General features: G+C 43.8%; 2 protein-coding genes across 2 annotated transcripts; one reads left to right on the forward strand and one right to left on the reverse strand.

Moving 5' to 3' along the window:
* Positions 1–31,671: 31,671 nt before the first annotated feature.
* LOC141201618 (uncharacterized) lies at positions 31,672–44,591 on the reverse strand. The gene is made up of 3 exons (XM_073663622.1): positions 44,531–44,591; positions 32,394–32,473; positions 31,672–32,292 (listed from the first exon to the last, which is right to left on the reverse strand). Exons 1-3 carry the CDS (start codon positions 44,589–44,591, stop codon positions 31,825–31,827), a joined length of 609 nt encoding a protein of 202 aa, XP_073519723.1. The 3' UTR covers positions 31,672–31,824.
* A 92-nt stretch (positions 44,592–44,683) lies between these two features.
* On the forward strand, positions 44,684–55,190 carry LOC141201619 (vacuolar protein sorting-associated protein 37A-like). Its single transcript, XM_073663623.1, has 4 exons — positions 44,684–44,924; positions 45,163–45,290; positions 54,858–54,916; positions 55,137–55,190. Exons 1-4 carry the CDS (start codon positions 44,881–44,883, stop codon positions 55,188–55,190), a joined length of 285 nt encoding a protein of 94 aa, XP_073519724.1. The 5' UTR covers positions 44,684–44,880.
* The last annotated feature ends 16,899 nt before the right edge of the window (positions 55,191–72,089 follow it).

A 72,089-nucleotide genomic window follows, 5' to 3' on the forward strand; every position in this document is an offset into this window, starting at 1 on the left:
TGCCCTCTATAGCTCTCTATCATACTTTATATTTCTTTATAATAATTTATAATAAATTACTCGATAGTTTTACAGCTTTATGATGTTTATTAATCTGCTGTAATTATAAAAGAAAGTCCAACCTTACAGTGGACACAGGTGGAAGTGTCCTCCATGATGGTGTAGGCTGAGGTGGACAAGTATATAGTCAGTGGGGGATCAAGATGACCAGTATTCCCCAGGGTTCCTTGTTAACAGGGAGGGACCCGGTGTATGCAATCAAAAGATCTTATCCTCTGACCGGCTGTGTGCCATCAACAGGTAATGATCCTCTGTCCGGCTGTGTGCCATCAACAGGTAATGACCATCCGGCAGTGCGACATCAACTGGTCATCACCCTCCAGCTGTGTGCCATCAACAGGTAATGACCATCCGGCAGTGCGCCATCAACAGGTAATCACCCTCTGGCTATGGCCATCAATAGGTCATTACCCTCCGGCTGTGTGCCATCAACAGGTAATGACCATCCGGCAGTGCGACATCAACTGGTCATCACCCTCCAGCTGTGTGCCATGAACAGGTAATGACCATCCGGCAGTGCGCCATGAACAGGTAATGACCATCCGGCTGTGTGCCATCAACAGGTAATGATCCTCTGTCCGTCTGTGTGCCATCAACAGGTAATGACCCTCTGGCTATGGCCATCAATAGGTCATCACCCTCCGGCTGTGTGCCATCAAATGTTTTTATCTTCTTTCCAGTCTTGTGCCATCAAGAGGTAATGACCCTCCAGCTGTGGGCCATCAACAGGTAATGACCATCTGGCAGTGTGACATCAACTGGTCATCACCCTCCAGCTGTGTGCCATCAACAGGTAATGACCATCTGGCAGTGCGACATCAACTGGTCATCACCCTCCAGCTGTGTGCCATCAACAGGTAATGACCATCCGGCAGTGCGCAATGAACAGGTAATGACCATCCGGCTGTGTGCCATCAACAGGTAATGATCCTCTGTCCGTCTGTGTGCCATCAACAGGTAATGACCCTCTGGCTATGGCCATCAATAGGTCATCACCCTCCGGCTGTGTGCCATCAAATGTTTTTATCTTCTTTCCAGTCTTGTGCCATCAAGAGGTAATGACCCTCCAGCTGTGGGCCATCAACAGGTCATCACCCTTCGGCATTTAGGCTTCTTGTCTTCTGTAACATGCGATTCTTGAGTCTCCTGATGTTAAAAAATATTAAAAAAATCACAGATTAAACTAATAATCTATGTAGTACATAAGCATCACAATTTATAATGTATCTAGTGCATAAGTATGACAATTTAGCTCACAGAACATACACTATGCTAAAACATTAGACCCTACAAGCTGAAATTTGCTAAACTAACATAAATATAACTGACAAATCAGTAGAAAAATCGCTACCAATGGCACAGCTCTCTTCACATCAACCTGTAACCATAGTAGATAAGAAATAGAGGACAATGCTCATAGTCAGTTATCAACAATTCGTTATGGGGCATGCCACCAGAGACATTATAATATCTAGTAGATTATAGATGGCAATAGAATTTACCAACAAGCACATAGTACGCCAAACTCAAGTACATAGTATGCCAAACCTCGACACGTTTTCCAAAAATAGGTTCATCAGAAGCACATACTAGACAGTGATACTTAGCAAAGCGTTCATAGATATATGCGCCATATGATAAGGTGCTAAAGTGCAAGTTTGTGACAAAATTTCCATTCGATTTCAGGTGCAATGCTGCATTGTATGTAATAAGATGGTGCCCATCAGACAGCATGTATAGGACTAACCTGTGATGAAAACACGAGCAATGGGAAAGTTCAAGCAGTTGCCTTCTCAATCTTCCTCGCCTCTAAGACATCTAAGGAAACATCTTCTCCTCTTGATTTTGGGTGGAGGTGTTGTAGGCATTTCAGGCTCTGGCATTCTAGGTTCTGACATGGTAGGTTCTGGTGTTCTAGGTTCTGGTGTTCTTGGCTCTGGAATTCTGGGTTGTTGGCTTCTCTGAAAAATCAGTAACCTCTCTTTATGCTCCGTGGCACTTCGAGCTCTTCTTCCTATATTGTTGTGAAGGATCGTTCTGACCCAGACAATATCACTGAACGCCACTTTATAGTTGCAACTAGGAACCTTTTTCGCATCCTGCGGTGCAGGAGCCATGGATGGAGTAGAACATTTGCCATTGGGCAGGACAGGTGTTCTCCTGGAGTCTTGCTCCTGAATCTGAGGGATGCAAATCGGCTCCTTACAAGCACTTTGTTCCTTCAGAATGGTTTTGTTCTCAGGAGTTTTCTGATGGTTTCACCAGGTTCAGACATTGCCCACTTGCTCAGGACAAGACTTAAGGCCAAATACTCTAGTATTGTCAGTAGTGTCATCACCGCAACAAAAACTGCGTCACGGAAGAGCCAAAGAGGAAGATTGATGGAAGCTTGATAGCTGCTTCTCCTGAGATCCACGGGTAGTGGGTCATCCTATAATAAAGAAAAAAAACATAATAAAGTCCTGTATATTTATACCCAATCCAGTCAAACAGAGAGCCCTTGTTATTATACAGTGATGGATACATTATCAAGCAACTTTCAGAAATATCCCATTGAGAAGATCAGGAAGAAGTTTGGGATTCACCTCCAGGGTCCATGGAATATTATTTACAGTTGGACTTTCATATGACGGACGGTCACGTGTCCAGTATGAGAAGTCCTGCAAGAGGCGATATTCTCATTAGCTGATCCTTGTGACCTCCATATTGATGAGAACATACTCGCCCTCAGTGTACTGTAATGTGGGGGGTAGAGCAACGTAAAGCACAGAAATGATAGGGTGATACTCATCATCTCCAGAGGACTCTCAGCACCAAGGAATGGTCAATGAGATACAAGCTGCAGATGGGCCGAGGCTTCTAATATACCCAGGGGTGACATCACAAAGCCCTCTGTGACATCATTGCACAGTTCTATCCATTATGTCACTGATACTTTGGACCTAACTAAATGTCTAAAAGAGAACCCTTCCACATGATTTCCAATCACGGAGCAGCTTCAGTTTTTCAAGAAAAGTTTAAAAAATATAATCTGTGCTGTGATTGGTCACAATGGCACATGAAGCAGAACGTCTTTAGATCTTTTAAAGGGAAAGTGTCAGCAATTTTTTTACAATTGTAAAATTGTAAAGTATTTATATTTATATATAAATACACATATATATTTAAAAAGGTTTTAATGGTATAAAATCTGAAAAAAATATTTTAACTGTTTTGATGTTTTCATCTTGTAAACACTAGGGGGAGCAGCTGCTGACATTTCCATGAAAACAGAATACAGCTAGCTCGCATTACGACTGCAGTAAAAGTGGGCGGGATCTGCTCACATGGGTGTGATGTCACTCCTCCCCTTCTGGGCGTTTGCAAAAAGGTAAATGAGACTGTAGTTTAGGATCACAGTGCGGAGCGATCACTGGTGACTGCAAAGTGATATATAAGGGACAACACCAAAGTCATTAATCACTACAAGGACAAGGCAGGAATGTGGGAGTCAGAGGGGTCACCCCACACTTATATCCCCTCTGACCGTCACTTCCTAAGCTCCTTTCCCTGCCATAACCTCTTATTCCCGCAGGTAAATTCTTACAGGACCCCCCTCCCCATCCCCTTCCCCTGCCGCAGCTGATTCTAAACGTCCTCCATATGTAATAATAGACAGGTACTCACCGGCAGCCTATGGTAATTCACAGGGTAGAACAGGGTACAGCACAGAAACAATATGGCGATCCTCATTGTCTCCAGGGGGTATCTCAGCACCAAGATATGGCCAATGAGATATGAGCTCCAGGTGGATGGAGCCCCCTTATATACCCCAAGGGTGACATCACAACGCCATCTGTGACATCATCACCCACAACATTCCATCACATGACATCACCCAGCACCAGCATCATGTGACCCAGCATAAATAGAAAGTCCTTGTTGCCTATAGCAACTATTCAAAACTAAGGTTAAACTTTTCCAACAGCTAAAGGCGGCTCTGTGATGGCAGTTTCTTCTTGTGGACGGTTGTGATAAATCTGCAGAACATCTACATAACACGACATGTAGAAAATCCTGTCTTTTCCCCTCTGTTCTTCCTCTGGTGCTACAGAGACGGATAGAAGGAGCTTTTCCAGATCTTACAGTGCACAATATGGGACCTAATCACTGATATCCCAGATCTCCTCAGTACAAGCATACCGCCAACCTATGAGGACTAGAAAGAGGGTGAAACCATGCGGCACGCGTAGTCTGACCACGCCCCTATCCACACACCAAGCTACGCCCATTTACCATGTCTTTCTCCCCCGGCAGGAAGAGTTATCAGAGGGGCGATGGCAGTGAGGGACATTCAGCAGAAACTCGGGACTGCAGGGCATAGACCTAAATCCGGGACTGTCTGCTGTATCCAGGACGGCTGGGACTAGAGATGAGAGGATCGACTCATGGGACTCAGGTCCAGCATCCAGGTCAGTGGTAATTGGTGGCTGGACGGGAGGCCGTGTCGCGGCTTTAGATTAGACCGGGCTGCTGCAATATCATCTGTGCGTCCTGCTCTTCTCTAGTTGGGACCTGTGGATTATTTTTTGTTCCCTCATTCACAGTCGGACCCTTCAGAACTTTCTCATCTCTGTGTAGTTTCACTATATGACATCTGGCTTTTTTGTGTCTGGAAGGCCGTGTTCACACGTAGCATAAATACTGTGCACCAATCTACACAATAACAATCTCCTCTGGTTATTGCATCTTTGGTGCACTATTTTAGGCTTTTCCCCCTTATTTGATGCATTTTGGTGCAGATGTGAAACCGCGTTTTTAATTGTTTTTTACAGTACAGAAAAGCTTTGATTCTGCACTTAAAAAAGTATCTGCAGTTTCTTACAGACGTTTTTTATGCTCCACATAGAAGTCTATAGAGGAAAAAAATCACCAAAACCGCCCGCACAGGGCGGGGGCAGGGTGAGGAACACTGAGGGCAGAATGGAGGCATGGGGGGGTCGAATGGGAAACATGGAGGCAGAATGGGAGACATTGGGGGCAGAATGGAGTCACATTGGGGGAGAATGGAGTCATATTGGAGGCAGAATGGAAACACATTGAGGGCAGAATGGAGACATGGGGGGCAGAATGGAGACGGGGCAGAATGGAGACAGGGGAGAAGAATGGAGACAGGGGGGAAGAATGGAGACGGGGCAGAATAGAGACCGGGGGGCAGAATGGAGATAGAGGGCAGAATGGAGACAGGGGGCAGTATGGAGACAGGGGGGCAGAATGGAGACGGGGCAGAATAGAGACCGGGGGGCAGAATGGAGACATGGGGACAGTATGGAGACGGGGCAGAATGGAGACAGGGGGGAAGAATGGAGACAGGGGGACAGAATGGAGATTGGGCAGAATAGAGACCGGGGGGGCAGAATGGAGATAGGGGGCAGAATGGAGACAGGGCGGCAGAATGGAGTCACATTGGGGGAGAATGGAGTCATATTGGAGGCAGAATGGAAACACATTGAGGGCAGAATGGAGACATGGGGGGCAGAATGGAGACAGGGGGGAAGAATGGAGACAGGGGGAAGAATTGAGACAGGGGGCAGAATGGAGACAGGGCAGAATAGAGACCGGGGGGCAGAATGGAGACAGGGGGCAGAATGGAGACAGGGGGACAGTATGGAGACATTGGGGGCAGAATAGAAACCAGAGGGCAGTATGGATGGAGACAAGGGTGGCAGAATAGAAACATGGGGGAAGAATGGAGACATGGGGGGCAGAATGGAGACTGGGCAGAATGGAGACAGGGGAGAAGAATGGAGACAGGGGGGCAGAATGGAGACGGGGCAGAATAGAGACCGGGGGGCAGAATGGAGATAGGGGGCAGAATGGAGACAGGGGGCAGAATGGAGACAGGGGGGCAGAATGGAGACGGGGCAGAATAGAGACCGGGGGGCAGAATGGAGATAGGGGGCAGAATGGAGACATGGGGACAGTATGGAGACATTGGGGGCAGAATAGAAACCAAAGGGCAGTATGGATGGAGACAAGGGTGGCAGAATAGAAACATGGGGGAAGAATGAAGACGGGGGCAGAATGGAGACGGGGCAGAATAGAGACCGGGGGGCAGAATGGAGATAGGGGGCAGAATGGAGACAGGGGGCAGAATGGAGATAGGGGGCAGAATAAAGACGGGGCAGAATAGAGACCGGGGGGCAGAATGGAGATAGGGGGCAGAATGGAGACATGGGCACAGTATGGAGACATTGGGGGCAGAATAGAAACCAGAGGGCAGTATGGATGGAGACAAGGGTACATGGGGGCAGAATGGAGACAAGGGGGACAGAATGGAGACATGGAGGGAAGAATAGAAACATGGGGGGCAGAATGGAGACGGGGCAGAATGGAGACATTGGGGGCAGAGTAGAAACCAGGGGGTAGTATGGAGACAAGGGGGGCAGAATGGAGACAGGGGGGCAGAATGGAGTCACATTGGGGGAGAATGGAGTCATATTGGAGGCAGAATGGAAACACATTGAGGGCAGAATGGAGACATGGGGGGCAGGATTGAGACGGGGCAGAATGGAGACAGGGGAGAAGAATGGAGACAGGGGGGCAGAATGGAGACGGGGCAGAATAGAGACCGGGGTGCAGAATGGAGATAGGGGGCAGAATGGAGACAGGGGGCAGAATGGAGAAAGGGGGGCAGAATGGAGATGGGGCAGAATAGAGACCGGGGGGCAGAATGGAGATAGGGGGCAGAATGGAGACATGGGGACAGTATGGAGACATTGGGAGCAGAATAGAAACCAAAGGGCAGTATGAATGGAGACAAGGGTGGCAGAATAGAAACATGGGGGAAGAATGGAGACAGGGGGGCAGAATGAAGACGGGGCAGAATTGAGACCGGGGTGCAGAATGGAGATAGGGGGCAGAATGGAGACGGGGCAGAATAGAGACCGGGGGGCAGAATGGAGATAGGGGCAGAATGGAGACATGGGGACAGTATGGAGACATTGGGGGCAGAATAGAAACATGGGGGAAGAATGGAGACTTGGGGGGCAGAATGGAGACGGGGCAGAATGGAGACAGGGGAGAAGAATGGAGACAGGGGGGCAGAATGGAGACGGGGCAGAATAGAGACCGGGGGGCAGAATGGAGATAGGGGGCAGAATGGAGACAGGGGGCAGAATGGAGACAGGGGGGCAGAATGGAGATGGGGCAGAATAGAGACCGGGGGGCAGAATGGAGATAGGGGCAGAATGGAGACATGGGGACAGAGTAGAAACCAGGGGGTAGTATGGAGACAAGGGGGGCAGAATGGAGACAGGGGGGCAGAATGGAGTCACATTGGGGGAGAATGGAGTCATATTGGAGGCAGAATGGAAACACATTGAGGGCAGAATGGAGACATGGGGGGCAGGATTGAGACGGGGCAGAATGGAGACAGGGGAGAAGAATGGAGACAGGGGGGCAGAATGGAGACGGGGCAGAATAGAGACCGGGGTGCAGAATGGAGATAGGGGGCAGAATGGAGACAGGGGGCAGAATGGAGAAAGGGGGGCAGAATGGAGATGGGGCAGAATAGAGACCGGGGGGCAGAATGGAGATAGGGGGCAGAATGGAGACATGGGGACAGTATGGAGACATTGGGAGCAGAATAGAAACCAAAGGGCAGTATGAATGGAGACAAGGGTGGCAGAATAGAAACATGGGGGAAGAATGGAGACAGGGGGGCAGAATGAAGACGGGGCAGAATTGAGACCGGGGTGCAGAATGGAGATAGGGGGCAGAATGGAGACGGGGCAGAATAGAGACCGGGGGGCAGAATGGAGATAGGGGCAGAATGGAGACATGGGGACAGTATGGAGACATTGGGGGCAGAATAGAAACCAGAGGGCAGTATGGATGGAGACAAGGGTGGCAGAATAGAAACATGGGGGAAGAATGGAGACTTGGGGGGCAGAATGGAGACGGGGCAGAATGGAGACAGGGGAGAAGAATGGAGACAGGGGGGCAGAATGGAGACGGGGCAGAATAGAGACCGGGGGGCAGAATGGAGATAGGGGGCAGAATGGAGACAGGGGGCAGAATGGAGACAGGGGGGCAGAATGGAGATGGGGCAGAATAGAGACCGGGGGGCAGAATGGAGATAGGGGCAGAATGGAGACATGGGGACAGTATGGAGACATTGGGGGCAGAATAGAAACCAAAGGGCAGTATGGATGGAGACAAGGGTGGCAGAATAGAAACATGGGGGAAGAATGGAGACAGGGGGGCAGAATGGAGACGGGGCAGAATAGAGACCGGGGGGCAGAATGGAGATAGGGGGCAGAATGGAGACAGGGGGCAGAATGGAGATAGGGGGCAGAATGGAGACAGGGCAGAATAGAGACCGGGGGGCAGAATGGAGATAGGGGGCAGAATGGAGACATGTGGACAGTATGGAGACATTGGGGGCAGAATAGAAACCAGAGGGCAGTATGGATGGAGACAAGGGTGGCAGAATAGAAACATGGGGGCAGAATGGAGACAAGGGGGACAGAATGGAGGGAAGAATAGAAACATGGGGGGCAGAATGGAGACGGGGCAGAATGGAGACATTGGGGGCAGAGTAGAAACCAGGGGGTAGTATGGAGACAAGGGGGGTAGAATGGAGACAGGGGGGCAGAATGGAGTCACATTGGGGGAGAATGGAGTCATATTGGAGGCAGAATGGAAACACATTGAGGGCAGAATGGAGACATGTGGGGCAGAATTGAGACGGGGCAGAATGGAGACAGGGGATAAGAATGGAGACAGGGGGGCAGAATGGAGACGGGGCAGAATAGAGACCGGGGTGCAGAATGGAGATAGGGGGCAGAATGGAGACAGGGGGCAGAATGGAGAAAGGGGGGCAGAATGGAGATGGGGCAGAATAGAGACCAGGGGGGGGCAGAATGGAGATAGGGGGCAGAATGGAGACATGGGGACAGTATGGAGGCATTGGGGGCAGAATAGAAACCAAAGGGCAGTATGGATTGAGACAAGGGTGGCAGAATAGAAACATGGGGGAAGAATGGAGACAGGGGGGCAGAATGGAGATAGGGGGCAGAATGGAGATAGGGGGCAGAATGGAGATGGGGCAGAATAGAGACCGGGGGGCAGAATGGAGATAGTGGGCAGAATGGAGACATGGGAACAGTATGGAGACATTGGGGGCAGAATAGAAACCAGAGGGCAGTATGGATGGAGACAAGGGACAAGGGTGGCAGAATAGAAACATGGGGGCAGAATGGAGACAAGGGGGACAGAATGGAGAGATGGAGGGAAGAATAGAAACATGGGGGGCAGAATGGAGACGGGGCAGAATGGAGACATTGGGGGCAGAGTAGAAACCAGGGGGTAGTATGGAGACAATGGGGGCAGAATGGAGACAGGGAGGGCAGAATGGAGACAAGGGGGGCAGAATGGAGACACTAGGGCAGAATAGAAACATTGGGGCAGAATGGAGGCAAGGAGGCAGAATGGAGAAAGGGGAGCAGAATGGAGACATTGGATGCATAATAGAAACATGGTGGCAGAATGGAGACGGGGCAGAATGGAGGCATTGGAGGCAGAATGGAGAGACATTGGGGGCAGAATGGAGACATGGGGCATAATAGACACATGGAGGCAGAATGGAGACGTGGGCAGAATGGAGAGACATTGGCAGAATGGAAAGAAATGGGGGCAGAATGGAGAGACATTGGGGCAGAATGGAAAGACATTGGGGCAGAATGGAGAGACATTGGGGCAGGATGGAGAGACATTGGGGGCAGAATGGAGAGACATTGGGGACAGAATGGAGACTTGGGGCAAAATAGACACATGGAGGCAGAATGGAGACGTGGGCAGAATGGAGAGACATTGGCAGAATGGAAAGAAATGGGGGCAGAATGGAGAGACATTGGGGCAGAATGGAAAGACATTGGGGCAGAATGGAGAGACATTGGGGGCAGAATGGAGAGACATTGGGGGCAGGATGGAGACAAATGGAAACATGGGGGCAGGATGGATATATTGGGGGCAGGATCGAGACAATGGGGGCAGAATGAAGACAATGGGAGTAGGATGTGGGACATTATTACTGTAGGGGCTGATTAAAGGATGCTGTAATGTATTTTATTTTTGAGGATACTGTTTTCTGTGGGGGGTTCATGTTACTGTGCAGGGCGGCACTATATCACTTGTTTTCTTCATCTGGTGTAGTGTAGAAGTTGGGGAAATATTGGGGAATGTGCTCTGTAAGCTGCTCTAGATAACTGTGTTATTTTATGCAGAGACGAGTCCTGGCGAGAAGAAGTGATGGCTGTCTGCGATGAATGAAGAGGAAAAGTGGAGATGAAGGACTTCAACTAGAGACATCACCAGTGAGTCAGTGTGTTATCTGTACACTGACACTATACACTGTATACTATACACAGAGCTCCTGTGAATAATGGCACTATTAGTAATGGTAATATTAGTATTCTGTTTTTGTATTAATGCTCAGTATGGTAGTATTCGGTCACTATGTGGTGGTAATATGTGATCTGGTCATGGTGTGGCAGGATTTGTCCCTTGTCCACTACAGGATATTGGCCCCTCATGCCGTCCACATGGAGTTTGTTTCTGTCCTCTTATTAAATAATACTCTTTTCTGTATTATTTTTCTCTACTGAGGACTTTGCAAAGTATCAATATCAAGATTTTCTTATAAAAAAATGTATCTATTTATTCTTGGATTGTCCATTAAAAAGAATCAGATTGCATCAGGTACATACAATAATTAGTTATAAAGTAATTGCCCATTTGTCCACAATTAGCTTAATTGTTGAGATTCATCCATCTTTCCTTGGATCCTGGCTGGTAAATCATGTCTTTGTCCAGCACGTGTCCAGGCCTACATGTCAACTGTTTCTCAGCATGAAGATTCTTCTTCTGTGTCTTGTGGGGTGGGAAGAGCAAGAGAGAGAGCCCCCTTTCTCCAGCCATGGGCTTTTATAGCCAGTCGTATGGCACACCTGTTCTACATATGGTAGTGAACTAAAAATACACACACAAATAGCGCATGTCAACTAGACACGATGGCTGATGTATAGAACTCAGATTTAAGAAAAATGAATATCCATAATTAACTATTTAACATTCCCCCCTTTTTTTGAGAATAAAAGGACTTTAACTGAAAATTCTCAAAAGAAGATACATTCATCATTAGGATAACAATCATTTTTTCCTTTCCTTCTTCCTTGGCAATATCATTTAATTTCCATAATAATAATAATAATAATAATAATAATAATATCAATATCGGATTATTTTTATATAATGATGTGAATTCATGTTATGGTAAGCCGTGACTAATATTCATTTAATATGTATAATTATACTTCCCTATATCTAAATCGAAGCAATCACGGGTCCCATCGTCATCATCTGATGTCATCGGGTCGTCGTCTCGTCTTTTTCTTGGTTCTTTTATAACACAGTCTTTAGATGAAAACTCCTTTGAAATAAATGATAGCGTGTAGATATTGTACAGTCCATAATTGCATTCATTATTGTTCAGTCCATAAACTGTTCTCTTTATTAGAAAGATCATGTGTGTCAATTGATAAGAAAACAAAGTCCATGGATGAAATGTAGCTTTAATATCTGTGCGATGTCACCTGGACTTACGTTGGATATTCTGGAATCTTTTGTGTGTCCGCACTGGTCTCGTGTCACTTTTGGAACAGATGTGACATCTTTGGTCAGTAAAGCAAGGGTTAACTTGACACTTCCCTGCTTTATATAGCCCCATAACCAGTACTCAGTCCTTTATATACAGGACACATATGCCAGGTATTACCTGTTCACCAGCTTTCATTGAAGCGTTGCAGGTGATGAGAAACCAGTGGAACGTGATGAGAACTTGAACACAACCCAGTACATATAGGATCATCGTCCTCTGCCGTCCTGGTGATCAGTGGTGTGAATTGTATTGTATGTAATGGACACAGTCTATTATCACTCAGCATTCACACCTGTTACCTTCTGAGACGTCCGGATGTCGGTTGCTTCTTCTTGTAACTTTTGAGAGTCTCTTTGATTTATAAATATGAAAAGTCTTTATTAAGATAGAATTCATAATTGCGATGTCTTGATTGAAGTCTTCATTCCCTAATCTGATACCAAATCTGGCAATTTTTCCTAACCTCTAATATCACAGCGTACCATAGCAATCAATAATATCCATCTAATTATTATCAAAACATTAAAATAAATTATGTTTGGAATAATAAACAATAATAGATAGTAATTCAATCAAGTTCTTCATGTGATAAATTATTTTTATGTCATAGGTGTAATTACCTTTTCTAACCCATAGGTGTCAGTGTGTTTTGAAACAACAAGTGTTTATATCTTTATTAAACCAATAATACCAAAGAATGTATACTCCTGAACTAAAATGAATAAATATATGAATGTATGAAGGGATGAACGAATAAATTGTTGTGTTTACTCAAAAAATTGAAACATTTTTCTTATATTAATTCATATCATCATTATATTTAATGAAGCAATATTCTTGTACTTGACATTACCCCATTAAATATTAATGTGTTTTCTCAATTGAAATATTGAACTGAATTAAAATCAAAAATTGAGAATTAAAAATTAAAAATGGAAAAATAAGAAAATAAGTAAGAATAAAATTTTAAAAAACTAAAAATAAAATTAAAAGTAAAAATAAGAATAAAAACAAAAATAAGGCCTTTAAATTTTAATGACAAATGCAGAGTAATTATATTCTCCATAAAAATACCCTTATATCTCCATTATCTGGATGATTTCATATTTGTCATAACCTTGTATCACCAAAAAATTATTAAACTATGCAACTTACATGTAATACCCTTCTTAATTATATCATTGTACCTGATTATTGTTTCTTCTTTATTAAAATGTGTGAAAAATAAGTATTGATCAAAAGTGATTATGTAATCAGGATCAAAAACACATTTTCCCCCTTAATACCAAAAAATATTATTTTATAAAATAATTTATATATCAGAACCAAATTAAAAATAGTTATTCTTCTATAAATATTTTGCATACATTTCATATCGATGAGTAGCATAGATTTGTCTAAAGAGAGGTGTGTACCTATTTAGGTAACCATTAAAAATAATATCATAGTTATTCAAGAATATTATCATGTGGAAAATTATTCTAAATGTAAATTTGCTTTGTAAACCATTTTGATGTGTGGTTGCCCTTATCCACTATTAGTTAAATCAAGAAATAATAATTATTAAAGAAATATAGAAATCTATATATAATGTAGATAATACCTAATTATGTATTATAATTTTTCTCAGAATTAAATATATTTTTGTACCTTCACATAAAGAAACATTTTTTTTCAAACATACAAACGTACGAGGCCTCTGTCACATCAATCACACTTAGCAGCTGCTGATTTACTCATCTGTCATGTTCACTCTGACATTCACAGATCTGTTCAATCCATACGTTCCACATACAAAGTTATAGATATATATATATATTTAACCCAAAATTGTTGTATCCCAATTTATTAATGCGCATTGTAAACTATCAGTTAAATTGAATATCTTTATATTTCTTTGAATATTCCCCAAGTACATATTATATAATATGAGAGTAAGTCACTGGAATTTCAGACACTTGAAAAAACTTTTGTCTTGCAAAAATAGAAATGTCCTTAGGTTCCTTTTTTTTTTTACTCACTGGCTGCCAGGTTTTAAGTTACATCAGCTGGAAATAGAATGAATAGGATCCTATACTATTAGCTCAAAGTTCAAAGGCCGCAGCTGTCACACATCATGCTGTAAAGCTACTTTAATTTGCACGAACACTTCATGCACAGAAAATATTAGCAACACAAAAGAATTAATAAGTATTATATATATATTATAGTTCAACTAGATATATTGTTATTATTTTAAAATGTTATACACATAAAATCATGCAATTTTTCCACTTCCTGTGTGAATAAAGAAATAAATCCATTTTAGAGTTGTTTGATCAAATCCTGCTTTGGAATGAAAACTCTAAGGAAATATAAGAAAATAAAATTAAATATCAAATTCATACAGAAACAGAATTATTTAAATATCTTATACATATATTGGTTGGTTCTAATGTAATTCAAAATATTGCTACTTAAATTTAAATATGAAGTTCTAATTTATTAATTAATATATATATATATATATATTTTTTATAAATATATATATAAATACAATTATACACAATCTCTAATTAGACAAGTGTATATATATATATATATATATATATATATATATATATATAAACTATTAGAAACTATGTAGCTACAATTTTACTGTATAAGATTATAAACAAATATTGAGACATTGTAACACTTCTATGCTACATCATAATTACAGTTTTTCCTTAGCCACTCCCTAAACCAAATCTTCTGTCTCTCTCAAATATCTCCAGGAACGCCCTATTTAGGAAAGACATTTTTCTATCCTTCAAAACCTCAGAGAACGGTCTGTCCTTCTGTCCACATTCCATGACGTCACTGTGAGCCGGTCGTCTCACCTGTCTCTGTCCGTCTATTTCAGCCATTTTCCTTTTTAGAGAATCACAGTTCTGACTGAGAATTAACTCATTCTGTGAAGAGATGGACCTTTGCACTGGCTGATATGGCTTATAACAGATATGAAATCTAATGCGTATTTGATAGAGTTCACTATGGGGATGACTCAGTCTAGGAGAGTTTGATATTGGCTTTTGGTAAGATTTTACCTTTCCTGGTTTTATAAAATTAACTTGATTTATTTCCCTTTCACAATTCTCATGTTTTCTAACAGAATCCAGCATCTGCGCACATTTGAATAGGGATTCTTTTTGTGACGCTATAACTCTAGATACTGGATCTAGGAATTTGAATTTTTGTACAAAAGTTGTTATCATTTGTTGTACTTTTCCATTTTTGATAAGAGCTTTGTACAACCGTTCAAATATGGACATGAATGTATATGTACATTCCTTCCTACCAATCCTTAGTTTCTGCAGATCTTCTATGTTGGGAAAATCCTTTGTGACACAATAAATCAAATATCTTAATCTGTCCGAATCATTTTGCCATCCATTAGGAGAGTCATTTTCACAGGGCATTAAATGTAAACGTCTGGACAATGTCACAGGAATCCATATTTTAAATAATTGATTCCTCTCCTCATTGGATAAATCAAACTTATCAGAGAAGCTCTCAAATGTCTCTGAATTTCTACAGGCATGGATTTCGACATCATATTTTGGCATGATTTTGTATAATTTTAGCAAATTTTTCCTCATTTTAATTTGTAGTTGAGCCTGGGTAATTCCTGAATTCTCTGATATTTTTAGTGGCTCTTGTACGTCCGTTCGTCCTACGTCACTCACGTCTCCTCCCACATCACCTAGTATGTCAGTTTCTCGTATGTCAGTCATGTCTCCTCCCATGTCAGGTTTCTGTATGTCCGTCTCTTGGTCAGACCCAAGGTCACCTTCAGTTACAGACACGTGTCTTACTTTTTGTTCATTTTCCACATTACAGTCAGAATCATTGTCACCATCTGACACTTCTTCTACACTATTTTCCTGCTTAGAAATCTCAAGTACAAAATCATGAAATACCTGTACAAGATGTAGAATATTCCGCAATTTGTGTTTCTCTCTATTTACCAATTTAGAAGTTAACTGTAAATTCTGCAATTCACATTCTTTGTATAAACTGAGCCACAAAACGTCTACGTCATTTCCTACATTAGCTTTGAAATTAATATTACTTTGTTTAGCAAAAGAAGAAATTATATCCATATTTTGCTTACCTTAAGATTCCTTAGCTTCTCTTTATCAGCACGTCCTGTCTTCAGTTCGTCTGATTCTTTTCCTGTGTGATTCTGTTCCTTGTTAGTACCTCTGCTTCCTGTCAGTCCTCAGTCTGTAGATTCTTTCTGCTTCTCGTGACAAATTAGTGAATTTACTGACACGTGAACAACAGCTGTTTAGCTCGTCAGGACTTCCCCCCTTGTTCACGGAAGAAATTCACTTACTTAATTTAAAAAACGAAAAAACAGGACTGGCTGGCTCACCATTGTAAAATAATACTCTTTCTGTATTATTTTTTCTACTGAGGACTTCTCAAAGTATCAATATCACGATATTCTTATAAAAAAATGTATCTATTTATTCTTGGATTGTCCATTAAAAAGAATCAAATTGCAGCAGGTACATACAATAATTTGTTATAAAGTAATTGTCCATTTGTCCATAATTAGCTTAATGGTTGAGATTCACCCATCTTTCCTTGGATCCTGGCTGGTAAATCATGTCTTTATCCAGCACGTGTCCAGGCCTACATGTCAGATACTTCTCAGCATGAAGATTCTTGTGTCTTGTGGGGTGGAAGAGAAAGAGAGCCCCCCCCTTTCTGTACCATGGGCTTTTATAGCCAGTCGTATTGCACACCTGTTCTACATATGGTAGTGAACCAAAAATACACACACAAATAGCGCATGTCAAGTAGACACGATGGCTGATGCAATCCTTGTGCAGTGTATAAAACTCAAAATTTGAGAATAAAATGAATATCCACTATTAATTATTTAACAGCTGCCTGCCATCGTCTGTGCAGACAGGAAGCGCCTGGAAAGCGCGTGCTGGGCAGTCCCCGCCCCCCTCCTGCCTTACTTCTCTTCGGCTCTGCAAACGGCCATTGCCTCACGGAGCTCAGCGCTGTCCTCTCCCTCCCCCCTGCTCTCCGCTCTCACACACAGGCTCCAGGAAGCTGGTGAGTCATCTGTTTGTCTCATCTCTACAGCACAGAGCGCTGCTGTCTTCTCTGCTGCATGCACACCTTAGTCCTTTTAAGGCAAGGTGCATTGCGTGTTCAGCAGCATTAACCCCTTCTGGCCATCATCAGAAAACCTTTTTTCTGCAGTGCTGGGGTAGCTTTTCTCCCTCTAAGGAGAAGCTTTAACCCTTCAGTGCTTGGTAAATTGTTTTGTGGGAACAGGCTGTGATAGCAGGATCTCACTTCCCCGGTTACTGTGCTCTTGTAAGGGGTTATTACGTTATTACTGCTCTTTCTGCGACGCTCGCTACTGAGTAGGGGGCATGTCGGATCAGGGTCCAGGCGGCGCGGACCTCTCTCCCGGCCCGCTTCAGGATCGGTCACGCGTATCTGATATGCCGGGGTTGACGGTGTCAGGTTCGTCTCTCGTCAGGGGCCTCAGTGATGTTAAAGCGCTCACTCGCTCCATTGACAGTCTGTCTGACCTCCTGGGTCACTGGGTATCAGCTAAGTCCCTACCGGCGCGGGGCAAGAAGCGCCACAGGCCTGTGGTGGCGCTGTCTCCTCCGCGCAGCGCATCAGAGGCTTCGGATTCACCGACAAGCTCTGCTGGTGAGATCTCCGATTCTGATGAAGAGGATCGGCAGGGTCGCTCGGCTTCGCTTTCAGGCCGCGTGGATGCTCTTATTGGAGCCATGCGGGAAGTGTCAGGAGTCTCGTCGGGCTCGTTCGACACTGTCGGCGCACGATGAACTTAACGAGGCGGTGGAGAAAGAACGCCTGTGTCCGGATAAACGCTTCCAAGGGATGCGGTTTTTGGATGCCCTGTATCCCTGCTCCACAGAGATGATCGCTAATTGGGTCCCCTCTCCTGAAGTGGACGTGCCATTGTCTCAGCTGAGCAAATCTTCTTTGCTTCCGGTTAAAGGGAAGGCGAGTCTACAGGATCCGCTGGACAGAAGGACGGAGTTAGCGGCGAAGTCCATCTACGAGGCCGCGGGTCATGGATTCCGAGCAGCCTTGGGGGCCATGTGGGGACAGCCTGTACATCTAGTGCACTAGTTAGGCGTTGGGCCAGATGGTGATGCTGAGCAGTGTCTGCCCTGGCTGGACCAGAATGGGAGACCACAGAATCCACAGATGATTCTGACCCTATTTCATGCCCAGCACATGCCTGACACCTAACATTATACTGGTGAGGCTTCCCTGAGATGGTTGGATCAGCTGCAGTCGGCATGGAAAGATGGGACTCCGCTGTCTGATGTGGAAAGGCTCTTCCAGCTGTTGGAAGAGGCAGCCCAATATAGCAGAGACGCAGTGCTGGATACTACTTCGGCTCTGTCCAGGGCTCAAGTCTCAGCCGTCACAGTCAGGAGAGCACTGTGGCTCAAACAGTGGACTGGAGACGCAGTATCCAAACAAGGTTTGCTTACTCTGGTGTACAAGGGCAGTCAGCTTTTTGGTTCGGACCTCACGGAGCTGATTGCTAAGGCCAAGGATGTGGCTTTGCCATAGCGGAAAGCAGCAGCTTCTACGTCTGACAGGTCAAGTGCCGGTAGTGGTCGTCGGTCCTTTCGACCCAGGGGACGATTCGATCAGATCGGGATGGAGATCGGGTCGTCCCTCGTCTTCCGGTAAGAAGTCCACCCAGAAATCCCGTACTCCCTGGAAACAGCATTTCCGTCGGGACAAAAGGGAGGTTGACAAAAAGCCCGCTAAGGCGGACTGACGCCAGGATCCCTCTCGAGGGCTCTCGGGTGGGAGGTCGGCTGCTACAATTCGGGTCGGTTTGGGCGTCCCACGTATCGGACGCCTGGGTGACGCGGGTTGTGTCAGCGGGCTATTTCATAGAGTTTCACTCTCTACCCCCGGACAGGTTTCGTCAGTCTCGCATCCCGTCCGTGCCCAAGCTGGCTGCCGCTCTGCTGCGGGAGGTCGACTCTCTTCTGCAGCAGAGTGTAGTGGTTCCGGTTCCGCCGGAGGACCGGGGAAGGGGGTTTTTACTCCAACCTTTTTGTGGTCCCCAAAAAAGGAGGACAAGTTTCGTCCCATTCTGGACCTCAAGGATTTGAATCTTCATGTCCGAATCCGGAAATTCCGTATGGAGTCTCTTCGCTCCGTCGTGGTGGCCTTGTCGCAGTACGATTTTTTGCTGTCGATCGACATCCGCGACGCCTATTTGCATGTCCCTGTCGGCAGGGCTCACCAGCGCTTCCTGCGTTTCGCCGTAGGGCAGGCCCATTACCAATTTGTGGCCCTACCATTCGGGTTGGTCTCGGCGCCCAGGGTTTTTACAAAGGTTCTGGCGCCGCTCATGGCGCTCCTTCGAAAGCAAGGAGTTACGATTCTCCCTTACCTGGACGACCTGTTAATTGTGGCGCCCACAGCGGAGGAGGCAGTGACAGCTCGCGATCTCTCCCTTCAGCACCTGGAGGACTTCGGGTGGCTGGTCAATTGGAAGAAGTCGTCATTGGAGCCGTCGCAGTCAATCCTGTTCTTGGGGATGCATTTCGACACCGTACGGGCAGTGGTGTCCCTCCCTCCGGACAAACAAGCGAACCTTCGTCACCACGTCCAGGCTATGAGGTTGGTGAGGGCGATGTCCCTTCGGAAGTGCATGCGCCTTCTGGGTCTGATGGTGGCGGCAATGGAAGCGGTGCCGTTTGCACAATTTCATTCCCGGGATCTCCAAGATCTTATTCTGACCCATTGAGACCGATCGCCGACTTCGCTGGATCGCTGTGTCGTCATCTCCCGCAGGGTGCGAGAGTCTCTTGGATGGTGGTTACATCTGGAGGCTCAATCCCTGGGGAAATCCCTTCTTCTCCCACGGTGGTCGGTGATTACCACCGATGCCAGCCTGACTGGCTTGGGGGGGGTTTGGAACGACCTCTGGGTTCAGGAGGTCTGGTCGTCAGAGGAGTCGTCTCTGCCAATCAACATTCTGGAGTTGAGAGCAATATTTCTCTGCCTCCGACATTGGACGGTCCCTTTGAGCGGTCTGCCGGTCCGGATTCAGACGGACAATGCGACAGCTGTCGCATATATCAACCATCAGGGCGGGACGAGGAGTTTCAGACTCATGATGGAGGTCTCTCGGATCCTGGTTTGGGCCGAGTCCAGGGTTCCAGTCATCTCCACGTTTCACATCCCGGGTGTGCTGAATATCTCGGCGGACTTCCTCAGTAGATCCCGGAGAATGGAGTCTTCATCCGGAGGTTTTTGCTCTGCTGTGCTCCCGTTGGGGGACTCCCCAAGTGGACTTGATGGCATCCAGGCTGAACGCCAGGATTCCGACATTCATGTCCAGGTACAGGGACCCGGAGGCTGTGGCGGTAGATGCTCTAGTGGCCCCATGGGACCAGTTCGAGCTGATCTATGTGTTTCCGCCGGTATCCTTACTTCCTCTGGTGATCAGGCGGATCAATCTCGAGCGAGTATCGGCGATTTTGGTGGCGCCGGATTGGCCACGGAGGGTGTGGTATTCAACGCTGGTGTCTCTTCTGGCGGCGCCTCCGTTTCCACTGCCTCTTCGCCCGGACCTGTTAACCCAAGGGCCCATTCGTCATCCGGACCTAAAGTCACTTCGTTTGACGGCGTGGCTCTTGAGACCGAAATCTTGACCCGTCGTGGGTTTTCGGCCGAGTTCATTGCCACCTTGCGGGCGGCCAGAGGTCCAGCTACGACTAGGATTTATCACAGAACTTGGGAGGCCTTCTATTCATGGTGTTCTGGATCGTCAAGGAACCCGAGAGTTTTTTCCATTCCCAACTTCTTGGCCTTTTTGCAATGTGGTCTGGTCAAGGGTCTAGCAGTTAGTACCTTGCGGGGTCAGGTCTCTGCACTATCCGGGCTTTTTCGGAAGGCTATTGCCTCACGCAGGGATGTGCGTTCATTTTTTCGCGGGGTTTCACGTCAGTTTCCGCCTCGGAGGGCGGTTGTGGCTCCTTGGCGGCTCAATTTAGTTTTGGAGGCTCTTCAGCATGGGCCGTTTGAGCCTATGGATTCAGCTACGCTTTACTTGCTTTCTTGGAAGGTGGCCTTCCTGGTGGCGGTCACCTCTTTAAGAAGGGTTTCGGAGTTGGCGGCACTGTCTTGCTCGCCCCCTTTTCTGGAATTCCACTCGGATCGTGTGGCGCTTCGTACCCGTGGAGATTTTTTACCTAAAGTGGTGTCGCGTTTTCCACCTCAATCAGGACATCCTGTTGCCTTCCCTCTGTCCGAAACCAAAGAGTCCGAAGGAGCGGGCCTTGCACTCATTGGATTTGGTGCGGGCATTGAAGTTCTATCTTTCAATCACGCAAGGGTTTCGAAAATCGGATTCTCTGTTTGTGATTCCTGCTGGTCGTCACCGTGGTCAGCGGGCTTCCAAGGACACTATAGCTCGGTGGATATGTTCGGCTATCCTGGAGGCGTACCGGCTCAAGGGCGAGCCTTGTCCGGTTAAGGTTCAAGCTCATTCCACGAGAGCTGTTGGTTCGTCGTGGGCTTTTCGTCAGGGGGCTTCGGCAGCGCAGCTCTGCCGGGCGGCTACCTGGTGCTCCGTTCACACTTTTACTAAATTTTATAAAGTGGACGTGAGTGCTTCCGCCAATGCGGCCTTGTGACGCAGGGTCCTGCAGGCGGCGGTGGTTTAGGTTATCTCTTTATTTTTTGTTCGGCGCTTGTTGCGCACTTGCCTAAGTTGTTGGGGTGTTGGCGATTCTGCCACTGTTTCCCACCCATGAGTTTTGGACTGCTTTGGGACGTCCCACTAGTAATGGATCTGTGTCTCCCTTCCTTCCCTTCTGCTGCTGAAAGACGGATTTTGGTAAGACCTTACCTGTAAAATCCTTTTCAGCGAAGGAAGGAAGGGAGACACAGCACCCTCCCATGGCAGAAGTGTATTATGGTTTTTCTAGATGCGGCGCGACTCCCTCCTGATGGCGGTCATCTGGTCTGGGGTTGGCGCACTAGGGCTCTGTTCCAGCATTGCCAGCTCATCGCAGTTGTCAGGTCCAGTAAGTAGTGCCTGGGACTGTGTGTTTTCATGCTGTTATATACATAACCTGTTATCTCACATTTCTGAATTTTCAGAAGGGGTTGTGTTGTTCCCCTGGTGTTGTCTGCTCTTCCTTAGCTTGTGTACGGACTGGAGAACATGGGAGTAGGATTAGCCTAAGCTGGAGGGGCCGGTTGTCACTTTTTCTAAATCTGAGGTGAACTATCCTGTGGGGCTCCGCCTACCCCCACTAGTAATGAATCTGTGTCTCCCTTCCTTCCTTCGCTGAAAAGGATTTTACAGGTAAGGTCTTACCAAAATCCGTCTTTTTCTCGTTTTACCCTATAGCCTATTTACACTCCACTTCTCAGCAGCTCTCGTTTATAATCTTTCAGTGTAAATGCATATTAAGTCTCAGCATTGGCTTACCCTGCCTGTTCTGTAGAGATTCTCAGCAGCCATCTTATTATCATCACAGACAGGATTAAAATAAAAGGTAACATCTTGTCATATAGATAATACAGGATCCACCATTCACAAAAGGTGATGGTCTCAGCTGACCTTCTCCCCCCTCTCTGCACAATGACCTCTGCACAGGTCAGAGAGCATGCCTATAACCCAGTGAACATCCACAGTCTAAAGTGGTCCATATATCCACTGTAAGGCTTATCAGCTCAGGTAATATTGCCGCCTGATCATTTACAGAGAATACAATTAGAAAAATCTTGACAATCAGAAATTAAAAACCTATTGATAAAAAAGAATATAAATGTCTGGTTTTAATAATTACAGAAATTTCTAGCTGATATATTCCTTAACATGATCAACACTCGTATAAGACGTAGATAGTACTCGGACCTCACAAGTGACCGCGGTCAGATAGTATTTCATCTAAATCACAATTAGTCAGGAAGCAGGAAACCACTAGAATAAAATTCCGCAAGTACAACAAACGTGATTGTATATTATCATTAGGCTATATTCAGTAGCTTTACCCAGAATTCTATAATAAAGGCTCAGTGGTCAATGTTCTCGTGTATAAAACCTTCACATAACATAAAAATAAGTAACAATGCAGAACACTGACGTGGTAAATCTAAAGCTTCCTCCTAAAAGGAAAACCCCACGCGGGGAGAGGACCACATCTGAAGACTCGACAATGACACATTATGATGGAATGATCATCTCGGAGCTTCTCCTGCTGAGCCTTCACCTCTTTCCAGGACATCGAGGGAAAAAAAGAAAATACCTGACTATTCAAGGAACCATTCCTGAATAATTCTTAGTATTCTGGGATATTTGGCTGCATCCGTTCTTTATGGAAATAAGGATCTACAAAAGCCAAACTGTTGTAAAATGCAGCAAATGTTCTATTGTGTGGTATACTGGGATCTACGGGGGCTTCAAACTCTGGGGTGACCATTATAAAGCAGCACAGAGCCCATTGTATAAACTCTACTGGTATATTTAGCTGTATTAGAACCAAAATATCTAACTGAAGGCCCACCATACATATTAGACTAATGTTGACCTATCCCACTGATATTGACAGATTCAGCTGAAACTCAAATGTGTATGGGGGCCCAGACAACTGATTGTTGGGGAAGTTAAAGGGGTATTCCTATCTCCAAGATCCTATCCCAATATATAGTAGGTGTAATAATAATATTAGCAAATACCTCCAATTAGAAATGTAGCATAGTCCTTCTGATTAGCAATGTTGCTTACCCCATGTGCAAGGCATTGCAGTAGCTTAGGCATCCATGGTTACGACCACACATAGTTACGCTTAGTGGTCGTAACAATGAATACCTAAGCTACTGCAAAGCCCTGCACATGGGGTAAGTGACATAGCTAATCAGAAGAACTATCCTACATTTATAATTGTAGGTATTTGCTAATATTATTACACCTACTACATATTGGGATAGGATTTTGGAGATGAGAATACCTCTAAAGTGTCTGACATGTCCGATTTTGAACTATTGATCCTTCTGTTTCCCTGGAGATAACTTATCACCAAAGATGTAGGACTGCGGTTCTCCTTTAGAGAACACAGAGACACTCGGCTGAAGTACTCTTGTGTATGGGACAACGCTTTACTGTTGGAATTGCTGTGGCATATGAGAGGAGACTGACTATGAGCATCACTATCACGGTGAAAATATTTAGGATTTTTAAAGTCCTAATTTTAGGAGGTCCAAGTCCTAAAAAAATATTATTAACCAGGAACAATGTATTATTTAGAAAAAGACTCATCCATCGCCTGATTGGATTGTTTATAGTCATCTCATCTGCCCATGTAAACAGGACGTGCTGCCGACAATAAGCAACCATCTTGGTACACTTTGTATCGGCCCTTTTGAAAAGGCTTTATATGAGCACCGGTGGACTTGTTAGTGGGGCTGTGGCCTGACGCTGATGATTGGCCACACTATCTATCAGTATTCGGTCAGTATTTTTTCTCAGGAGTGGGAGCCAAAACCAGGTGAGGAACAATCAGAGAAACGGTCTAATAGAAACAAGTCACCAATTCTGCATTTATCACCCACTCCTGGTTTTGGCTCCCACTCCTGAGAAAAAATACTGACCGAATACTGATAGTGGGGCCGTGGCCTCAGTCCACAAGTCCACAGTGCATGACCGTGCTCATTCATGTGTATTTGTACATGTGAGATCTGAAATGAACGTGAACGACTGTGACCTGTTTGGTGAGATAAAGGTTACTGACGCACTTGACCTAAACTTAGTCCCGCAGTCCGGCTTCACCCATTTTTTTCCTACAGATCATATTACCTGAACTTATCATGTGTCTTCCCAGGCTGTAAACAGAGAGGAGGCAGTACATTGTAAAGACGAGGCCTACAGCGTCCAAAGCCCAAACCCGAGAAGCCAACAACTAATCTGTCCGGTGTGCAAATACATTCCACCCCTCTGTTATCCTGATCAGACAAGGAGCTCACATGGCTCATTACAGGACGGGACGGAAGTTCTCTTAAAGTGATCTACACCTCCGACATTAAATGTGACGATACGTTTCTAATGTCTATCATCTGCGGGGAGAAACTGTTCTCCCCGCAGATGATAGAGACTGACAGCATCAGAGATGGAGAGGGTTTACTCTTGTCTAGGATGACCTCTCTGAGCGATCCTAGACACAGGCGTTTCCCGACCTCTCCGGGCAGGAACGGATCCGGTGCTCCTTACTCCCACAGTAGAAGCAGCTCCCCTCGGCACGGCGTAATTCTTGACGGGTTTTGACCATCTTGGTCTGGTCGACCTGCATAGGCTCGGGTGAGTGCGCCTGAGGAGTAACGGAGGAACGGAGGAAGTGACGAGTTTCTGAAAGGTAGGGGCAAGGCGTGGAAACCTCCTCTCACGGGTGACCTCTTTGGTGCGCTCCTGGAACCGGATGTCAATCCGGGTGGCGAGTGTTATTAAGTCGTCGAGAGTGGTAGGAATGTCCCGACCGGCGAATTCATCTTTAATACGGCCGGACAGACCCTCCCAGAAGACGGACACCAGGGCGTCGTTATCCCAGGCAAGCTCCGAAGCAAGGGTACGGAACCGTATGGCATATTGGCCCACGGTGAGACTTCCTTGACGGAGGCGTAGCAGAGATGAGGCGGATGAGGTCTTCCGTCCTGGTTCGTCGAAGACTTTCCGGAAAGCCGTGAGAAAGGCTGGCAGGTTGGACACCAGGGAATCTCCTCTCTCCCATAGAGGATTTAGCCAAGCCAGCGCCTCCCCCGTGAGATGGGACATGATGAAGGCTACTTTGGCTCGGTCGGTGGAAAACTGGTGTGCCAAAAGTTCGAAGTGCAGAGTGCACTGGTTAGTGAAGCCCCGTGCCTGACCGGGATCTCCGCCAAAACGAGGCGGGGCGGAGAGACGGGGACCGGGAAGGGATGCTATGGTATTGATGGGCAGCGGCGGTGCCGGGGTAGTAAGTGTGCGAGTGGAAGCAGCTCCCGATGAGACAGTCAGTGTGTCCAGGCGAGAGTTAACACTACACAGGTGACTCAGGATGGACTCCTGTTGGGACCTCTGACGGGAAAGTTCATGACATAGGTCCGAGTACGAGGGAGCTTGGGTGCCACCGGGTTCCATGGCCCGAGCAAACTGTAACGGGTCTGGGAGGTGGAACCTCTGAGCTACTATACAAAGGGCCGTCCTTGTAAGGAAGCGGGTGGCTCCCAGGGAAGACGGGTAGGTAGACACTGCAAGTGACAAGGACAGTCTCAGGGTAGAAGGGCAGGGCGGTCACAGCAAGTGACGGGGACAGTCTCTTGACAGGCGGGTGGTCACGGCAAGTGACGGGGACAGTCTCTTGACAGGCGGGTGGTCACGGCAAGTGACAACAGGGTAAGAGTCTCTGGGCAGGCAGGGGGTCACGGCAAGTGACGGCAGAGCCTCCAGGTAGGCTAGCAGGCAGGTAGCAGGTGAGCGCCCCCAGGTGAGCGAGTAAGAGTCTCTGGACAGGCAGGTGGTCACAGCAAGTGACGGATAAGCCTCCAGGTAGGCTAGCAGGCAGGTAGCAGGTGAGCGCTCCCAGGTGAGCGAGTAAGAGTCTCTGGACAGGCAGGTGGTCACAGCAAGTGACGGCTAAGCCTCCAGGTAGGCTAGCAGGCGGGTAGCAGGTGAGCGCTCCCAGGTGAGCGGGTAAGAGTCTCTGGACAGGCAGGCAGGTATCTGGCAGGTAGTTCCTAGTCTGCAGGCGGACTGATCCATAGACAGACTGGCAGGTGCTGGTAGGCAGACTGTCGGACCACAGGATTGCAAGCAGGTAGACAGAAATCAGGCAGATATCAGGCAGGTATCAGGCAACGGAACCTGAGGGCTGAAGCAGAGTTGAAAGGCTTTGCAACAACAGAGCTCGGGCACCTCCATTTTGGAGGAGGTGCCTTATATATGGTGAGGTCCTCCGGCCATTGGCCGGGGACTCCTTAGGACTGCGCGCGCGGCCCCTTTAAGAGAGAGGGAGCGCACGCGCGCCCCAAACACATTGACCAGGAAGCAGCGTGCGCTGCCAGCAGAGCGGGAGGAAGACGCCGGGCACGGAGCGGAGAGGTGAGGGGAACGGCGTCCCTGCCTAGCAGGAGGCAGGGACGCCGACGCTACAGTCGTCACGTGATTGTAGCAGCCGTCACGTGATTGTGGCAGCCGTCATGTGATTGTGGCAGCCGTCACGTGATTGTGGCAGCCGTCACGTGCTGGTATAACACGCTGCAATTAGAAATGGGAATCGGCACAGGAGTCACAATATAAAGTCAGTGCTGGTAGTAACACAAGAATCCAACAAGCCGAGCGTCCACACGTCGTCCAACAGCCCAACATGGATGATGAGAAGCTGCGGGACGTCACATAATCCGCGATATTCAGGCAGAGAACACAAACCGCAATGTGCTGCCACTGACATCTTCATCAGCTCAGGAGGAGGCGACTGTGTAAGAACATCACCGTTTTGTTTTCCCCCCTGAATATCGTGGATTATTAGATGACTGATGTTCTGCTACTTTTTCTTTTTGAAGTTGTCTACACACATAATGGCTGCAGAGGACTGAGAGAAAGTCCACAGGGAACAAAACAGAAGTCGGGAACAGAAGGGGAGACGAGGGCTGAGCCACTTACACAGACAGAAAGCTGAGGAGGACATGTTATTACTCCAGGATCTGCTCCATTCATTCCCTATGTGGCATCCAAGCGCTGAGCTCGGCTTTTTCCGGAGCCCCATAGAGAATGAATGGAGCTGCAGTTGTTCCCTGACTTTCCGTTCCTTCCCGATCAGACGATGGTTCGCAGTGGTCAGACCCCACGATCAGTAAGTGATCACTGAGCCTGTGGATAAGTGATAACTAAAGTTGACAAATCCCTGGGCCCGAATGGGATACACCCGCGAGTACTGCAGGAATTAAGTAACGTCATAGATAGACCATTATTTTTAATCTTTAAAGATTCCATAATAACAGGGTCTGTACCACAGGACTGGCGTATAGCAAATGTGGTGCCAATATTCAAAAAGGGGACAAAAACTGAACTTGGAAATTATAGGCCGGTAAGCTTAACCTCTACTGTGGGTAAAATCCTGGAGGGTTTCCTAAGAGATGCTATACTAGAGTATCTGAAGAAGAATAACCTCATGACCCAATATCAACATGGGTTTACGAGGGACCGTTCCTGTCAGACTAATCTGATCAGTTTTTATGAGGAGGCAAGTTCTGGACTGGACCAAGGAAATGCAGTGGATGTTGTGTATATGGACTTTTCAAAAGCTTTTGATACGGTTCCACACAAAAGGTTGATACATAAAATGAGAACAATGGGGATAGGGGAAAATATATGTATGTGGGTTAAGAATTGGCTCAGTGATAGGAAACAAAGGGTGGTTATTAATGGAAAACACTCAGACTGGGTCTCATTTAACAGTGGGGTACCACAGGGGTCAGTATTGGGCCCCCTTCTTTTTAACATATTTATTAATGACCTTGTAGGGGGCATACAGAGTAATATTTCAATATTTGCAGATGACACTAAACTCTGCAGGGTAATCAATACAGAGGAGGACAATTTTATATTCCAGGAGCATCTATGTAAACTAGAAGCTTGGGCTGATAAATGGCAAATGAGCTTTAATGGGGATAAATGTAAGGTAATGCACTTGAGCAGAGGAAATAAAATGTATAATTATATGCTTAATTGTAAAACACTGGATAAATCTGTCACTGAAAAAGACCTGGGTGTATTGGTGGACGACAAGCTCATGTTTAGTGGCCAGTGTCAGGCAGCTGCTGCAAAGGCAAATAAAATAATGGGATGCGTTAAAAGAGGCATCGATGCTCATGAGGAGAAGATAATTTTACCTCTATACAAGTCATTAGTGCGACCACACTTAGAATACTGTGTACAGTTCTGGTCTCCGGTGTATAAGAAAGACATAGCTGAACTAGAGCGGGTGCAGAGAAGAGCGACCAAGGTTATTAGAGGACTGGGGGGTCTGCAATACCAAGACAGGTTATTAGTAATTACACTTATTACACTTGGGGTTATTTACTGTGGAAAAAAGAAGGCTTAGGGGTGATCTTATTACTATGTACAAGTATATGAGGGGACAGTACAAAGACCTTTCTACTGATCTTTCTACTCTGAGGCCTGAGACGGGGACAAGGGGGCATCTTCTACGTCTGGAGGAAAGAAGGTTTAATCATAATCACAGACGGGGATTCTTTACTGTAAGAGCAGTGAGACTATGGAGCTCTCTGCCGCATGATGTTGTAATGAGTGATTCACTGTTAAAATTTAATAAGGGCATGGATGCCTTTCTTGAAAAGTATAATATTACAGGTTATATATACTAGATTCCATGATAGGGCATTGATCCAGGGAACTAGTCTGATTGTCGTATGGAGTCGGGAAGGAATTTTTTTCCCCAATGTGGAGCTTAGTGTTTGCCACAGTGGTTTTTTTGCCTTCCTCTGGATCAACATGTTAGGCTATGGGTTGAACTAGATGGACTTAGTCTTCCTTCAACCTTAAAAACTATGTTACTATGTATGTAACTTGTTATCTTCAGACATCCCCTCTAAGCAATGGCGCACGCCAGCAGTGAAGGCGGGAGGAGGCGCTGGGTACAGGGAAGACTTTACCTCTGGGGGCCACATATAGGGCATGTGAAGGGTGGACACTTCCCGTATTCACCATTACTGAGCCCCCGCTCTGTATCGCTCTTATCTGAGTGCAGGAGACACAGCAGTCACTAATCAGCCACTCTCCGGCACTTGCAGCCGTCCGAGCTCTGCTGTGCCTGTTAGGGGTGAAGTTCGGGTCCTAGGAGGCAGCGACTATGCAGCCTGCAAAGCAGATCACAGCCCGGGTACCGCGTCTCCGGATAAATCTCCACCTTGTGAGCTGCTTCTTGTGCAGCAGCCCCATGCAAGTCGCTCCGCTCTCCTCAGCCAGCTCCTGCTGAAGACTGAGCTCCTCTGCCCAATCTTGGAGCCCAATAGCCCTGATCACACCAGTGGTAGCCCAGTGCTGCTGGGGGGGGGCAGGGCTAGATCCGATTTACAGATAGCAAACTAATCAGCCCTAGATATTTCTAATAGCTGCAGAGCAGGCGACATAACTCTGACCGGTGTCCTCATAGACCTCTCCTCAGCCGGGGTCTAATAAGAGCAGTAAGATGGCCGTCATGGGGTCCATTGTTAGATCTCGGCTGCCATAGAAACTCATCGGCACCATGATCGCGCCTCCCTCTCCGGTCTTAAGTGCCTAAATGCTGTGAAAGCCACTGACTGTGTCATATAAGGGGTTAAGCTGCCAGGATCAGGGTTGGCTCCACTGCTGGCGCCTGAGGCAGGAGCGGGACTGTGTTATACCGCCACACGACTGCCGCAGATCTTGTAAGAGCCCTGACTGCACCTGCCTGATGATAATGTGTCCTATAACGCGGGTCCTGGTACCAGACTGCCCTTTACATATTAATCACAAGCTGGGAACCAGTTACTTACAGGTTCTAGTTTCTGATGTGTTTCCAGGACCTGTAGTTATCAACATTTTACCCTTAAGGCCCAGTTATAATATTACTGCAACACTCTCACTACATATGAGCGTCCTGTACCTGTATACCTGCCCTGTGTGCGGCACAAAAGTATATAACAAGATGTGTGTACACAAATACCTATCTCCTGAATGGTATTACTGCTAGATCTCCTGTACATAGAAATATGAGGTTCTTAGCGCACACTTTGAGCAAATTGTGCGAGCCCATCTGCCAACGTCAAGGCGACCTCTTCAGATGGGTCCCTACACTAACACTACACTAACTTACTAACTGGGACCACCATTTTTAATGTTTATTATTACTGTACTAATGCAATCAATTGTACCTGTTATAATTCATTTTTTTAATTAGTTTTATAATTTTTTATTACTCTTGTGTTTATGATAATGGTATTACTAAAATCCCTATACTTAGTGTTGATCCAGAAGAAGGCAAAAACCCCAGGACACCTTCAGCCAATTTGTGTCACAGGGGAAAAATTCCTTCTTGACCCCGAGAAAAGGCGATCAGTCCTAGGACCCTGGATCAAATCTAATAATGTTATTACTAGTTATTAATAATTCTTATTAATATTACACAACTAATTGTACTGCTACTGTAGTTATTAGTATTTTAATTTAGGTTTTTGTACTTTTTATAGATTATATATTATTTATGTCCTGCTATCTTATTACTTTGCTATTCTAACTTTTCTATAACTACTTAAAATAATCAAAACAACACTATAATTATTTTTATATTCTTACTATTATTAACATCCTGCTATCTTATTACAGTATTATTCTACTTTCCTATCACTACTAATACTACCCTATACCTAGAGTGTTGATCCAGAAGAAGGCAAAAACCCCAGGACACCTTCAGCCAATTTGTGTCACTGGGGAAAAATTCCTTCTTGACCCCGAGAAAAGGCGATCAGTCCTAGGACCCTGGATCAAACCTAATAATGTTATTATTAGTTGTATAATTAATATATTACTTATTGTACTACTGGAGTTATTTTAATTTATGTTTTTATTTTTATAAATATAGCTATTTAATATTCTTATTATTATTAATAACCTGATATATTTTTACATTATTATTATTCTCTCCTATCACTACTAATACTACCCTATAACTACAGTATTGATCCAGAAGAAGGCAAAAACCCCAGGACACCTTCAGCCAATTTGTGTCACAGGGGAAAAATTCCTTCTTGACCCCGAGAAAAGGCGATCAGTCCTAGGACCCTGGATCACACTGCTATTCTACCTACTACTATTACTACTGTTATTTTATTACTATTTTATTTATTTCTTACTATTATCGCTAGTATTATTACTCTTATTACACTAATACTGATACACTACCACTATATTACACTATCCTGCTGTTATTTGGTGGTCTGATACTTACCAGCCGGTATTGCCGTATGTGATGTTATCGGCAGAGAGGTTCCAGCAGGATGGTCCACATGATGTTCCTCTTTCCTCTCAAATACCGGTTGATGTACTGGCGGAAGTTGGTCTGGTTCTCCTTCTTCCTTCTTGTTGTTGGGATCGGTTGTCTTCTTTTCTGGCCTTTGGCCGTCACTTCCCCCCTAGGGATCTTGATGTGGAGTTTCATCTTCTTTGCTTTCTCTTCTTTCTCTTCTTCCTCTTCTTCCTCTTCATCCAGGTAGGCGCACAGTTCTTTTAGTGTCTTCTGTCTTAAATCCATGATGTCCAGCTTTATCTTCTTTGCTGCTTTCTCCTCTTCTTCCTTCTCTTCTTCCTCGTCTTCCTCTTCATCCAGGTACTTGCGCCGTTCTTTTAGTTCCTTGCGCCTTTCTTCCCTCTTCCTTTTCTCCCTGGCTTTATACTCTTCGATGCATCTTCTTTGGGCAATGGGGTTGGTCGGCATAAGGCGCTGGAAGAGAAGAGATGAAGTTAGGAGGCTACAAGGAAGATCCGAATACACAGCTACCTTATAGAAGAGGCCGTAGCGTTGCCCTGAGTCGTCTCACTGACCTCCTTCTTGTAGAGGGGAGAAGGGAGAAACTTCACACAATACGCCAGTCTCCTCAGCTGTTCCTCAGGACTGATGTAATCTGCAGAAAACACAACCAGATATTAGGAGCAATCCTCACCGTACAAAGAGGACGTATGTATGTTAAGACTGTCAGAAGGAGCTCACTGATGGATTCTCAGTTAACTAGTTCTGCAGCCAGCAATAGACAGTACAGCACAGAGGGTACAGGAGGCAAACTGTGCACAATTTTCAATAAAACTCAGAAAAATATTTACCACCAAGTATATGCATTAAAGGAAAGAAAATGTCCCCACAGATGAGTCTGTTTAATGAAAGCCCCAGAAAGCCATGTAACAAGAGTATAGAGAACGGTGAGTGAGTGATGGACACTACCTGCTCCAACGCTGGCAGAATACTCCATCCCCATGGTGTCCGCTGATATCTTCTCTTGTAGAAATGTATCCACAATCTATAAAACCTCAGGAGGCGTCAGCAGAGGGTTTGGGGATTGGCTGATATTTCTTTGGTCTTAGAAACATTGGCTATAAATAATTCGGGGGCTCTGCTGGGGAAAGGGCAAATTGGGAAATGTGTAGGATATTTACTGTTCTGTATCTGAGCTTCATTAAAGGGGAATTATCAGATGGAACAAGTCATCCCCTTATCCCTGGGCTCGGTGACGACTGATAGATCAGTGGGGTCCGACCGCGGGAAACTCCAGCAATCACCAAAAAAGGGCAGTGACCCCCATTAGAAGTGATGGCTGGATCCTTCCAGATGGGAGATGTGATGAGTGTGGCGCCCCCCACTGGTGTCTCAGCGTATCATGTGTTGGGGAATAATGACTTCTCCTCTGGTAAATGGGCTGATTCCTGTCAGTTGTGGTCGCTGAGTGCGTGTGATGGGATGTGGCTCCGTCCATTAGATGATATCACGTCTTATACCTAGAATCTCTCGCTGATCGCAGGTGTCTGTCTTCACACTCAGATCAGATGGAACAAACTGACCACATAGGAGTTTTTTGTTTTTTTCAAATTCAAACCGAGCAATCCTATTGGCTGAGTATGACTGTCGTTACCATGGTGACAGAATTTTAAAGGGACAGAACATTAATAATGTATAATAGTGTATTTTATAACATATTTCACATAATAGTGGCTGATATATGGACCTGTACAGATAATATGTGGGCGCACACTTCTATAACTCCTCATATTTTTCATACAGCAATTTGGTGGTGCTGCTGCAGAGATATTTTGGGCGTAATATAACTTGTGCTGGCAATTGATCATCTATAAAGTAGTCTGGTAATGTATGTAATGGTCCTAAGATTGTGGTTTTATGTTCAATACAAATCTAAATATTAATCAGACGTCACTCCCTGCTATTTGAAGGGTTTTTGTCCCTTTCCCTATGTCAGAGTAGTATCACATATAGCTCGGATACGCTGCAGCCTTCAGAACAATGAGGTCCGTTGTGGCTTTTCCCTGCACATTCGGCCATTATATAAGTGACGGCAGCTGCGTTGTGTCCCTGCACGGCTGATAGCGTCGCTGTGCAGGGATTCAGTATGGTGGAGCTGGGGCTCTTTTCTTTTATGGGTCGATACAAGTCTTGTTCAGACATAAATATGCCTTGATTACATTGTAGAAAAGAAGGGTGACATTACAGGAGTTCCATCCATTCTCAGTGTAAGATCAGTGGGGTCGGACCCCCGGCACCAGGGAGTATACAGAAGGAGCTTGTGAATGTCTTACTTTAGTGGTCTTGTAAGCCCCTCATCCCACACTTTTCCTGTATAGGACATATAGCTTTTCTGTATACATAACTCTTATGTAAAAACAACATCCTCCATGCACATTTCTGTAGGTTGCCTGATGGTTCAGGTGTATTTACATCATTTTTTTCTACTGCCCGACCTAACAGCGTTCGCTTGCTCTTTTAGCAATCCAATTGTATTGTTTCACATTTGGGGCGATTGTGTCAGCGGCAGGTTTCATTGTGGGGTTATATAATGGGCACTATTTTTATAGGCTTATTTGTAGATTAATGCCTTTGTGAATAGATACTTTGCTGCTACCTTGCTCTTTATTATATTGTGGTGGGCAGTCTGTAGTCATATATTGAGATTTTCTGTGACTAGTTGGGCATATATATGTGAGGATTAACCATATCAGTACCTTGCAATGGTTTTGTTATTCATTGGGGCAATTGTTGCTTTTTAGTTTTTTTTTTAACATGTCTTGTATGTTTAGTCTTTAATAAAATTCTATATTTTTGCTATTCCTTGGTGATCCCGGTCATTGCATCCTTTCTTTCTCCTTGTTTCTTTGCATCTCTATTATGTAGCTGCAGGGTTAGGGACGGCCGGTTCCTTGCAGGAATAGTTATCAGGACGGGTGCGGTTTCTGCTGTAATAACTCATTCATGTGACCCATCAGTCATCACCCGATCAGCCGGGCAATGCTCAGCACAGGCCGCCGTCATCCCACTTCTCTACATCTATTATATAGACACTCCACAACTGCTCCTTCTCTTCAGAATTCAGAAAGATTTTTTTTATTATTTATTTATTTTTTTATTTCCGCAGCCATGCAGTGACGCTAGGTAGGTGCAGAGCTAAAGGGAAACCCACCTCAGAAGAAAATTCTAGGGTCCTCACCACTAGAGATGAGAGCTTAAAGGGAATCTGTCACTAGGTTTTTGCCATATATTCCCAGAGCAGCATGATGTAGAGACAGAGACCCTGATTCCAGCGATGTGTCACTTTCTGGGCTGCTTGCTGGTGTTTTGATAAAATCTTTGTTTTATCAGTAGGAGGTTGTGACTAGAAGACTAGTAAACCTGCAACCAGGTATCCCTCATTTTTCAGGAGTGGTCCAAATTAAATAAAAAAGCGGTCTATAGGGCGCTAAAAGAATGAACACTAGAAGTGAAAAAATTTTTAGTTCTAAAAAATAAATTTAATGAGCCCTTTCCACAAAGCGTTTCGATAGTGAACTATCTTCCTCAGGTGGTACATGGCACACTTTTTCTCCCTTTCTCTTTTCTCATTTTTCACAAGGTCTGTATAGCAGCCTTCTGCCTATGCACAGTGTACACAGAAAGCTGCCAATCAGTGGTGCAGCCGGTTATACGGAGCTCAGCATTCAGAGCACTGCTAGATCTGCAGTAGATAAAACTAAAATGTATCAAAACTGCAGTGAAATAAGGGACACATTTCTGGAATCAGGTTTCTGCCCTTACATCATGCAGATGGGATAGCAAAACCTGGTGGCAGATTCCATTTTAGAGCCATCGGATATTACCTTGTGACCTCTCAAAGGGGAACTTGATGTCTAGGATGGTTATTATTTTATGTCATGTGTCTCTTGCTGCGGGATAACTTGTATGTAATGTGTTGTATGTTAGGTCTATGAACAGTACAAGTCCTTCAGTATAGGGTTACCTGAGAAGCGTACCCAGCATGAAGCAGGACTTGTATTATGTTTTGTCAGGGATGATTAATGTCTGAGTGCTTTATGCTGCGCTCTGCAGTCATCTCTCTGCCATCCTCCGTACACCCATCGCCGTCCTGTTCTCACACTTCTTTATTTGGCTTTTTTCTTGTGGTCGTAATATGGAGCATGTTGTATCCATAAAGCGGTCAGATTTGCCGGACCTCATGCTGTTCTGCCGAATCAGACCTAGATCATTATTGGGGGCTGGGGCACCTCCAATTCAAGACGGTAGATAAATCGTGTCTTGTGAGACTGCACGCTCCAGCACCCACAATACTGGAGCATCGGTTAGGTTTACACACATCCACCTGTTGTGTTTTCTTTTGGGACACAGCAGTTTGTAGAATTGTCATCATTAATGTTTTCTTTTTTTTATCTTTCCAGTATTACTGAAATTCAGAAAGATGTGGAGTACAGACTGCCAATCACCTTTAAGAACTTCACCATCAGCATCAATATGTAAGTGACACGGGGTGCTATTGTCTTAGTTGAGAGATTACGTTGCATTTGTTGGGGTTATTAAATGTGAACCTAATGGGAATTAAAGGGATTGTCCTCTACTTTGATATTGATAACATCAGCATTGGGTATCAATATCAAATCGATGGGGTTCTGACAGCCCCCCAGAGAGGGAGCCGCATGCTCCTATTCACTTGTGAAGATGGCCCCCACTGATTCCATATTAATGACCTATCCAATGGGTAAGTGATCAATATCAAGGTAGTGGGCAACCCCTTAAAGAAAGCAGACCATATTAGGTACTTCTAGAATATCTTTGTCCCATGCTGTTGATAGACCCCACCGCGTGTAATCGGTACCCTACAATGACTTGTCATCCATAGTCATGTCTTGTAGCACTGGAGCCATTAAATGATGTTGCTTGGCGGCTCATGACGTCACTATAGATGATGTGTATTAATGCAAGTTGTTTAATTGCTACTAATAAGAAATCACTTTAAATCAATATGGAGGCTTATAGGGTCCTCTCAGCTTCCTTTTACATATGGAAGTAGTGGTAGAACAGTATCGTCGATTGTCCCTCCCCAGAAAAATGATCCTTTTTTTTTTTTGCAGAGCTCCGATGTGCCAGTCAAAAGGAAATGGAGTGTCTGCAGATTGGTGTGGGAGTGCAGAGGGGCGTGTCCGTGCACTTGAAAGGAGCTGTCTAAGTGCAGGGATACGCCCCAGTGCACTTCCAGACGGATTTGCATATGTTTTCCACACTAGATTTGTCATGATGGACTCATCAGATCTCTTATAACACCATTACGATCAGATGTCAAGGTGCTGACGTCCCTTTATGCCTTACGCTACGTGCCACCTAAATGGATTTTCCATTGAGATGAGATGAGGGTGTTGGGTATTTTCCCCGGACCTGTCACGTTTCTGTAGGCTGCAGTCATGTATCCCGCGTCTTGCTCTAATACTTTGCTTTTATTGCAGTTTACTTCCGCCACAATTTCCTCAAGACAAACCTCTCATCACAGTCTTTCCACCGATAAGACATCACCTGGTGGACAAGCAAGGCCCCAATGTCACCTGTCCTTTACTACATAATGTAAGGAGACTTGGGAGATTTTGAGCACTGGACTTAGGAATGTTGTAATTTAACCTTTCAATGACTGAGGTGTTTTTTTTTTATAAAGTGGATCTGTGTGGTCTCCTGACACATCTGTTTTAGTAATCTTATAAACCCTATAAAATCACAAATGTGCAGAATTTGTGTTTCAGACCACTGTGCAGTGCCTTTGAAGGCTATGTTCACACATTGCATTTTTTTCAGCGTTTTTTTAATGCAAATTTTCAGCTGTGTTTTACAGTACAAGCAAAGTCTATGAGATTTCAGAAATCTCACGCTCACACCCTGGTTTTTGTATGATCAGTATTTTGTGATTTGCATTGTTTTTTGCTGAATAGAGCACGTCACTTCTTTCAGTGTATTTCACCCATTGAAAGTAATGTGTAGTGAAAAAACGCCTAGTGTGAACATAGCCTTACATCTAATTGACAATGGGGTGTTACCTTACTCCTTGTCCATGTCTAATCAGTTTGGACAGTAGGCATAATCACTACGACCAGGGGCCTGGCAGTGGCCAGTTGTCAATGTATCCACACATTTCCAGAAGATTGGCACAACGCAGAGGACCTGGGAAGAAGAGATGCCACGGTATTGTTAGTTCATAGGGAATACACCTCTTTATTTTGGTAGATGAGATCTTTGTCAAACACATCTTCAGCAGAGGAGAACGAAATGAAAGGATTAATGTATGTGTTAATGACCCAGTTCTGCGTGTGCTCTACGTAAAATGTGGCTGCAGATGGCTGTGCTGCATCGACACCTGAGGTTTGGGAGCCCCCTTACATCTAATGGGTGGGGGTCTTACATTGAGGTCCCCACTTCAGACATTTCTGATATTTCCAGTGAATTTTCCAAGGAAGTTTCAGATAAAAATACCATAAGAAAATGTGGTCAACCTTGTTTTAGTTTTTTTTTTTAATATATAAGATTTTTAGTTATAGTCTTTATGTTCACATAGAAGACCGGTGGGTTTTTTCTTTTTTAGTAACAAAGTATATACAGTGGGGAAAATAAGTATTGGATACACTGACGATTTTGCAAGTTTTCCCACCTACAAAGAATGGAGAGGGCTGTAATTTTTATCGTAGGTACACTTCACCTGTGAGAGACAGAATCTAAAAATAAAAAACAGAAAATAACATTTTATAATTTTTACATACTTATTTCATGCAATTATGCAAATTAATTATTTGATAGAATAGAAAAACAGATCTTAATATTTGGTACGGAAACCTTTGTTTGCAATTACAGAGGTCAGACGTTTCCTGTAGTTCTTGACCAAGTTTGCAGACACTGCAGCAGGAATTTTGGACCACTCCTCCATACAGATCTTCTCCAGATCTTTCAAGTTTCGGGACTGTTGCTGGGTGCAGTTGTCCTGTCCCCTTTGCAGAAAAGCACCCCCAAAGTATAAGGTTTCCCCCAGCATGCTTCTCAGTTGGGACGGTGTTCTTGGGGTTGTACTCATCCTTCTTCTTTCTCCAAACACGGCAAGTGGAGTTGATACCAAAAAGTCCTATTTTGGTCTCATCTGACCACATGACCCTCTCCCATGCCTCCTCTGGATCACCCAGATGGTCATTGGCGAACTTCAAACGGGCCTGGACATGTGCTGGCGTGAGCAGGGGACCTTGCGTGCCCTGCAGGAGTTTAATCCATGACGGCATAGTGTGTTACTAATGGTCATTGACCAGGTCCTCCTGTGTAGTTCTGGGCTGATTCCTGACCTTTCTCAGAATCATCCTTATCCCACGGGTCGAGATCTTGCATGGAGCCCCAGACCGAGGAAGATTGACAGTCATCTTGTGTTTCTTCCGTTTTCTAATAATTGTGCCAACAGTTGTTGCCTTCTCACCAAGCTGCTTGCATATTGTCCTGTAGCCAATCCCAGCCTGGAGCAGGTCTACAATTTTGTCCCTGGTGTCCTTAGATAGCTCTTTGGTCTTAACCATGGTGGACAGGTTGGAGTGTGATTGATTGAGTGTGTGGACAGGTGTCCTTTATACAGGTAATGAATTCAAACAGGTACAATAAATACAGGTGAGGAGTGCAGAGTAGGAGGGCTTCTGAAAGAAAAACTAACAGGTCTGTGAGGTAGGTGATCAAATACTTGTTTCATGCAATGAAATGCGATTTAATTATTTAAAAATCATACAATGTGATTTTTTTGGGGATTTTATTTTTAGATTCTGTCTCTCACAGTTGAAGTGTACCTATGATAAAAATTACAGACCTCTCCATTCTTTGTAGGTGGGAAAACTTGCAAAATCGGCAGTGTATCAAATACTTATTTTCCCTACTGCGTGCGTGTATGTATATATATATATATATGTGTGTGTGTGTGTGTGTGTGTGTATGTACAGTATAGACCAAAAGTTTGGACACATCTTCTCATTTAAAGACTTTTTATGTATTTTCATGACTATGAAAATTGTACATTCACACTGAAGGCATCAAAACTATGAATTAACACATATGGAATTATATACTTAACAAAAAAGTGTGAAACAACTGAAAATATGTCTTATATTCTAGGTTCTTCAAAGTAGCCACCTTTTGCTTTGATGACTGCTTTGCACACTCTTGGCATTCTCTTGATGCGCTTCAAGTGGTAGTCACCGGAAATGGTCTTCCAACAATCTTGAAGGAGTTCCCGGAGATGCTTAGCACTTGTTGGCCCTTTTGCCTTCACTCGGCGGTCCAGCTCACCCCAAACCATCTCGATTGGGTTCAGGTCTGGTGACTGTGGAGGCCAGGTCATCTGGCGTAGCACCCCATCACTCGCCTGCTTGGTCAAATAGCCCTTACACATCCTGGAGGTGTGTTTGGGGTCATTGTCCTTTTGAAAAATAAATGATGGTCCAACTAAACGCAAACCGGATGGAATAGCATGCCGCTGCAAGATGTTGTGGTAGCCATGCTGGTTCAGTATGCCTTCAATTTTGAATAAATCTCCAACAGTGTCACCAGCAAAGCACCCCCACACCATCACTCCTCCTCTTCCATGCTTCACTGTGTGAACCAGGCATGTAGAGTCCATCCGTTCACCTTTTCTGCGTCGCACAAAGACACGGTGGTTGGAACCAAAGATCTCAAATTTGGACTCATCAGACCAAAGCACAGATTCCCACTGGTCTAATGTCCAATCCTTGTGTTCTTTAGCCTAAACAAGTCTCTTCTGCTTGTTGCCTGTCCTTAGCATTGGTTTCCTAGCAGCTATTTTACCATGAAGACCTGCTGCACAAAGTCTCCTCTTAACAGTTGTTGAAGAGATGTTTCTGCTGCTAGAACTGTGTGTGACATTGACCTGGTCTCTAATCTGAGCTGCTGTTAACCTGCGATTTCTGAGGCTGGTGACTCGGATAAACTTATCCTCAGAAGCAGAGGTGACTCTTGGTCTTCCTTTCCTGGGGCAGTCCTCATGTGAGCCAGTTTCTTTGTAGCGCTTGACGGTTTTTGCAACTGCATTTGGGGACACTTTCAAAGTTTTCACAATTTTTCGGACTGACTGACCTTCATTTCTTAAAGTAATGATGGCCACTCGTTTTTCTTTACTTAGCTGCTTTTTTCTTGCCATAATACAAATTCTAACAGTCTATTCAGTAGGACTATCAGCTGTGTATCCACCAGACTTCTGCACAACACAACTGATGGTCCCAACCCCATTTATAAGGCAAGAAATCCCACTTATTAAACCTGACTGGGCACACCTGTGAAGTGAAAACCATTTCCGGTGACTACCTCTTGAAGCTCATCAAGAGAATGCCAAGAGTGTGCAAAGCAGCCATCAAAGCAAAAGGTGGCTACTTTGAAGAACATAGAATATAAGACATATTTTCAGTTGTTTCACACTTTTTTGTTAAGTATATAATTCCACATGTGTTAATTCATAGTTTTGATGCCTTCAGTGTGAATGTACAATTTTCTTAGTCATGAAAATACAGATAAATGTTTAAATGAGAAGGTGTGTCCACCTTTTGGTCTGTACTGTATATATACACTGCTCAAAAAAATAAAGGGAACACTTAAACAACAGAATATAACTCCAAGTAGGTCAAACTGTCCACTTAGGAAACGACACTGATTGACAATCAATTTCACATGCTGTTGTGCAAATGGAATAGACAATAGATGGAAATTATTGGCAATTATCAAGACACCCTCAAAGGATTGATTCTGCAGGTGGGGACCACAGACCACATCTCAGTACCAATGCTTTCTGGCAGATGTTTTGGTCACTTTTGAATGTTGGTTATGCTTTCACACTCGTGGTAGCATGAGACGGACTCTACAACCCACAGAAGTTGCTCAGGTAGTGCAGCTCATCCAGGATGGCACATCAGTGCGAGCTGTGGCAAGAAGGTTTGCTGTGTCTGTCAGCGTAGTGTCCAGAGGCTGGAGGTGCTACCAGGAGACAGGCCAGTACACCAGGAGACAAGGAGGGGGCCGTAGGAGGGCAGCAACCCAGCAGCAGTACCGCTACCTCCGCCTTTGTGCAAGGAGGAACAGGGGGAGCACTGACAGAGCCCTGCAAAATGACCTCCAGCAGGCCACAAATGTTCATGTGTCTGCACAAACGGTTAGAAACCGACTCCATGAGGGTGGTATGAAGGCCCGACGTCCACAGATGGGGGTTGTGATCACATCCCAACATTGTGCAGGACACTTGGCATTTGCCACAGAACACCAGGATTGGCAAAGTCGCCACTGGCGCCCTGTGCTCTTCACAGATGAAAGCAGGTTCACACTGAGCACATGTGACAGACATGACAGAGTCTGGAGACGCCGTGGAGAGCGATCTGCTGCCTGCAACATCCTTCAGCATGACCGGTTTGGCAATGGGTCAGTAATGGTGTGGAGTGGCATTTCTTTGGAGGGCTGCACAGCCCTCCATGTGCTCGCCAGAAGTAGCCTGACTGCCATTAGATACTGAGATGAGATCCTCAGACCCCTTGTGAGACCATATGCTGGTGCGGTTGGCCCTGGCTTCCTCCTAATGCAGGACAATGCCAGACCTCATGTGGCTGGAGTGTGTCAGCAGTTCCTGCAAGATGAAGGCATTGAAGCTATGGACTGTCCCGCCCGTTCCCCAGACCTGAATCCGATTGAGCACATCTGGGACATCATGTCTCGCTCCATCCACCAACGTCACGTTGCACCACAGACTGTCCAGAAGTTGGCGGATGCTTTAGTCCAGGTCTGGGAGGAGATTGCACAGGAGACCATCCGCAACCTCATCAGGAGCATGCCCAGGCGTTGTAGGGAGGTCATACAGTCACGTGGAGGCCGCACACAATACTGAACCTCATTTTGACTTGTTTTAAGGACATTACATCAAAGTTGGATCAGCCTGTAGTGTGTTTTTCCACTTTAATTTTGGGGGTGGCTCCAAATCCAGGCCTCCATTAGTTAATAAATTTGATTTCCATTGATGATTTTTATGTGATTTTGTTGTCAGCACATTCAGCTTTGTACAGAACAAAGTATTCAATGAGAATATTTCATTCATTCAGATCTAGGATGTGTTATTTGAGTGTTCCCTTTATTTTTTTGAGCAGTGTATGTATATGTGTGTGTATATAAATAATTTTTTTTTATTTTTTTCAATACATATTTCACTTTGGAGCTGACATAAGTCATGGACATGGGCTCTGTATCATGATATGTCTCCAATTTAGCAAATCTAGATCATGAAAGTAACTCTGTGACCTGCCATGTTGTCACCCTGAGTAATATGCTATAGGTATCATTACTGAGTCATATAGTGATGAAGTGATTGACAGTTGCTCCTGCTTTCTATCGAGCGTCTCTCCTGCTCTCTCTCTCGAGCATCTCTCCTGCTCTCTCTCGAGCGTCTCTCCTGATCTTGAGCGTCTCTCCTGCTCTCTCTCTCTCTCGAGCGTCTCTCCTGCTCTCTCTCTCTCGAGCGTCTTTCTAGCGTCTCTCCTGCTCTCTCCAGCTTGATCGCTGATACTGCCATACTTTGTGGTCTGTATACACTGTGTTCCAAATTATTATGCAAATAATATTTTCTCAGATTTTCCCAAATTACCTATATGAATTGCAGTCATTGTAATTTTCCAGTCAAATAACTATTAGAGTACAATTGAAAGGTTTTTGTACAAACTGCCTATGATAACAGTATATTTAAAAAAATAAAAAACTCAAACTGCACTCAAAATGCATGTTCCAAATTATTATGCACAGCAGAGTTTTCAACCTTTTCATTTTAATAAAGAACAAAAAAATGGTCATTTTTGAAATTATAAGCATTAGCAGGTTATTACAAACTGAAATCAAACAGTTTTCAACTCAAAACTTTATTCTAGGTGATGTTACATTTGCACATAGGACCGCTTGTTCGAAAGGAGCTTCTGAACTCTCTCATCCATTGAATTTGTCAGGTTTTGGATGGTTTCTGCTTCAATTGTTTTGCATGAGGACAGAATACCCTCCCAGAGCTGTTGCTTAGATGTGAACTGCCTCCCGCCATCATAGACACTCCTTTTGATGATGCTCCAGAGGTTCTCAATGGGGTTGAGGTCAGGGGAGCATGGGGGCCACACCATAAGTTTGTCCCCTTTTATGCCCATAGCAGCCAGAGATGCAGATGTGTTATGTGCAGCATGAGACGGGGCATTATCATGCATGAAAATGATCTTGCTGCGGAATGCACGGTTCTTCTTCTTGAACCATGGAAGGAAGTGCTGTTTGAGAAACTCAACATACATTATGGAGTTCATCTTTACCCCTTCAGGGATCCTAAAAGGGCCGACAATCCCTCTCCCCATGATTCCAGCCCAAAACATTACTCCACCTCCTCCTTGTTAGCGCCGTAGCAGTGTTTGCATGGGGTGTCCATAAACCAGCCATCCTCCACTCCATCCATCTGGACCATCGAGATCATTTCATGCATGATAATGCCCCGTCTCATGCTGCACATAACACATCTGCATCTCTTCACAAGTCTGCAGTCAGTGTCATGTCGGATCAGAAAATTCCTTTAAGAGCTTGTCTAATCTTGTTTCATCAGGAGCACACTGCTCCTCTGTCTTGCTGGCTACCTCCTTGCTGGGGGCAGTGCTCTCCTGAAGATGGACAGTTTCAACCAGCGGCATGGTCGCGCCACTGGTCTGAACTATGCACTTTCCTCTGCTGTCGGCAGAGACCGCTTTGACTTTGCAGCGTCGGAGGAGCACAGAGGTACTGAATCCAGGGATCCGGCCAACTTCAGAGCTGCACTTGCAAGCTGTATAGCAAACTGCTTTCCTTGCCTAGGAGACTGGCCACCACTGATAGACTGCAGCAGTGGCCGGTAACCTAGGCACCGAACATTTCTGTTTCTGTAGTCTCTCACCAGTACCTGTATATATTTCTTAGGTGGGTGTGAACGGCTTTACATATAAGATGCCTGATCTCCCTGAAACGTTTCCTGAGCTGTCAGATTTGAGGTTTGTATTTTTACAACTAAAATAAAAAAAAAAAAAAGTTTAATTTTTATTTGTCAAAAAAAAAATTCTGAATTCTATATTAGTTCTAATGATAAAATGACATCCATCCTAGTATTCCCCAGGGCCACCCCTATAGATAAGTCTGTGGGGGCTTATTCTGCACACTAGCTTCTCTGTACCCTGTTGTAACATTTCCATGAAAGTCTTCCACGCACGTTTCTCTTTTTTTCTACTTCAGCGTGTCACAGCTCACCGATATGATGGAGCAAGAGGATGTTCTTCTGGAGCAGTTTGTAAATCTTCCACAACTAAAACAGATTATATCTGATAAAGAGGAGCTAGTGAAAAATATCGAGGAGCTGGCAAGTACGATTTGGTGGATGGTAGTTGAATACGGTTTTGAGGAATGAAGAGTTTTTCTGGTTCTTGGGAAAAAAAATATAGATAGATAGATATACAGTACAGACCAAAAGTTTGGACACACCTTCTCATTTAAAGATTTTTCTGTATTTTCATGACTATGAAAATTGTACATTCACACTGAAGGCATCAAAACTATGAATTAACACATGTGGAATTATATACTTAACAAAAAAGTGTGAAACAACTGAAAATATGTCTTATATTCTAGGTTCTTCAAAGTAACCACCTTTTGCTTTGATGACTGCTTTGCACACTCTTGGCATTCGTCTTTGTGCGACGCAGAAAAGGTGAACGGATGGACTCTACATGCCTGGTTCCCACCGTGAAGCATGGAGGAGGAGGTGTGATGGTGTGGGGGTGCTTTGCTGGTGACACTGTTGGGGATTTATTCAAAATTGAAGGCATACTGAACCAGCATGGCTACCACAGCATCTTGCCGCGGCATGCTATTCCATCCGGTTTGCGTTTAGTTGGACCATCATTTATTTTTCAACAGGACAATGACCCCAAACACACCTCCAGGCTGTGTAAGGGCTATTTGACCAAGAAGGAGAGTGATGGGGTGCTACGCCAGATGACCTGGCCTCCACAGTCACCAGACCTGAACCCAATCGAGATGGTTTGGGGTGAGCTGGACCACAGAGTGAAGGCAAAAGGGCCAACAAGTGCTAAGCATCTCTGGGAACTCCTTCAAGATTGTTGGAAGACCATTTTCGGTGGCTACCTCTTGAAGCTCATCAAGAGAATGCCAAGAGTGTTCAAAGCAGTCATCAAAGCAAAAGGTGGCTACTTTGAAGAACCTAGAATATAAGACATATTTTCAGTTGTTTCACACTTTTTTGTTAAGTATATAATTCCACATGTGTTAATTCATAGTTTGATGCCTTCAGTGTGAATGTACAATTTTCAAAGTCCTGAAAATACAGAAAAATCTTTAAATGAGAAGGTGTGTCCAAACTTTTGGTCTGTACTGTATATATATATATATATATATATATATATATATATATATATATATATATATATATATGTATATATATATATATATATGTGCGTCTCATAAAATTAGAATATCATCAAAAAGTTAATTAATTTCAGTTCTTCAATACAAAAAGTGAAACTCATATTATATAGAGTCATTACAAACAGAGTGATCTATTTCATGTGGTTGTTTCTGCTAATGTTGATGATTATGACTTACAGCCAATGAAAACACAACAGTCATTGTCTCAGTAAATTAGAATAATTAAGAAAAAAACACCTGCAAAGGCTTCCTACGTGTTTAAAAAGGCCCCTTAATCTGTTTCAGTAGGCTCCCCAGTCATGGGGAAGACTGCTGACTTGACAGATGTCCAGAAGGCAGTCATTGACACACTCCACAAGGTCCCAAAGTTCCAATTTTAATTTGGGAATCAAGGTCCCAGAGTCTGGAGGAAGAGTGCAGAGGCACATAATCCAAGCTGCTTGGGGTCTAGTGTGAAGTTTCCACAATCAGTGATGGTTTGGGGGGCCATGTCATCTGCTGGTGGAGGTCCACTGTGTTTTATCAAGACCAAAGTCAGCGCAGCTGTCTACCAGGAAATTTTACAGCACTTCATGCTTCCCTCTGCCGACAAGCTTTTTGGAGATGGAAATGTCATTCTCCAGCAAGACTTGGCACCTGTCCACATGGCCAAAAGTACCAATACCTGGTTTAAAAACAACAGTATCACTGTGATTGATTGGCCAGCAAACTCCCCTGACCATAACCTCATAGAGAATCTATTATAGAGAATCTATGGGGTATTGTCAAGAGGAAGATGAGAGACACCAGACCCAACAATGCAGAGGAGCTGAAGGCTGCTATCAAAGCAACCTGGGCTTCCATAACACCTCAGCAGTGCCACAGGCTGATCGCCTCCATGCCACATTCCCGCATTGATGCAGTAATTGATGCAAAAGGAGCCCCGACAAAGTATTGAGTGCATTTACTGAACATACATTTCAGTAGCCCAATATTTCAGATTTTAAAATAATTTTTTAAGCTGTTATAAAATATTCTAATTTACTGAGATAATGACTTTTGTGTTTTCATTGGCTGTAAGCCATAATCATCAACATTGACAGAAATAAACACTTGAAATACATCACTGTGTTTGTAATGACTCTATATAATATATGAGTTTCACTTTTTGTATTGAAGAACTGAAATAAATTAACTTTTTGATGATATTCTAATTTTGTGAGAAGCACCTGTATATCTACACTGACCACAAAAAGTTAGGGATATGTGGCTTTCTGGTGAAATGTATGGAAAATGTAAAAAGTTCCCTCTACAGTAATATATTATAATACAAGTAGGGCGTTTAAGTAGAAGCATGTAACGGTGATTTCTTCATCTCAAACCATTTATTGAAACAAATGCCAACAACAGTGGTGGGTATACCCCAACAAAAAATGTCAATGTCTCAATAACTTGTCATGTGGCCTTGAGCAGCATCAATTACAGCTCGACAATGAATTCTCCTGCTGTTCACAAGTGGAGTTATTGTCTGCTGAGGCATGGCATCCCACTCTTCTTGGAGGGTGCAGGGCTGTGGAGTCTGAGTCGGTGTCTATTTTGGTGGAGTCGGTATAAAATGGACCCACTCCGACTCCTAAAATCTATAATAAATTGGGTACAGCAGTACAATACAGGATGTGCTGTAAATGTTTCCATAAGAATTTGTGAAAGTTATGAAATGTCCTATAAATGTCTGTTCTGTTCCTGATCTAAGGATCTCGGCTTTTAGTTCAGATGAATCTGTGCTGCACTTTATGTACACGCTCAGTAGTGACCAGGGCTGTGGAGTCAGAGTCGGGAGTCGGAAGTTTGGCTTACTGACACCACAGCCCTGGAAAGGGCGGTTCTCAGGTCATTGAGGTTCTGGGGTACAGAGTTACGAGCCTCTACACAGCGACTCAGCTGATCCCATAGGTTTTCTATGGGATTCAGGTCTGGAGAAAATGCAGGCCTCTCCATTTGAGGTTCCCCTGTCTCCAGCAGCCATTCCCTAATGATGCAACCTCAATGAGCTGGAGCCTTGTGATCCATGAAGATGAAATTAGGCCTGTGTTGTGAATGCAGAGGGACAATGACAGGATTAATGTTGTTATTCAAGTAGTAGGGGCTGTTTAATACCAATTCTAATTGAACCCCAAATTTTATTGGGCGATACATGGATCAAACACCTGATGTGAATTTTGCCATTAAGCTCCTTGTTAGAGAACAGCAAGTTGTGCAAAAAGTACTGAAACGTTGAACAGTTGGACATGTGCATTCAAAAGTTTAGAGAAGGTCACATTAAGTTCACCTGAAAAGGTTAGAGGGCATTTTAGGTTCATCCTGAAATTTCACCCAAAAGCCAAATATTCCTAACTTTTTGTGGGTAGTGTATATACACACACATACATATACATGGTGGTAAAAATAGTATTTGATACACTGCCGATTTTGCAAGTTTTCCCACTTACATAGAATGGAGAGGTCTGTAATTTTTATCGTATATCCACTTCAACTGTGAGATACAGAATCTAAAAATAAAAACCAGAAAACCACATTGTTTGATTTTCAAATCATTAAATTGCATTTTATTGCATGGAATTAGTATTTGATTTCCTACCAACCAGCAAGAATTCTGGCTCTTACAGACCTGTTAGTGTTTCTTTAAGAAGCCCTCCTACTCTGCACTCATTACCTTTTATTAATTGCACCATATAAACCTGTATAAAAGACACCTGTCCACATGCTCAATCAATCACACTCCAACCTCTCCACCATGGCCAAGATCAAAGAGCTGTCTAACGACACCAGGGACAAAATTGTAGACCTGCACAAGGCTGGCATGGGCTACAAGGCAGTAGACAAGGAGCTTGGTGAGAAGTCAACAACTGTTGGCACAAGTATTAGAAAATGGAAGAAACACAAGATGACTGTCAATTCTCCTCGGTGTAAGGCTCCATGCAAGATCTCGCCTTGTGGGGTAAGCATGATTCTGACAAAGGTCAGGAATCAGCCCATCACTACACAGGAAGACCTGGTCAATAACCTGAAGAGAGCTGGGACCACAGTCTCAAACAACAGCACAGGTCCAGCCCCATTTCAAGTTTGCCAATGACCATCTGGCATGGGAGAAGGTCTTGTGGTCAGATGAGACCAAAATAGAACTTTTTGGTATCAACTCCACTCGCCGTGAGAAAGAAGGAGGATGAGTACAACCCCAAGAACACTGTCCCAACCGTGAAGCATGGTGGGGAAAATGTCATACTTTGGGGGTGCTTTTCTGCAAAGGGGACAGGATGACTGCACCATATACGTTTCGTTTGAGGACCTGGGGTTGCTATGGCAGCTGGAGGTCACATGACCGCCTCCAGCTCTGCCATATATGGTGTCCTTCCTGTCTGGCTTCAGCCTGTATGTAGCTGATGCCAGACAGGAAACTGACTGAAACAGTCAGTGAAGATCTCATGTAATGTAATATATGTCTATTACATTACATGAGATCAGTGATCAGAAAAATAAAAATTAATGTCCCATACAGGGACTAAGTAAAAATGTAAAAAAAAGTAAAAAAAAAGTTTTTAAACTATTAAAAAAAAAATCACAAAATAAATAAAAATAAATAAATAAAATATTAAACCAATAAATCCGTATATTATTACAAAACCAAAAAAAGTACACATATTTGGTATCGCCGCGTCCGAAACAACCCGAGCTATAAAACTGTCACACTAATTAACTCCTTCTGTGCACACCGTAATAAAAATAAATAAAAAACGGAGCAAAAAAATATGCTTTTTCATCATATCGCCAAGCAAAAAGTGGAAAAAAATGCGATCAAAAAGCAGAATAGAAATAAAAATGGTACCACTGAAAACTTCATCTTGTTCCGCAAAAAAAAGCCGCCATACAGCTCCATCAGCCGAAAAATAAAAAAGTTATAGCGCTCAGAATAAAGCAATGCAAAAAAAATATTTTTTTTTCTATAAAATTGTTTTATTGTGTAAAAGCGCCAAAACATAAAAAAATACAGTAAGTGTAGTATCGCTGTAAACGTACTGACCCGAAGAATAACGCTGCCTGATCACTTTTACCACACGCAGAACGGCATAAAAAAAACCTCAAAAAACAATTCCTGAAGTGTTTGTTTTTGTTAACTTTACCTCCCAAAAAACGGAATAGAAAGCGATCAAAAAATGTCACGTACCCAAAAATGGTTCCAATAAAAATGTCAACTCGTCCCGCAAAAAACAAGCCATCACATGACTCTATCGGCCGAAATATGGAAAAATTATAGCTCTCAAAATATGGTGATGCAAAAACTAGATTTTGCAAAAAAAGTGTATTTTAGTGTGTGACAGCTGTCAGTCATAAAAGCCCGATATAAATCTGGTATCTCTGTAATCGCACCGACCCGAAGTAATCTAATCAGTTATATCATACTAGGAACGGCATAAAAAATAAATAAAACAAATATTATTCACCTGCTACTGATTTGTTTATTATGTCTCCCAAAGATCCCAGTAAGGCTCTGCTCACATTTATCCTGTGCTCTGCGCTGAGCACTTACACCAGAGTTTCCGTGTAAATCTCTGAAATACGTGATTCAGCCAGAACCCATGATGGAAGATTCCCTGTAATGAGGCAGATATAGGCCACTGTGGACGCCGTCTAGCCTGGGATCCCACGGTGTCATTTGTTTTAGGCGTGCATAAAAGTGCGGTTGGCCACAGTTTTGTGCACTTCTGAAAAAAAGGACACCGCTACACAGAGGCCAGACGGTGTCCAGAGTAACTCTGCTGCCTCATTACAGTGAATGGATCCTGCAGGGGTTTCATCTGAATTACATCACTTGGAAATTTAGATGGAAACCCCGATGTAAGTGCTCAGCCTAGAGCGCCGGATAAATGTTACGTAAAATGTTCCCAATAAAAGCTTCAACTCAGTCCTCAAAAAAAGCTAGTCCCCACTCAGGTCCGTCATCTGTTAAAAATATAAGGGACTTCCAAGTTACTGGTAGCAGAAAGGCTCTGGAAAAGCAAAATGGTCCTTGCCCCCCAAAAGAAATTCAGAAAATTTTGTGCTCCCAAATCCAAATGCCTATTCTACAATAATTTGTTCTCCAATTGTCAAATAGCGCTCCTTCCCCCTCATATCTCGCCGTATGGCTAAGTGGTACGATACAGCCACATATGGGGTATTAACACTTTTAGAAGAAATTGTGTGACACATTTCGGCACCATTTTTACCCATTGCCCTGTGTGAAAATGTAAAATCTGAGGGTAAAACATTTTTTTGTGGTAAAAATATAATTATGCTTTTTTCACTGCCCAATGGTATAAATTGAAAAATTAAAAAATACTCACTACTTCCCTAGATGAATTCCTTGAGAGGTGTAGTTTACAAAATGGGGTCACTTGTGGGGGTTTCTGCTGTTTTGGCATGTCAGCGACTCTTCAAATGTGACATGGTGTCTGCTGCCTATCCCAGCCAACATAGCGCTTCTTTCTCTTCCGAACCCTGCCGTACACCAAAGCAGTGGTTTTCCCCCACATATGGGGTATCGGCGTACTCAGGAGAAATTGTACAACAAATTTCATGGTGCAATTTATCCTGTTACCCTTATGATAATGCAAAATTAGGGAATGAAAAACATTTTTTATGGGAAAAATGTGAAAATTTTATTTTTACGGCTCAATATTATAAACTTCTGTGAAGCAGCTGGGGGTGCAAGGTGCTCACCACACATCTAGATAAGTTCCCTAAGGGGTCTAGTTTCTAAAATGGTGGCACTTGTGGGGGGTTTCCACTGTTTAGGCACATTAGGGGCTCCCCAAATGTGACATGGCATCCGCTAATTATTCAAACAAATTTTACATTCAAAAAGTCAAATGGCGCTCCTTCCCTTTCAAACCCTGCCATGTGCCCAAACAGTAATTTGCCTCCACATATGGGGTATCAGCGTGTTCAGGAGAAATTGCATAACAAATTTCATGGTGCAATTTATCCTATTACCCTTATGATAATGCAAAATTAAGGGATGAAAAACGGTTTTGTGGGAAAAATGTGAAAATTTTATTTTTACAGCTCAATATTATAAACTTCTGTGAAGCACCTTGGGGTTCAAGGTGCTCACCACACATCTAGATAAGTTCCCTAAGGGGTCTAGTTTCCAAAATGGTGTCACTTGTGGGGGGTTTCCACTGTTAAGGCACATCAGGAGCTCTCCAAACGCAACATAGCGTCTGCTAATTATTCAGACAAATTTTACATTCAAAAAGTCTAATGACGCTCCTTCCCTTCCGAACCCTGCCGTGCGCCCAAACAGTGGTTTTCCCTCACATATGGGGTATCAGCACGCTCAAGAGAAATTGCACAAAAAAATTTGGGGTCCATTTTTTCATGTTACCCCTGTGAAAATAAAAAAAATTGGGTCTAAAGTAACATTTTTGTGAAAAAAGTTAAATGTTAATTTTTTTCTTCCACATTCCAAAAATTCCTATGAAGCACCTGAAGGGTTAATAAAGTTCTTGAATGTGGTTTTGAGCACCTTGAGGGGTGCAGTTTTTAGAATGGTGTCACTTTTGGGTATTTTCTGTCATAAAGACCCCTCAAAGTGACTTCAAATATGATGTGGTCCCTAAAAAAATGTTTTTATAAATTTTGTTGGAAAAATGAGAAATCGCTGGTCAACTTTTAACCCTTATAGCTCCCTAACAAAAAAAAATTTTGGTTCCAAAATTGTGCTGATGTAAAGTAGACATGTGGGAAATGTTATTTATTAACTATTTTGTGTGACATATCTCTCTGATTTAAGGGCATGAAAATTCAAAGTTTGAAAATTGCAAAATTTTCTATATTTTCGCCAAATTTCCGATTTTTTCACAAATAAACACAAGTTATATCGAAGAAATTTTACCACTATCATGAAGTACAATATGTCACGAAAAAACAGTCTCAGAATCAGGGGAATACGTTGAAGCATTCCAGAGTAATTACTTCATAAAGTGACAGTGGTCAGAATTCTAAAAATTGGCCCCGTCACGAAGGCAAAAACAGGCTCTGGCGCGAAGTGGTTAATACTTCGTACACAAGCCTTTGTTGGTGATGACAGCTTCAAGATTCATCCTGTATGGAGAAACTAGTCGCATGCATTGCTCAGGTGTGATTTTGTCCCATTCTTCCACACAAACACGCTACAAATCCTGAAGATCCCTTGGGCTCCTTCTATGAACTCTGAGCTTCAGTTCCTTCTATAAATATTCTGTTGGATTCAGGTCAGGTGATTGGGTGGGCCATTTTAGCAGCTTTAATTATCTCTCTCTGAAAACAATTGAGCGTTTCCTTGGCTGTGTGTTTGGGATCATTGTCTTGTTGAAATGTCCACCCTTGTTTCATCATCATCCTGGTAGATTGCAGCCGATTTTTATCAAGAATGTCTCGTACATTTATCCATTCCTCCTTCCTTCATTAATATGAAGATTGCCGTATGCTGAAAAACAGCCCAACACCATGATGTTCCCACCTCCAAACTTCACTGTTAGTATGGTGTTTTGGGGGTGATATGCAGTGTCTTTTGGCCTCCAAACATGGTGTGTATTATGACATCCAAAGAGTTCAATTTGGTCTCATCTGACCAGACTATATTCTCCCAGTATTTCACAGGCTTGTCTAAATATTGTTGAGCAAACGTTAAACACGCGTCAACATGCTTTTTGTTCAGCAATGGAGTCTTGCGTGCTAAGCGTGCATACAGACCATGGAGGTTGAGTGCATCACTTATAGTTTTCTTTGAAACAATTGCTGATTCCTGGTCTTTCTGTAACTCTCCACAGGTGGTTCTTGGTCATGGACAACTCTTTTGATAAGTAATTTCACTCCTCTGTTTGAAATCTTGCGGGGAGCACCTGGTCGTGGCCGGTTTATTATGAAATTATGTTCTTTACATTTCTGGATTATGGCCCCAGCAGTGCTCACTGGAGCCTTCAGTAATTTAGAAATTCTTCTGTAACCAATACCGTCAGTATGTTTTGCAACAATTAGGTTGCGGAGGTCTTGAGACCGCTCACTGGTTTTACCCATCATGAGATGTTTCTTGTGTGGCATCTTGCTAGCGAGACACCTTTTTATAGGCCATCAGTTGATCCACCTAATATTATTTTTCACTAAGTGGCAGGATGGGTTTCTAATTACTGATAGATTTCAGCTGGTGTCATGACTTTCCATGGCTTTTTGCCTCTCTCTCTCTTCATGTGTTCAGTACCTTTTTACTGTGTCATTTCTCATTATTACACATAATTCATGGACATCTATGATTTGATTTCTTTGCCTGTGTAGACTGGATGGGTTGTTACTGACATCTGGTGAGAATTTCATGTCATTAGCACCTTTAGTAATATATTTACTTAGACAATTGGTGACATGTTCAATACTTATTTCATCCTCTGTATGTGTATATTAATATAGAATTTTTTTTTATTTTTTTAATCCAGAAAAGAATCTTCAAATTGAGCCAATTCTGGAGTCAAAGCGACAAGCATTATTAGATAAGGTAAGCCACTGTGGATGGGGCTGACATGGCAGGCGCAGTCTTTACGGCAGGTTTGGTTCATTTGTGGATTGTGCTAAGGAATTCTGACGATCTCACCCTTGCTATATTGAAGTTGGTGAAATTCACATTGATAATCTGCTGTATTTTCACCCCACAATGACATGCCGGGATTTGGAACATCTTTGGCGTTCTCATTTTTCTATATGGGCAATCTTTACAGTTTGCGGATGAGATTTGTAAAGTCTCATCCACTTACCTTATAAACCTGCTCTGATCTGGCCGTAAAAGCTGCAGCAAATGCGGCCCGCGTGAATTCATCCTCATTTCCTTGTGTTTTTCTTCTCTTCCAGTCTGAGCTTCTGACTCAAATGAAAACCAGCAAAGACAGCATGAGCTGAGCGAGGTAATGTGGCGGATACGGGGCTAGAGAAGATGGCGCCTGCGGGACAGTGATATCACCTCTTGTGAATGGTGGATTCTATTCTATATTGATTGTTACCTTTCATTATTATCCTGTCTGTGATCATCATGAGACTGATGCAAAGCCTTGTGAACAGAATAAGAAGTTTGAGTCTAGTATTAGGATTAATGGCCAGTTTGCATTTTTTTTTATCTAGATTGTGTTATGGAAAATCGAAAAAAACTCAGTAGTTAAAAATAACATGTAAAGAGAAGCTGTCAGCTTTCTCATGCCTCCCGAAGCGCCACCATGGATTTATTCATCTTTTTGTACCCTGTGTAAAGAGCCCATTAATAGTGGCTTACTGATTTCTAACATTTTTATAACTGCGGCCGTGATAATAAGTAGGTGAATATTTGTGGGGGCATTGCAACGCGCCCCACCACTAGTCACCCTCTAATTAGCAAATTGCCACCACAATTATAAAATAGATTTTCGCCAAATGCAGAAATCAGAAAGCCACTAAAAGGGGTTTGTTAGGACGGGTATAAAGTGAGAAATAAATACATGGTGACGGTTTGTGATCTCGGGGGAGCTGACAGGTTACCTTTAACATAAAGTCCTGGTCATTTTCTGATGACACATTCCCTTTAATTGCAGAACTGTGCTGTCAGTAGATCTCTTTGATAAGTTACAGGGTAATAAAAGCCCTTTATGTGTCCTGTGGAAACTGGACTTCTAATCTGCAGAAAGCCGCTGAAGCCACAAATTACATTATTGTTCAGTAGAACAAAGGGAACGTTCTGAAAGGTTTACAGTGCGGGGGGATATGGACGGCGTGCACTGTAAGGGGGCCATGCAAGAATTGGCTGAATATTGAAATATTAGTATATGTATGATGTCGCTACTAGTGATGAGCGAGCGTGCTCGTTTAACCCTTAAACGAGCACGCTCGGGTACTCGCCAAGTAGTTTCGGCGTGCTGTGCATATCGGTTGCAGCCGCAGCAGCTGCATGTGTCGTGGCTGTTACACAGCTGTGACACATGCAGAGACTGGCTAACAAACAGGCAATCCCTGCATGTGTCACAGCTGTGTAACAGCCGCGATACATGTGTAGCACCCTGAGGATTCGGCTGCTACAGGGGTATTGCACCTCAACCCAGAGGTGTGATATTCCACTCCCGGGTAAGGATGGAGTGTGGAACTGAGCTCGGTAGGCTGCATGCACTACACACATCCCATTTCCGAGGAGCAGACCGACGGTACTCCCACTTAGAAATGTGCAGGTACGACCGAGTCTGTTCCTGGCTGGAGTGGGAGGGGGGTGGTACATCCCAAGTAGTGTAGGGGCAGATAGGGGGAGCAGCCTGGGTAAAGTTAGGAGCTCATTGGGTGCTGGTCACCTGAGCTCACACATAGAGGGTGTATATAAGGTGGGCACCAACTAAGAACAGGGTCAGATGCAGAGAACAAGTCAGGAGCAGAGGAGAAGAAAGACCCAGAGTGAGAGAGGAGAAGAGAGAGACCCAGAGGGGGAAACAGCAGAAAAGGACTCCAAGATCCCAACTTAAATCCCCGGGTGAAGAGTCGGCATCAGGGTACCGGAACCCAAGCTGGTGGGGGTAAAAACATTCCCCAGCCAGAGACCGGAGACCGTGGGCAGCGTTTGCCACGGTCACCCACCACATCCACCCCGAAGGCACACCACATGAAGGGTCAGGGAACCCAAGGCCAAGGGTGTCCCAACAGAAGGCCCGAGGGAGCTGGACCTAGGTGGATCACTGGTGGGGACGGCCAGAGAACGGGACAGAAGGAGAGCTCAGGGCCACGCTCCGGACTTGTTTGGGGGTTGGCTGGATCCAGGACCTGGTGGACGCAGCACGGCTCGGGTGGTCACTCGAAGCTGGAGTGACCAGTACAACATCTGCAGTAAGTAAACACCCTTAACTGCACAACCCGACTCTGTCTTCACTGCCGTCTGCACTGCACCACCACAACCCCCATCCTCTGCACCTGTCCCCCCTGAGGCTATACCCCACCCGTTGGGGGTTATACCATCTCAAGCTGCACCTGCACCATCAGCCTCAGCGGACCCTGCTGCAGCGGCGGCCACAGTGACCGCATCACAACGGGTGGCGTAGTCGACACAAAAGAACTCTTAATAACATCTGTAGGACTGCCACATAACACTGAGCTTGACGCCCTGGGCACGGGCCGGGTCACAGCCGCTCGGAGACTACAACCCCCCATCTGATCCGGTGCCGGGTATTCCCCTCAAAAAGGAATATGTCCCAGGGGGCGCGTCACATGCAGCCGCCCCGGCTGCAACGGAAATGCTGAACACGACAAAACTACTCAGCGAGTACCCGAGTGTGCTCGTTTAAAGGGTTAAACGAGCACGCTCGCTCATCACTAGTCGCTACATGTTCCCAGATTGCCACTATAGTCCTATACAATGTTTTCAGCATCATCTCGCCCAGTTTTCCATATAATACACATTTTTATATCAGCTGATCTTTTCTACTAGACAGACGATAGGTCCAATTGTCCAGACTTGTATTTAATCCTGATGATTAGTACTGTGAGGTTATAGCGTGTGAATGGTACATGACCAGATGCTTTCACAGCAGCCAACCAGAGCTTGGCTTTCATTTTTTAGGAACAGTTTGAGGAATGAAAGCTGCATTATGATTGGCTGCAATGGACGATCTGTAAATGAGCCCCATTTGCTGGGGAAACCTACTGCCGCTAGTAGAATAGGTGACTCCCTGTGCCATATGGGATGAGGTGTAACGTCCTGCTCCTTCCCCCCTCGCAGAGCTGCAGTCTCAGCGCACTACAGGCCAGGTTAAAAGTCGCTGCCCACCAAGCTGAAGAGGAGGCTGACAATTTTGCCCAAAATTTCCTTGAGGGAAAAACAGAAATAGATGATTTTTTAACTCTGTTCATGGAAAAGAGAAGAGTAAGTGCTGTGGTATTGGTTTAATAGTGGTGCGCCTTATACTGGGGAATTGCATGAATAGCAGTTCCCTAAGATATGTCTGTATACAGGGAATTGCTGCCATTAATGATTCAGTATCTGGGCTGGTCAGCCTTGGATCCATAGAGCGAATGTTATCTGCGGTCTGGATCTGGTGGAGCAGCGGACACGGCTTGTACCGATGAGCGGGAAGCCATGGCCTCCACATTGTATGTCCTCCTAGAGAGGAAAGAAGAGGTTAATCCAGCTCCCCTGCTGATTGTGCATACTCCCTCCAGCAGGGCAAAATGGCTACAAGAGGGGTGCACCCAGCACCAGGTCCGAAGAAAATCATTGTAAAAACCATTTATTGAAAAAAATGTTACAAAGAATTCATCTAATAAAAAAAGCATTTCTCCGAGGCATGCACGACTGCCGCGCTTCACACCATGTGTTCTCCTAGTATGTTCTAGCTCTCCAGCACTAGGTGGGGGGAAATAATGAAGGTATAGGGTATCCGGTGCCTCTCCACATCAGCACAATGGTGATGTCAGAAGCCTCGGGGTTAATGCGGCTGAGAAAGTTCCTCCACCCAAGAGAGGAGGCGATGGATCACGTAGTAGAAAACATAGAGGCGTCATGGCTCCTCACATTAAAGATCAGAGAACCAGATGGCATGCATGCTGGAACTGATTTAATGGATATTAACTAAATAAATCATTGATTGGAGAAACAAATGTCTATATATTCAGTTCAGAGAACTAATGATCTGTCTACATCATATCCTATACCTTCATTATTTAACCACGACCTAGCGCTGGAGAACTACGCCATACTAGGATTAAGAGCGCAGAGTCTGAAGTGCGTCAGTTTTAAAAACTTTTCAATAAATGGTTATTTTTAAAATGATTTTCTTCCGATCTGGTGCTGGATACAGCCCTCTTGTATTGTGTGTCCTCCTGTGTTATCTCAGTATGACTGGCAGTCACTGATGCACCTATAGTGCACCTATACAACGACTGCACGAAGAAGCCTAGGAAAGACAAAGATAGTGACTGACACTGGCTACATGGCCCAAGGTGGCATTGTAATTGCTCTCTAGATCATATTGTGCATCTGTGCAGAGCCGAGTCCTGTCATGTTTCACTTATGTCTCTAGAAGCCATTCACATCACTGACGATTTGTCTCCTATCTCTCAGTGCTGCCATAGTAGAGAAGCTGCAACAGTCCATATCCCTGCACAGCCAGGACCATGCACCGCTATAGGTACGATAATATACCGCCATGTTGTCTGCATGTTCATATACACCATCCATACCATGCACCGCTATAGGTATAATAATATACCGCCATGTTGTCTGCATGTTTATATACACCATCCATACTATGCACCGCTATAGGTACGATAATATACCGCCATGTTGTCTGCATGTTCATATACACCATCCATACTATGCACCGCTATAGGTACGATAATATACCGCCATGTTGTCTGCATGTTCATATACACCATCCATACTGTGCACCGCTATAGGTGCGATAATATACCGCCATGTTGTCTGCATGTTTATATACACCATCCATACCATACCATGCACTGCTATAGGTACGATAATATACCGCCATGTTGTCTGCATGTTTATATACACCATCCATACTATGCACCGCTATAGGTACGATAATATACCGCCATGTTGTCTGCATGTTCATATACACCATCCATACTATGCACCGCTATAGGTACGATAATATACCGCCATGTTGTCTGCATGTTCATAAACACCATCCATACTATGCACCGCTATAGGTACGATAATATACCGCCATGTTGTCTGCATGTTCATATACACCATCCATACCATGCACCGCTATAGGTATAATAATATACCGCCATGTTGTCTGCATGTTCATATACACCATCCATACTATGCACCGCTATAGGTACGATAATATACCGCCATGTTGTCTGCATGTTCATATACACCATCCATACCATACCATGCACCGCTATAGGTACGATAATATACCGCCATGTTGTCTGCATGTTTATATACATCATCCATACTATACCATGCACCGCTATAGGTACGATAATATACCGCCATGTTGTCTGCATGTTCATATACACCATCCCTACCATACCATGCACCGCTATAGGTACGATAATATACCGCCATGTTGTCTGCATGTTCATATACACCATCCCTACCATACCATGCACCGCTATAGGTACGATAATATACCGCCATCTTGTCTGCATGTTTATATACACCATCCATACCATGCACCGCTATAGGTACGATAATATACCGCCATCTTGTCTGCATGTTTATATACACCATCCATACCATACACCGCTATAGGTACGATAATATACCGCCATGTTGTCTGCATGTTCATATACACCATCCATACTATGCACCGCTATAGGTACGATAATATACCGCCATGTTGTCTGCATGTTCATATACACCATCCATACTATGCACCGCTATAGGTACGATAATATACCGCCATGTTGTCTGCATGTTCATATACACCATCCATACTATACACCACTATAGGTACGATAATATACCGCCATGTTGTCTGCATGTTCATATACACCATCCATACTATGCACCGCTATAGGTACGATAATATACCGCCATGTTGTCTGCATGTTCATATACACCATTTATACTATGCACCACTATAGGTACGATAATATACCGCCATGTTGTCTGCATGTTCATATACACCATCCATACTATGCACCACTATAGGTACGATAATATACCGCCATGTTGTCTGCATGTTCATATACACCATCTATACCATGCACCGCTATAGGTACGATAATATACCGCCATGTTGTCTGCATGTTCATATACACCATCCATACTGTGCACCGCTATAGGTACGATAATATACCGCCATGTTGTCTGCATGTTCATATACACCATCCATACTGTGCACCGCTATAGGTACGATAATATACCGCCATGTTGTCTGCATGTTCATATACACCATCCATACTATGCACCGCTATAGGTACGATAATATACCGCCATGTTGTCTGCATGTTCATATACACCATCCATACTATGCACCGCTATAGGTACGATAATATACCGCCATGTTGTCTGCATGTTCATATACACCATCCATACTATGCACCACTATAGGTACGATAATATACCGCCATGTTGTCTGCATGTTCATATGCACCATCCATACTATGCACCGCTATAGGTACGATAATATACCGCCATGTTGTCTGCATGTTCATATACACCATCCATACTATGCACCGCTATAGGTACGATAATATACCGCCATCTTGTCTGCATGTTCATATACACCATCCATACCATGCACCGCTATAGGTACGATAATATACCGCCATGTTGTCTGCATGTTCATATACACCATCTATACTATGCACCACTGTAGGTACGATAATATACCGCCATGTTGTCTGCATGTTCATATACACCATCCATACTATGCACCACTATAGGTACGATAATATACCGCCATGTTGTCTGCATGTTCATATACACCATCTATACCATGCACCGCTATAGGTACGATAATATACCGCCATGTTGTCTGCATGTTCATATACACCATCCATACTATGCACCGCTATAGGTACGATAATATACCGCCATGTTGTCTGCATGTTTATATACACCATCTATACCATGCACCGCTATAGGTACGATAATATACCGCCATGTTGTCTGCATGTTCATATACACCATCCATGCTATGCACCACTATAGGTACGATAATATACCGCCATGTTGTCTGCATGTTCATATACACCATCCATACTATGCACCGCTATAGGTACCATAATATACCACCATGTTGTCTGCATGTTCATATACACCATCCATGCTATGCACCGCTATAGGTACGATAATATACCGCCATGTTGTCTGCATGTTCATATACACCATCCATGCTATGCACCGCTATAGGTACGATAATATACCGCCATGTTGTCTGCATATACACAATCCATACCATACCATGCACCGCTATAGGTATAATAATATACCGCCATGTTGTCTGCATGTTCATATACACCATCCATACCATACCATGTACCGCTATAGGTACGATAATATACCGCCATGTTGTCTGCATGTTCATATACACCATCCATACCATACCATGCACCGCTATAGGTACGATAATATACCGCCATGTTGTCTGCATGTTCATATACACCATCCATACCATGCACCACTATAGGTACGATAATATACCGCCATGTTGTCTGCATGTTCATATACACCATCCATACTATGCACCGCTATAGGTACGATAATATACCGCCATGTTGTCTGCATGTTCATATACATCATCCATACCATGCACCGCTATAGGTACGATAATATACCGCCATCTTGTCTGCATGTTCATATACACCATCCATACTATGCACCACTATAGGTACGATAATATACCGCCATGTTGTCTGCATGTTCATATACACCATCCATACCATGCACCGCTATAGGTACGATAATATACCGCCATGTTGTCTGCATGTTCATATACACCATCTATACCATGCACCGCTATAGGTACGATAATATACCGCCATGTTGTCTGCATGTTCATATACACCATCCATACTATGCACCGCTATAGGTACGATAATATACCGCCATGTTGTCTGCATGTTTATATACACCATCTATACCATGCACCGCTATAGGTACGATAATATACCGCCATGTTGTCTGCATGTTCATATACACCATCCATGCTATGCACCACTATAGGTACGATAATATACCGCCATGTTGTCTGCATGTTCATATACACCATCCATACTATGCACCGCTATAGGTACGATAATATACCGCCATGTTGTCTGCATGTTCATATACACCATCCATACCATGCACCGCTATAGGTACGATAATATACCGCCATGTTGTCTGCATGTTCATATACACCATCCATACCATGCACCGCTATAGGTACGATAATATACCGCCATGTTGTCTGCATGTTCATATACACCATCCATACCATGCACCGCTATAGGTACGATAATATACCGCCATGTTGTCTGCATGTTCATATACACCATCTATACCATGCACCGCTATAGGTACGATAATATACCGCCATGTTGTCTGCATGTTCATATACACCATCCATACTATGCACCGCTATAGGTACGATAATATACCGCCATGTTGTCTGCATGTTTATATACACCATCTATACCATGCACCGCTATAGGTACGATAATATACCGCCATGTTGTCTGCATGTTCATATACACCATCCATGCTATGCACCACTATAGGTACGATAATATACCGCCATGTTGTCTGCATGTTCATATACACCATCCATACTATGTACCGCTATAGGTACGATAATATACCGCCATGTTGTCTGCATGTTCATATACACCATCCATACTATGCACCGCTATAGGTACGATAATATACCGCCATGTTGTCTGCATGTTCATATACACCATCCATGCTATGCACCGCTATAGGTACGATAATATACCGCCATGTTGTCTGCATATACACAATCCATACCATACCATGCACCGCTATAGGTATAATAATATACCGCCATGTTGTCTGCATGTTCATATACACCATCCATACCATACCATGTACCGCTATAGGTACGATAATATACCGCCATGTTGTCTGCATGTTCATATACACCATCCATACCATACCATGCACCGCTATAGGTACGATAATATACCGCCATGTTGTCTGCATGTTCATATACACCATCCATACCATGCACCACTATAGGTACGATAATATACCGCCATGTTGTCTGCATGTTCATATACACCATCCATACTATGCACCGCTATAGGTACGATAATATACCGCCATGTTGTCTGCATGTTCATATACACCATCCATACCATGCACCGCTATAGGTACGATAATATACCGCCATGTTGTCTGCATGTTTATATACACCATCCATACTATGCACCGCTATAGGTACGATAATATACCGCCATGTTGTCTGCATATACACCATCCATACTATGCACCACTATAGGTACGATAATATAACGCCATGTTGTCTGCATGTTCATATACACCATCCATACCATGCACCGCTATAGGTACGATAATATACCGCCATGTTGTCTGCATGTTTATATACACCATCCATACTATGCACCGCTATAGGTACGATAATATACCGCCATGTTGTCTGCATGTTCATATACACCATCCATACTATGCACCACTATAGGTGCGATAATATACCGCCATGTTGTCTGCATGTTCATATACACCATCCAAACTATGCACCGCTATAGGTACGATAATATACCGCCATGTTGTCTGCATGTTCATATGCACCATCCATACCATACCATGCACCACTATAGGTACGATAATATACCGCCATGTTGTCTGCATGTTCATATACACCATCCATACCATGCACCACTATAGGTACGATAATATACCGCCATGTTGTCTGCATGTTCATATACACCATCCATACTATGCACCGCTATAGGTACGATAATATACCGCCATGTTGTCTGCATGTTCATATACACCATCCATACCATGCACCGCTATAGGTACGATAATATACCGCCATGTTGTCTGCATGTTTATATACACCATCCATACCATGCACCGCTATAGGTACGATAATATACCGCCATGTTGTCTGCATGTTCATATACACCATCCATACCATGCACCGCTATAGGTACGATAATATACCGCCATGTTGTCTGCATGTTTATATACACCATCCATACTATGCACCGCTATAGGTACGATAATATACCGCCATGTTGTCTGCATGTTCATATACACCATCCATACTATGCACCACTATAGGTATGATAATATACCGCCATGTTGTCTGTATGTTCATATACACCATCCATACTATGCACCACTATAGGTATAATAATATACCGCCATGTTGTCTGCATGTTCATATACAACATCCATATTATGCACCGCTATAGGTACGATAATATACCGCCATATTGTCTGCATGTTTATATACACCATCCATACTATGCACCGCTATAGGTATAATAATATACCGCCATGTTGTCTGCATGTTCATATACACCATCCATACTATGCACCGCTATAGGTACGATAATATACCGCCATGTTGTCTGCATGTTCATATACACCATCCATACCATGCACCGCTATAGGTACGATAATATACCGCCATGTTGTCTGCATGTTTATATACACCATCCATACTATGCACCGCTAAAGGTACGATAATATACCGCCATCCTGTCTGCATGTTCATATACACCATCCATACTATGCACCGCTATAGGTACGATAATATACCGCCATCTTGTCTGCATGTTCATATACACCATCCATACCATGCACCGCTATAGGTACGATAATATACCGCCATGTTGTCTGCATGTTTATATACACCATCCATACTATGCACCACTATAGGTACGATAATATACCGCCATCTTGTCTGCATGTTCATATACACCATCCATACCATGCACCGCTATAGGTACGATAATATACCGCCATGTTGTCTGCATGTTTATATACACCATCCATATCATGCACCCGCTATAGGTACGATAATATACCGCCATGTTGTCTGCATGTTTATATACACCATCCATATCATGCACCCGCTATAGGTACGATAATATACCGCCATGTTGTCTGCATGTTTATATACACCATCCATACTATGCACCACTATAGGTACGATAATATACCACCATTTTGTCTGCATATACATATACACCATCCATACCATGCCATGCACCGCTATAGGTACGATAATATACCGCTATCTTGTCTGCATGTTTATATACACCATCCATACCATACCATGCACCGCTATAGGTACGATAATATACCGCCATGTTGTCTGCATGTTTATATACACCATCCATATCATGCACCCGCTATAGGTACGATAATATACCGCCATGTTGTCTGCATGTTTATATACACCATCCATACTATGCACCACTATAGGTACGATAATATACCGCCATGTTGTCTGCATGTTCATATACACCACCCATACCATGCACCGCTATAGGTACGATAATATACCGCCATGTTGTCTGCATGTTCATATACACCATCCATACTATGCACCACTATAGGTACGATAATATACCGCCATGTTGTCTGCATGTTCATATACACCATCCATACTATGCACCACTATAGGTACGATAATATACCGCCATGTTGTCTGCATGTTCATATACAACATCCATACTATGCACCACTATAGGTATAATAATATACCGCCATGTTGTCTGCATGTTCATATACACCATCCATACTATGCACCGCTATAGGTACGATAATATACCGCCATGTTGTCTGCATGTTCATATACACCATCCATAGTATGCACCGCTATAGGTATAATAATATACCGCCATCTTGTCTGCATGTTTATATACACCATCTATACTATGCACCACTATAGGTACGATAATATACCGCCATGTTGTCTGCAAGTTCATATACACCATCCATACTGTGCACCGCTATAGGTACGATAATATACCGCCATGTTGTCTGCATGTTCATATACAACATCCGTACTATGCACCGCTATAGGTATAATTATATACCGCCATGTTGTCTGCATGTTTATATACACCATCCATACCATACCATGCACCGCTATAGGTACGATAATATACCGCCATCTTGTCTGCATGTTTATATACACCATCCATACCATACCATGCACCGCTATAGGTACGATAATATACCGCCATCTTGTCTGCATGTTTATATACACCATTCATATCATGCACCGCTATAGGTACGATAATATACCGCCATGTTGTCTGCATGTTCATATGCACCATCCATACTATGCACCGCTATAGGTACGATAATATACCGCCATGTTGTCTGCATGTTTATATACACCATCCATACTATGCACCGCTATAGGTACGATAATATACCGCCATGTTGTCTGCATGTTTATATACACCATCCATACTATGCACCGCTATAGGTACCATAATATACCGCCATCTTGTCTGCATGTTCATATACACCATCCATACTAAGCACCGCTATAGGTACGAGAATATACCGCCATCTTGTCTGCATGTTTATATACATCATCCATATAATGCACCCGCTGTAGGTACGATAATATACCGCCATGTTGTCTGCATGTTTATATACACCATCCATACTATGCACCACTATAGGTACGATAATATACCACCATTTTGTCTGCATATACATATACACCATCTATACCATACCATGCACCGCTATAGGTACGATAATATACCGCCATGTTGTCTGCATGTTTATATACACCATCCATACCATACCATGCACCGCTATAGGTACGATAATATACCGCCATGTTGTCTGCATGTTTATGTACACCATCCATATCATGCACCCGCTATAGGTACGATAATATACCGCGCATGTTGTCTGCATGTTTATATACACCATCCATACTATGCACCACTATAGGTACGATAATATACCGCCATGTCGTCTGCATGTTCATATACACCACCCATACCATGCACCGCTATAGGTACGATAATATACCGCCATGTTGTCTGCATGTTCATATACACCATCCATACCATGCACCGCTATAGGTACGATAATATACCGCCATGTTGTCTGCATGTTTATGTACACCATCCATATCATGCACCCGCTATAGGTACGATAATATACCGCCATGTTGTCTGCATGTTTATATACACCATCCATACTATGCACCACTATAGGTACGATAATATACTGCCATGTTGTCTGCATGTTCATATACACCACCCATACCATGCACCGCTATAGGTACGATAATATACCACCATGTTGTCTGCATGTTCATATACACCATCCATACTATGCACCACTATAGGTATAATAATATACCGCCATGTTGTCTGCATGTTCATATACAACATCCATACTATGCACCGATATAGGTATAATAATATACCGCCATGTTGTCTGCATGTTCATATACACCATGCATACTATGCACCACTATAGGTACGATAATATACCGCCATCTTGTCTGCATGTTCATATACACCATCCATACTATGCACCGCTATAGGTACGAGAATATACCGCCATCTTGTCTGCATGTTTATATACATCATCCATATCATGCACCCGCTATAGGTACGATAATATACCGCCATGTTGTCTGCATGTTTATATACACCATCCATATCATGCACCCGCTATAGGTACGATAATATACCGCCATGTTGTCTGCATGTTTATATACACCATCCATACTATGCACCACTATAGGTACGATAATATACCACCATTTTGTCTGCATATACATATACATCATCTATACCATACCATGCACCGCTATAGGTACGATAATATACCGCCATGTTGTCTGCATGTTTATATACACCATCCATACCATACCATGCACCGCTATAGGTACGATAATATACCGCCATGTTGTCTGCATGTTTATATACACCATCCATATCATGCACCCGCTATAGGTACGATAATATACCGCCATGTTGTCTGCATGTTTATATACACCATCCATACTATGCACCACTATAGGTACGATAATATACTGCCATGTTGTCTGCATGTTCATATACACCACCCATACCATGCACCGCTATAGGTACGATAATATACCGCCATGTTCTCTGCATGTTCATATACACCATCCATACTATACACCGCTATAGGTACGATAATATACCGCCATGTTGTCTGCATGTTCATATACACCATCCATACTATGCACCACTATAGGTACGATAATATACCGCCATCTTGTCTGCACGTTTATATACACCATCTATACTATGCACCACTATAGGTACGATCATATAGCGCCATGTTGTCTGCAATTTCATATACACCATCCATATCATGCACCCGCTATAGGTACGATAATATACCGCCATGTTGTCTGCATGTTTATATACACCATCCATACTATGCACCACTATAGGTACGATAATATACTGCCATGTTGTCTGCATGTTCATATACACCACCCATACCATGCACCGCTATAGGTACGATAATATACCGCCATGTTCTCTGCATGTTCATATACACCATCCATACTATACACCGCTATAGGTACGATAATATACCGCCATGTTGTCTGCATGTTCATATACACCATCCATACTATGCACCACTATAGGTACGATAATATACCGCCATCTTGTCTGCACGTTTATATACACCATCTATACTATGCACCACTATAGGTACGATCATATAGCGCCATGTTGTCTGCAATTTCATATACACCATCCATACTATGCACCGCTATAGGTACGATAATATACCGCCATGTTGTCTGCATGTTCATATACACCATCCATACTATGCACCACTATAGGTATGATAATATACCGCCATATTGTCTGCATGTTCATATACACCATCCATACTATGCACCGCTATAGGTACGATAATATACCACCATGTTGTCTGCATGTTTATATACACCATCCATACTATGCACCACTATAGGTATAATAATATACCGCCATGTTGTCTGCATGTTTATATACACCATCCATACCATACCATGCACCGCTATAGGTACGATAATATACCGCCATCTTGTCTGCATGTTTATATACACCATCCATACCATACCATGCACCGCTATAGGTACGATAATATACCTCCATCTTGTCTGCATGTTTATATACACCATCCATACCATACCATGCACCGCTATAGTTACGATAATATACCGCCATCTTGTCTGCATGTTTATATACACCATCCATACTATGCACCACTATAGGTTCGATAATATACCGCCATGTTGTCTGCATGTTCATATACACCATCCATACTATGCACCGCTATAGGTACGATAATATACCGCCATGTTGTCTGCATGTTCATATACACCATCCATATCATGCACCACTATAGGTACGATAATATACCGCCATGTTGTCTGCATGTTCATATACACCATCCATACTATGCACCACTATAGGTACGATAATATACCGCCATCTTGTCTGCATGTTCATATACACCATCCATACTATGCACCGCTATAGGTACGATAATATACCGCCATGTTGTCTGCATGTTCATATACACCATCCATACTATGCACCACTCTAGGTACGATAATATACCGCCATGTTGTCTGCATGTTCATATACACAATCCATACTATGCACCGCTATAGGTACGATAATATACCGCCATGTTGTCTGCATGTTTATATACACCATCCATACCATGCACCGCTATAGGTACGATAATATACCGCCATGTTGTCTGCATGTTTATATACACCATCCATACCATGCACCGCTATAGGTACGATAATATACCGCCATGTTGTCTGCATGTTTATATACACCATCCATACTATGCACCGCTATAGGTACGATAATATACCGCCATGTTGTCTGCATGTTTATATACACCATCCATACTATGCACCGCTATAGGTACGATAATATACCGCCATGTTGTCTGCATGTTTATATACACCATCCATACTATGCACCGCTATAGGTACGATAATATACCGCCATGTTGTCTGCATGTTTATATACACCATCCATACCATGCACCGCTATAGGTACGATAATATACCGCCATGTTGTCTGCATGTTTATATACACCATCCATACTATGCACCGCTATAGGTACGATAATATACCGCCATCTTGTCTGCATGTTTATATACACCATTCATACCATACCATGCACCACTATAGGTACGATAATATACCGCCATGTTGTCTGCATGTTTATATACACCATCCATACCATGCACCGCTATAGGTACGATAATATACCGCCATGTTGTCTGCATGTTTATATACACCATCCATACCATGCACCACTATAGGTACGATAATATACCGCCATGTTGTCTGCATGTTTATATACACCATCCATACTATGCACCGCTATAGGTACGATAATATACCGCCATGTTGTCTGCATGTTCATATACACCATCCATACCATGCACCGCTATAGGTACGATAATATACCGCCATGTTGTCTGCATGTTCATATACACCATCCATACCATGCACCGCTATAGGTACGATAATATACCGCCATGTTGTCTGCATGTACATATACACCATCCATATCATGCATCCGCTATAGGTAGAATATACCACTGCGTCCTCTGCATGTCCCTATACACCATACACCGCCATAGGTACAATAATATACCATATTCTCTGCATGTGCATATATACCACGCACTGCTGTAGGTATAATATACTGTCATGTCCTCTGCATGTACATGTACACCATTCATACATACTATACACTGCTATAGGTACGATAATATACCACCATTTTGTCTGCATATACATATACATCATTCATACCATACACCGCTATAGGTACGATAATATACCGCTATCTTGTCTGCATGTTTATATACACCATCCATATCATGCACCGCTATAGGTACGATAATATACCGCCATCTTGTCTGCATGTTTATATACACCATCCCTACCATACTATGCACCGCTATAGGTACGATAATATACTGCCATCTTGTCTGCATGTTTATATACACCATCCATATCATGCACCACTATAGGTATAATAATATACCGCCATCTTGTCTGCATGTTTATATACACCATCCATACTATGCACCGCTATAGGTATAATAATATACCGCCATCTTGTCTGCATGTTTATATACACCATCCATATCATGCACCACTAAAGGTAAAAAAATATACCACCATCTTGTCTGCATGTTTATATACACCATCCATATCAT

The sequence above is a fragment of the Phyllobates terribilis genome, unplaced genomic scaffold (genome assembly GCF_046119375.1).
Source record: "Phyllobates terribilis strain yellow unplaced genomic scaffold, ASM4611937v1 Scaffold_120__1_contigs__length_5212024, whole genome shotgun sequence".
Lineage (NCBI taxonomy): Eukaryota > Metazoa > Chordata > Amphibia > Anura > Dendrobatidae > Phyllobates > Phyllobates terribilis.

What these genes read in the sequence shown, in the direction of transcription:
- LOC141201618 (XM_073663622.1), bottom strand. Translation starts at nt 44,591, where the DNA reads ATGCCGCTGGTTGAAACTGTCCATCTTCAGGAGAGCACTGCCCCCAGC. An exon ending in CCCCAGCAAGGAGGTAGCCA is followed by an intron (nt 32,474 to 44,530) that starts GCAAGACAGAGG and finishes TGTTTTCTGCAG; the next exon opens with ATTACATCAGTCCTGAGGAA. An exon ending in CTCCCCTCTACAAGAAGGAG is followed by an intron (nt 32,293 to 32,393) that starts GTCAGTGAGACG and finishes CTTCTCTTCCAG; the next exon opens with CGCCTTATGCCGACCAACCC.
- LOC141201619 (XM_073663623.1), top strand. Translation starts at nt 44,881, where the DNA reads ATGCCTGATCTCCCTGAAACGTTTCCTGAGCTGTCAGATTTGAG. An exon ending in AAATATCGAGGAGCTGGCAA is followed by an intron (nt 45,291 to 54,857) that starts GTACGATTTGGT and finishes TTTTTAATCCAG; the next exon opens with AAAAGAATCTTCAAATTGAG. An exon ending in GACAAGCATTATTAGATAAG is followed by an intron (nt 54,917 to 55,136) that starts GTAAGCCACTGT and finishes CAATCTTTACAG; the next exon opens with TTTGCGGATGAGATTTGTAA.